At 47.8% G+C, this 67,920-nt stretch overlaps 7 protein-coding genes across 9 annotated transcripts in view; 3 read left to right on the top strand and 4 right to left on the bottom strand.

The window, feature by feature from the left end:
- The first annotated feature begins 1,390 nt into the window (after positions 1 to 1,390).
- SPINK2 (serine peptidase inhibitor Kazal type 2) lies at positions 1,391 to 6,542 on the top strand. The gene is made up of 4 exons (XM_021532650.2): positions 1,391 to 1,466; positions 1,893 to 1,930; positions 2,467 to 2,576; positions 6,376 to 6,542. Exons 1-4 carry the CDS (start codon positions 1,415 to 1,417, stop codon positions 6,419 to 6,421), a joined length of 246 nt encoding a protein of 81 aa, XP_021388325.2. The 5' UTR covers positions 1,391 to 1,414; the 3' UTR covers positions 6,422 to 6,542.
- A 14,760-nt stretch (positions 6,543 to 21,302) lies between these two features.
- Positions 21,303 to 25,315, top strand: HOPX (HOP homeobox). The gene is made up of 3 exons (XM_077782932.1): positions 21,303 to 21,460; positions 21,556 to 21,731; positions 24,051 to 25,315. The coding sequence occupies exons 1-3, from the start codon at positions 21,328 to 21,330 to the stop codon at positions 24,126 to 24,128; spliced, it is 387 nt and encodes a 128-aa protein (XP_077639058.1). The 5' UTR covers positions 21,303 to 21,327; the 3' UTR covers positions 24,129 to 25,315.
- A 472-nt stretch (positions 25,316 to 25,787) lies between these two features.
- SPMAP2L (sperm microtubule associated protein 2 like) lies at positions 25,788 to 34,984 on the bottom strand. The gene is made up of 9 exons (XM_077782933.1): positions 34,958 to 34,984; positions 34,173 to 34,215; positions 32,056 to 32,109; positions 30,948 to 31,070; positions 29,255 to 29,368; positions 28,850 to 28,970; positions 27,679 to 27,810; positions 26,981 to 27,156; positions 25,788 to 26,391 (listed from the first exon to the last, which is right to left on the bottom strand). Exons 1-9 carry the CDS (start codon positions 34,980 to 34,982, stop codon positions 26,277 to 26,279), a joined length of 903 nt encoding a protein of 300 aa, XP_077639059.1. The 5' UTR covers positions 34,983 to 34,984; the 3' UTR covers positions 25,788 to 26,276.
- Positions 34,985 to 35,587: 603 nt separating this feature from the next.
- ARL9 (ARF like GTPase 9) lies at positions 35,588 to 41,335 on the bottom strand. 3 transcript variants are annotated; one of them, XM_021532651.2, is made up of 4 exons: positions 41,192 to 41,335; positions 40,633 to 40,801; positions 37,823 to 37,998; positions 35,588 to 36,757 (listed from the first exon to the last, which is right to left on the bottom strand). In XM_021532651.2, exons 1-4 carry the CDS (start codon positions 41,333 to 41,335, stop codon positions 36,578 to 36,580), a joined length of 669 nt encoding a protein of 222 aa, XP_021388326.2. In that variant the 3' UTR covers positions 35,588 to 36,577. The 3 variants fall into 3 exon arrangements, with proteins under 3 accessions (XP_021388326.2, XP_077639060.1, XP_077639061.1); XM_077782934.1 differs by lacking the exon at positions 41,192 to 41,335 and adding an exon at positions 39,447 to 39,521 and having other exon boundaries at positions 37,823 to 38,075; positions 40,633 to 40,714; XM_077782935.1 differs by lacking the exons at positions 40,633 to 40,801; positions 41,192 to 41,335 and adding an exon at positions 39,447 to 39,515.
- Positions 41,336 to 43,421: 2,086 nt separating this feature from the next.
- On the bottom strand, positions 43,422 to 57,122 carry SRP72 (signal recognition particle 72). The gene is made up of 19 exons (XM_021532598.3): positions 56,968 to 57,122; positions 55,830 to 55,950; positions 54,064 to 54,187; positions 53,115 to 53,258; positions 52,226 to 52,337; positions 51,148 to 51,179; positions 50,462 to 50,586; positions 50,310 to 50,367; positions 49,999 to 50,130; positions 49,473 to 49,601; positions 48,901 to 48,973; positions 48,291 to 48,355; positions 47,272 to 47,367; positions 46,714 to 46,817; positions 46,031 to 46,108; positions 45,272 to 45,409; positions 44,959 to 44,996; positions 44,486 to 44,645; positions 43,422 to 43,675 (listed from the first exon to the last, which is right to left on the bottom strand). The coding sequence occupies exons 1-19, from the start codon at positions 57,071 to 57,073 to the stop codon at positions 43,501 to 43,503; spliced, it is 2,010 nt and encodes a 669-aa protein (XP_021388273.2). The 5' UTR covers positions 57,074 to 57,122; the 3' UTR covers positions 43,422 to 43,500.
- A 2,027-nt stretch (positions 57,123 to 59,149) lies between these two features.
- LEPROTL1 (leptin receptor overlapping transcript like 1) lies at positions 59,150 to 64,409 on the bottom strand. The gene is made up of 4 exons (XM_021532652.3): positions 64,295 to 64,409; positions 64,011 to 64,086; positions 62,569 to 62,755; positions 59,150 to 61,566 (listed from the first exon to the last, which is right to left on the bottom strand). Exons 1-4 carry the CDS (start codon positions 64,308 to 64,310, stop codon positions 61,450 to 61,452), a joined length of 396 nt encoding a protein of 131 aa, XP_021388327.1. The 5' UTR covers positions 64,311 to 64,409; the 3' UTR covers positions 59,150 to 61,449.
- A 139-nt stretch (positions 64,410 to 64,548) lies between these two features.
- SARAF (store-operated calcium entry associated regulatory factor) overlaps positions 64,549 to 67,920 on the top strand; it is an 8,232-nt gene continuing 4,860 nt past the window's right edge. The window contains exons 1-3 of the mRNA XM_021532599.2: positions 64,549 to 64,666; positions 65,360 to 65,535; positions 66,751 to 67,141. Coding sequence (XP_021388274.2) covers positions 64,591 to 64,666; positions 65,360 to 65,535; positions 66,751 to 67,141 — 643 coding nt within the window. The 5' untranslated portion in view covers positions 64,549 to 64,590. The remainder of the gene's footprint in view (positions 64,667 to 65,359; positions 65,536 to 66,750; positions 67,142 to 67,920) is intronic.

The following is a 67,920-nucleotide window of genomic DNA, read 5'->3' on the forward strand; positions in this document are numbered from 1 at the left end:
GAGATAACTTCTACCCTTGGTTTTGCTTTTTTTACCTTCCCTGTGGTTCTGCTTTCTTCACCTTCAGCTGGCACCTCTCCCTTTGAAAAATCACACCTTCAAGAAACAAGGAAACCCACCCCAGCATAACTCTCTAGTATTTAAGCCCTTACAATCCTTCCCCCCATGATGGCAAATCCAGCACTCATCCCACCAATAACAAGGTAACAGAAAGACACCCTCATCTCAAATGGCTTAACAGGCAAGGCTGGGGCAGAAAGTTGGGAAAGCTAGGGAAGGAGATCACACAGAGAGAAATAACCCTCTACATGCTTCACCAGCCGCAAAATGTTCTGATTAGGCATCTTGCTTAAAACAGCCAAGCCAGAGGCCTTTGCATGAAACATGCCTTGTGTTGTGTAATAATCACAAAGGTGTGCACAGAATGAAAATCTGAAACTGCAGTCAATTTGCAGAGGTTACCCCAAGGAATAAGAACATATTAAGCAGATAATAAAATAACCTCCCTATGATGCCATGTAGGTGGGGCACACTGTCAGAAATAAAAAATCCATACTTGAAAGGACTCAGGGGTTGACACACAGACAGGAAATGTGTGTGTGATGCCTGTGTATGTCCACCTGTATGGGACACATCAAAACACTTGACAGGTCTAACCCCAGCTCATACACAGAAGCACAGGCCATTTTACAAGAAGTTCATACCCTAGACTTTGGGAAACTGCATAAAAATATTTGGAGAGCCAGACCCTGTGCAAAGCCAACCTCTGGGCCCTGCAAAGCTAACCAGTCTTATCAATAACCGACATATGAGATACTCTTTGGAAAGCCATGCTGCCAAGACACCCAGCCATAATAGGACTGTGTGCCAAGGCTCTCCAGCCCCCTGTGTTCTCACGCCTTTGGAAGCAGGCAGGCTGCTTTACTGCTGGGACAGTTTTTCTGTTCCTTCTGTCAGCAGCACACTCACAGCTCAGCAGAAGCCATCTCATGTCACTTTATGATGAGATGGGGCTCCTGACCTTAAAAGCCTCACGGCACTGTGCGCGTATTTCCAACCTCCCTGCACTGCCCAAGAAACTGTGCCTTCAAAGCACAACCCTGACGAGCTGAAGCCAAGGAGGGATCGCTGAAATCCCACCCGGCACCCCTTCTATTAACTGCGCTGCCCACTTGCACAGCTCTACGGGGAAGTTTTCCACCCCCGTGAGCGTGGATGGGAAGAGGGAGGTTCCCGCAGCGCTCAGCCTCGTGTCCCCGCCGTGGCACCCCAGCCGCGAGCATCCCCCGCGCCGCCGCGCACGCCGCCCGGTACCGGCGCCGCCCCGCGCCCCCCGTTGGCCCCCGCGCCGCCGCGGCCGTTGCGCCCGAGCCGCCGCCGCCGCCGCCGCCGCCGCCGCCGCTCAGTTGGCGACATGGCCCGGCCGCCGGCGCCCCTGCTGCTGCTGCTGCCCGTCCTCCTCGCCGGTACCGCGCGCACCGCGCCGGGACACCGGCGGTCGGGGAGGGGAGCCGGTGCCGGTGCCGGGGAAGTGGGAGACGGGCTGGTACCGTGCCCCGGCCAGTCCCGTCCCAGGGAAGGGGAAAGCTGAAGCGGTGCCGTGCCGCGGCTGGCGCAGCGGCGCGGCGGCGGAATCTAAGCCGGGGGTGGGCAGCAGCCGTCCGGAGGGAGGGCGGGGAACCGGCAGGGGATGGTGCCGGACGCAGCTGCTCGGGGCCGGGACAGCGGCTAAACAAGGGTGCCGGGGTCGGACAGCGGCTGGTCAGGGTGTCCCAGGAACGGACAGACTGGCCAGGGGTGCGGAGGCGGTCGGTGACAGGCAGGGCTGGTCCCGCGGAGCTCGGGGCATCCGTGCGGAACCCGGCGCCGTTAACGCCGCTCGCTCTCCACAGGGTTCCTCTGGTGTCCCGGAGCCATGGCCAGCTACCCGGTGAGTGCTGCCCGCCCCGTCCTCGGAGGGACGGCCCCGCTGCCCTCCCTGCCTCCAGCCTGGCCTCCCGCTGCCCCCGGGCCCTTCCCCAGAGCCGCGGGCCCCAGGCCGGGGCTCTGCGCCGGCCCTGGCTCCGGAGCCCCGGCGCTGAGCGGGGCTCTCTCCCCCAGCGGAGGCGCCCGGGAGGCTGCTGGCTCCGCAGCACCGAGCCCCGGCGATGCCCATCTCTACCATCTCCGTCTGCACTGCCCTTCACGGGGACTCGCTGTCCGTGTGTCCCGCTGATGCTCAGCGGTCGGGAGGGCTGCGCTGTGGGGCACACATATGTCCTGACCACAGCTAAGCCGTGTCAGGCAGTAGGAGCCAAGCCTCAAGTGATAAAATCGAGGGCATGAAAGATAATGTGGCACTTTAAAATGCTGTGCCAACTGCTGTTGGACACCTTTTTTCTGTGCACGCCAGGATTCTTCAGAAGCTAAACAGAAACCTCTTTCAAATGGTGTAACTTTGGTTTCTTTTGTACCTGTCTTTCCTAGCCCAACTGCGAGAAGTATGGGAACCATATGTGTCCAAGGGACTACCATCCAGTTTGTGGCACTGATGGAGAGACCTACGGAAACGAGTGTGTGCTCTGCCTTGCTAACAGGTAGTCAGTTCTGTCCTTCCCTTCCCTATATGCAAGCAGAAAATTCACCCTGACATTCCAGATAACTGATAGATAATTTAGTGGTTTTGGATCATTTGCACTGCTGCACTGCAGTTTCAGCAGCGTCCTCTCAGCTGTGAATCTCTTGCAACAGATTTTATCGTGGTACCTGTAAATGGTTTAGATTTAATTCAGTCAGCTGGATGTACCGAATATATGTATTAGCAAATACTAAGCAGGAGTATCTTAGAGGAGGTTGCCTGTCATGTTCATACAATGCCATACTATCAATAAATATAATGCCAGACCCTTCCACACTTTCCATCAGAAAGCATGAAAGATGCCACCCAAAATGCAGCTTCACATACAATATATTTATGTTCAAGATCCAATCTCCTGTACTTCTTTTCACAAAGAAGAGTAAGAATGCCAAATGTTAGGAGTAAATATTATTTTGCTGACAAGCTGTCTAAAAATCAAGCAAAAGACTGCCTGATATTTGAGAGAGGGTATTTTATTCTTTAATAATTTAATATTTTTTAAAACAAATTGAAAACACAGAGAATCCATATCTAATGAGCATTATTACTCCCCATTACAATTGACTGGAAACCTCTCAGTACAAACTGAGAGGAGCTGCTGTGAATAGAAATTTGGTGGTGGTAAAAGGCAACGTATATTAATGAAATAAAAGATCTTCTGTTTCCAGCAGAAGGTAAAAGTGAGAGTAGCAAAATAACAGAAACAAAGCTGCAAACAGATAGTTCTCAAAAAAGGGAAGGCTGAAATGAGTTTCTGACTTTGGGGCAGAGGAAAGATTAATTCTGACCAAACAATCTACAAAATTCAAATAACCAAGATAAAAGAAACATAGGCCAAAATAAGGAAAGTGACAAAGGTATCAAAGAACACTTAAGGTAATGTTGTAAAGAAAGTGCTGAAGTGTGTCATGCATATCTGCAGAATTTGGTAGCACTTTCACCAGAGCACACCACAAGTGACAAATTGCAAAGTGACAAATTGCAAAGAGAATTGGTAAACCTACAGTTTAGGAATAAAAAGAAAAGTAATCAAAATTCATACATGGTAGGATCTGTTAAAAGGGAAGAAAAGAGGTTCTGGCATGTTATGTATATAAGCCTACCCATCTTTCCTGCCTCGAGTGATGTTGGAATAAGTTATTAAGTGATTGGCTTTGTACATAGCCAGAGGTAAAGAGGAATGTAAGCAAAACAGATACAGATTTGTCAGAAATAATCTGCTCAAATCCATGAGATTTAGTTTTTTGGCACAATAACTGGCCAAACAGAGTAGGAGGAAATAGAAGTATTGGTGCATGACATTAGTAAGGCAGTTTACATTATCTCCACTTGACATTCACATAAGCAGACAAATAGTTATTCAGCTGAAATTGTTAAAGGATGAAGTCACAGAAGTTTGAAATGCTGTGGTTCAAAAGCAGTGATCAGCATTTTACATTTTAAAGAGCTATTATGTTTTATATAATAAAAATTGCAAAATGGCATGGATATGGTGATCTATGCAGCATATTATAAAAATTCCCAGGGATATGGAGAAATGGAGTGACATCAGTATAGTAAAAGACAAAAAGAAGTGCTGAGTATTGCCATAGAGAGTGCAAATACATATTGTGGAGATACAGGCAGAAGTTCATCTCATGACCTAAACAGTATCTTTGGTCCTTTCAGAACAGAAGGATGGGCTTTGAGATCCAGACTTTCTAGGATTTCTAGGATGCTTCATTTTTTTTAGGCATGATCCCTCAGTTCCAGATGGATGCATGGCAGATTCCTGAACACAGCATTGCACACAGAACAAAGGGTTCTCCAGTGAAATCTGCTCCTTATTTCAACTCCTTAAGTAATTAGTGATGAGGCTTACATCTTTCTAGTATAAGATGTAAAGTACATGTTTTGTGTGATACATGGGATTAAATCCAATTATACATACAAGATAGAATTTTGTCTTAACCATCTTTTTTTGCTTTCTTCTTACATGCTCAGAAACATGTATTTTGGTCTGAAGGGACACAGGGTGGTCAGATATTCTCCTGATCATTTTTCTTTTATAGTTCAGTAGTTGCCATATTTGGGGGCCTTCTAGTTCAGCCTGGAATTGTTGTTCTAAAGTGTTTGACCTGGCATGAACACAACACGGATAAACATTTTGCTTTATTGGAGGAATTTCAGCTTTCAGTCCAGTCATATGCAATAATCATTCCACTCCAAGGAATCTAAGGTACAGTCTGTCACACTTCTTAGGACGACAGAACAAAGACATTTTTCACCCTATTTAGCAGACTGAATGACTAGTTGCTGAAATAGTGTAATGTGGTGATATAGAAACAGATATAGGGACACATCCAGTACTAAATTACAAAACAGTCACTTCTCAGTTAACTTGGAGTGAATCTAAATTGCTATCTTGCAGGTTTGTTCTAGCCCATACTTAACTCCATGAAGGGACTTCCTGGGGAGAGTTGTGCTTCCTTATGGCCAAGACAGTGCTGTCCATGGGCTCTTCTAGACATGAGGGGCTGTGTGGGCACCTGAGGAGCCCTGTGTGAACTGAGTGCTGCAGAAGGGGTTGCTGCAGTTGATCCATGATAACATGAGATACCTGGAGCAAAGGTGCAGCACAAAGGTGCCCTCCCCATGCTGTCTCTGAAGAGAAGTCCCTTTATTGTAAGACCAAAGTTGGTTTTCCTCTTTACTTCTTTTTCCTTTTCAAGTTTAAATTTAATCTATTCTTAAGTGTGTGTTCAAATGCAAATCCCAGGTCTCTTCCACACTCAGCATCCAGTAGCAATGACAACATCTGATCTTAGTTTAAACCTAATCCAACAGTAACACATGCTCTTTGGAAATAGATGCAGCAGCTTGAGGTGTCCCTGCAGGGTTTAGTAAGGACTAAGTAAGGGCTGTCTTTCAGCCAGAACCACTCCTTACATCCCTATTGGTGTTTTACATTCCCTGGCCTTGATTTGGCCTTTCATATTCCTGATCTGCTGCACTACCTTCTGGTTAAAAGATCCATGATAAAATTATTACTATTACTAACTAGTACAGTTTAACCCTGCTTTTGGGTAAACATAAGTCTCTTGAATTTCATTAAGAGTAAGGTAACGAACTGATGATCTAGGACAATTTGCATTATAGTACTTTCTTTTGTCTGCAGTTGCCTGGTAAATTGAGATTTGTAAATGGAACACCCCAAAATACTGTATATAGGACTTGCAAAAAAACCAAACCAGTGTTCCTAATCTAAAGGGTACTTGGCTAAGATTTTCTTAAGGAAGATTCCAGCATTCAGAAAAGCACACATTCAAAATTTAGTGAAGCCTCAAATGCCAAGGTGCATCAAGACACACACCCTTCCCACTGAATTTCCATGTGAAAGGGGGAAATATTGCAAGCATTAGAATGGGTTCACTCCTCAGAGACTGCAAAGTTTAACTTGTATTAGTACTTTGTAATGAACATGTTAGTCCTCATGGTGTGATTTGTCATGTGATGTGACAATTCTCAGGTTTGCAGATGGCTTTATCAGGTTTTTATAGGTAACAAAGCCTGTGGTAAGTTACTCACTCTGTGTATGTGATTCATAAATTTTTTACATCATGGTTACTTTGTGATGATGCTTTCAGTAAGTGATGCAATTAATGCATCATTGCATTTAATTGAACACATAGAAAGAAACAAGAGAGTCCACTTTTTAAAATGTGCCTGTAAAATTCAAGTAGTGTTCCTCTTCTAAAATATTTTTCTTCTGTTTGCAGGGAAGAACATACACATGTACAAATTCTCCAAAAGGGACATTGCTGATGTGACAGATGGCCACTTTTCAAGAAAATAAGAGGGTCACAGACAACCCAAATGGAAACATTGCTTTAACTGTACCTTCTGTGTAGCCTGTCTTAATAAACAAATTTGCATATTTAAAGTATGTTTACTGTATTAAAACCAGTGGTTGTAAACATACCCATAGTACAGTTATAACCTGAACCCTGATTTATTTTCTGACTAAAGATGGATCATAAGAAGAGGATGTCCTCACTCTATAGCAGAAGATCAGCTGTCCAGAGAAGGGATTGAGTGGGTACCGAGTGCCATTCCCACAGTCCCTCCTGGGATCAGGGAGGCCCCAGCATCTCTGTCAGAGGCAGTGCTCTTGGGCTCTGGGCTGTTCTGAGCCCACAGGTGCTGCTGCCCCTGGAGGGGTTTCCTGTGGCAGCTACCAAACTGGTGATGGCAACCTGACACGTGCCAAGCCTCTGCCCTGGCTCCCTGCCTGCAGGTCCTGCTGGTGGGCAGTGACCTGGGCACCCCCTGCTCTTGCTGCAAGTAAGGGTTGTTTTGGAATGCTGGAGGCGTGGGCAGGGGACTGCCCCCCCAGGTCCCTGTCCCCTCTGGGGCCGTGAGGTCACCAGCCTGACTGGCACCCAAGAACCACTTCCTATGGCAAACATCAAAGCAAAGCTGGAAAGCTCAAGGCTGCTGTGACAGGGTGCACTCCAGAATGGCTCTGGTGGCCCTTCCCACAGGAAGGGTGTGCAGGAACTGGGGTTTGGTCCTTTCCTTGTACTTGTCATGGATATGGGCACATATCTTAGATTTGTTCTTTCTGTTTCACTGAGCAGATGGAAACATGCTGATGGAAATTAACTGTGTTTGGGTTGTCCTACAGTGCTTGGTAATACACAGGTGGCTTTTACCTTTGATCTCAGCCAAGCAGCACCTGCTCTACCCCTGGCCCCAGACCATGGCTTTGTCAGAAGTGCAGGCAGAGATGTACAGCACATTTCATGCCTGAGGAACATTCTCAGGTCAGTGACTTTGGGTTTGAAAAACAATAATGTTTACGCCTTACAGTACCTTTGAAGGGTCAAAATTATCCATACCTTTCAGCACATGCCTGCTTTCATTTTCTTTGAGCAAAGATTAATCACTGGAGGGCTGGAAGCAAAAAAAAAAAAAAACAAAACAAAAAAACCCTCAGACAGTAGTGTAACCCAGTTATATGTTTATGAAGCTTTATAGCTGAAAAAGATGGTGAACTTCAATAAAATGGGTTTAAAGTTAAAACTGTAAATTACATTTAGGACCATGTTGCAAGCATTATCCAAACACTTATTGAACTCAGACAGTCTTGGTGCTCCCCAGGGAACATGTTTTGGTGCCTAACTGCCCTTTTCCTAACATCCACCCTAAACCTCCCCTGGCACAACTTCACAACATAACTTATAATAATATTAACAGAATAATAGCAGATTCACAGCACATTTCATATGACACTGTAGGTGTCATAGGGGGATGTTGCTGTAATCTTTAGACATCAACAACCTTATGGCAAACATTCCTGTTAGCCCATGACATGTGTGAAATGCTGACAAGGAGTAATGCCAGCTGAATGGCAGACTGTGAATCAAGAAAGGATCTCTTTTCTGTCTGAGCTCAGGTGGTTGAACAATATTTTGATTGATTAGGATTTTATGATATTTTCTAGCTTCACAAGGTCAGCACAGCCCTGATCTCACTGGGAGGAGAATGTGCAGCCATCCATATAGATCAAAGGAAGGTCAGAAGATGTCTTACTGCCTTTTGCTAATGAAATGTGGAGATGAATGGCTTTTTATCTCTGGATGAGTTGCAAAACCAGCTTTTTATTTAACTGATTAAATTCCCAACTCTCCCTCCTTTTTCATTTTAATTTAAAAATTTTAAAGTGGAATTTTAATTTCTTTTAAATTTGCCCAGGAAAAATGCTTTTAAAAGTTCCCTGAACTCCATGTACTGTCACCCAGCAGGCACAGTGTGTGTGTTGTCTGGCACAGCTGGGCTCCAGCTCCCAGCTTAGCAGGGGGCAGTTTGGAAGTGCTCAGCCCCTTGCTTCAGGCACCCTTTGGAGGGTATGCAGGCTTTCTCCTCCAGAGGTGTAACTGCTCAGTAACACTGGTATCTAGAGGAAAAGAGAATTCTCTCCTGGGTGGCACAGAACCATGAGCAAGAGCAGAGGGAAAAGCCATGTCTGAATCCTGTGGGAGACAGTGTAGTACAAAGAGCTTGGATTTGTGGATTTCCAGCTTGCTCTCTAGGCGGCAGCATTTGTTTTCTTTTAAAGCTCAGCTCATTTTGTGTTCTCAGTAGGGGGTGTAGGAAAGGCTTTTTATTCATCATTATCGTTCGAATGCATAAACCTTCTGTTAGGAGCTGTTTGTTTTCAACTGTATTATATTATTAGTGTCAGTGATAAACGGTCAATTTCATTTACTTGGCAAAGTTAATTTGCTTTTTCCTGATCATTGAATCCAAGTGTATTTTTGGAGGAGACTCCATGGCACACAATTTGATAGAAACGTTATTCAGATGACTCACAGATGAAGCTGTGGCATTCATTGCTATGTGTAGGATTGCACTGGCTTCTATCTTAGCTTTGTGATTTTCGAGCTGGTCACGTAGCAACTGCTTCATTTTCTAAACTCTAAACATCTATAGAAGCAGAGTAGGTTTCTGGGGAATTCTTAGCTAGATAACCTCAGAGAAAAACCCCAACTATTCTCTGTGAAAGTGCCTCATCTTTACACTGAGTAAAAACTAACCCCTTTTAAGAGCTTCTTCAGTCAGCTGGTGAGAAATTATGCAAGAATCTGGTACATGTTTAATTTTACCTTTTATTTTATTTTTACCTTAATTTTACCTTTTTTTTTTAATCTGGCACCTTCAATTTTACCTTTTAAGCAATTCTGAATATTTCTTCCTGACATTAGAAGTTGACCTAAAACTGCTCTTATATAAGCTAGTCTATTCCAGCTTCCTCAGTGAAAAATCCTACTGTGAAGCACTCTGGAGCAGAGAATAGGGCTGGGACTGAGGTCTTTAGCTTGTCAAGTAATATCTGGTGTCACTGTAGATATTTTGGGATAGTGTAGCAAGCCCCAAACTGCTGCGCTGGAAGAGCCTGGGTTTTCTGGAAGTCCTTTCTTATTTGCCAGTCCCCTTCAAATATTTTGGATATCCAGCAATTTGCAGATGTCTGTAAATGGAGACGTGAAGTGAACCCTCTCTTAATTTGAAGAGCATCTGGCAAAGAGGAGTGGCTTCTGTAGGAGGCTTTGGGGCTGTTGTACAGTAGCTATCTCCATGCACACTCTCACCTTCTGGCAAGCTTTGGGAAGCTCCAAGTAGCTTGCTTCTCTCTGAATTTCTAAAAATCAGCTTTGCATTTACATGGGATTCATAGCTTTTCTTTCCCCAAAGTGTTCCTAGGCCTATGGTAGAGGATATAAACACAGCTGGGTGCACAAAGCTGTAGTGAAATGTGAGGTTGTGAATGAGAGGTCACATCAATGATGAAGTTTATCTGCTAAGAATCATAGAACGATGTAGGTTGGAAAAGACCTTTAAGATCCTCAACTGTAAACCTAACATGCCAAGTCCCACTAAGCTGTGTTACCAACTGTAAATCCTGGCAATCAAGCAAAATGCAAATTGTGCCCCTGGTGCTTTCTCTGACTATCAACTTGCTCTCTGCCCAGAGGATGCACTCAACCCCCTTGGCCAGATCATTAATAAAGACATTAAACAGGACTGGCCCTGGGGAACCCCACTAGTGGCCATCCACCAGCTGGATGCATCTCCACTCACAAACACTCTCTGGGTTGTGCCACAGATAGTTTTTTACATGGCAAGCGGTGCACCCATCCATGCCATGATCAGCCAGTTTCTCCAGGGGAATTTAGGGATCTGCAACCATAACCAACGTTTGGAACTTGACTATCTATTGAGAACTAAATTGTATTCATGTCAGAATCAAATAGAACAAGGCAATAAGCAAGTCATCTCCATGGATCAGCCAAAATAAGACTTCTTAAAATGGGCAAAAGGGTCTGCAAACTAGGACCACCTGTTGCTATGTGACTAAGCCCAAAAAGAGCAAAAACCTGCAACTTCTTACACTCCTACACAGAGAAAGAAGGATATACTTTTTAAAAGTCATCAGAAGAGGAAAAGGAGTTTTTTTAACTCTGAAAAGAAAACTGTTTGGGCTCATGAGGAGGAAAAAAATTGCTGTCCCCTGACAAGCATTGCATTTAGACTTTGCCATGCACCAGGATCTTGAATAGATGCGAAAAATTTTGTTAAATACCAACAAAAATTTACTTCCCATGAGGAATACCAGAACAGGAACATTTAGAGGTTTTAGGAACAACATTCCTGAAATGTTCACAATTCTGCTGCTCACCATCCTAAGCCCCCTGATCTAGAGGGCCCTGCTTGGAGCAGGAGGTTGGACTAGAGATTGGAGAGGTCATTTCCACCTCACTTATTCTGCAGTTTCCAATAGCACAGGCCGGTGCATTTGCAACCAGCACCTGTGCTGCCCAAAGTCGGGTGTTATCAGAACTACCAGAACCACCCCAACAGGTCTGACTACTTATGAGAAAGCACCTCAGTTATCTGGAGTGCTGTGTGTAGGTGCACAGCAGGAAAATGCCTCTGAGCCTTCTGCCTAACTTCCCATCTCTTGCATTCAATTTCCTTGGGTGAAAGCACCATGAAATGTTTAGGGTCAACAGTCTGCCATTGGGGAGTGATAAGGGTACTTTATTCAGAACAGATAAAATACTTTCAGAGCCTCCAGGTCTTCAGAAATGACAGGACTGAAAAACGTCTGGCAGAGACCAGCAGGCTGTGAGAAGATACACACCAGGTGTCTCCTGTGTGTCCCTACTCCCAGGTCACCAACATTTCCAGTGCAACAGCAGGCTGGGCACAGAGAGCAGAGCTGGTCCCTGCTGTATTTTATTTTCCCCGTGGCTCATATTTGCCATGGTTGGGCACACAAGTCAGCAAACCCATTTCTATGCACAGAACATGTGAATGCGTAGCGGAGGTTAGAATTAGTATCTTGCTAAAAGAATTTAATCTATTCTTTTATAATAGCTGGTAAGTGAAGTGCATTTCAAGGGAAGAGGCTCTGGAAACCCCTGACAGTGTTCCAGTGTTCCCTTGCCATGCACACAGGCCTGTGCTGGACAGCAGGAGGCACAACTCTCCAGTGGGCTCCCTGAGCTCAGCCCTGCTGTGCCTACCCCACAGAGCAGGGCTTTCTGCAGGCAGGCCAGAGACCTACAGGAGACATGGCCCTGCATAAAGCCCTCCCTGGAAATGATCTTACTAGCCAGGACTAGGCCTAGGATGAGAAACAGCCTTTGAAGAAGGGAGGAAAGCCCACCCAGAGAAGGCAGGCAGGCTGGCTGTATGTAGCACCAGCCAGCCAAGAGATGGGCACATAGACACTTGGAGCAATATAAGAGCAATCTCATGCCAGTGCCAGAAACCTTCCTTCTGCTTCAAACAGCCTCAGATTGGCAGTGAGCCTCCAGAACCTGCCCTCGCCACTGATGGGAACTGGCCCCCAGCCTTGAGTGTCCCCCAGACCACGTCCCTGCATCAGGACAAGGTTAAAAGACATGCTGTGACAGGAGTGTGACTTCCCTAAGCAGTGGTGCAGGTATGGCTTAGTTAGCTCAGGTTTCTGGGGCTGTTTGTGCTTGTTTGAGCCTGCTGGGCTCTCCCATGGGTTGAGGACTCTCCAGCTGCTTGCCTGTGCAGCACTGCACCCTGCTCCCATACTCCTTCCCTGGAAAGCACCCCCATCCAGCCCAAGCACCATACCCTGACAGACATGGCAAGGGCACCCTCCTCCTCCCTGCAGCCTCTCTGCCAGGCACACTAGACACGAACAACCCTCTGACAGTGGAGTGCCAGACCCCCCAGAGCTGGAGCAGGGGGAGATTCCAGGAGCAGGGAGTGTCCCACTGAGGGTGACCCCTCCCTGGAGTGATGAGGCTGTCAGAACGATGAGGAAGGCATCTGTGAGGAAGACTCCTGTGCTCACTCAGCTGTCCCCATGGCTGGCTGTGTAGAGAAGACAATGGGCAGCTAGCAGCCTTTGTCAGTGCCAGCTTCCCAGGAGCCTTCTTTAGCAACTAGGTTGTTAAAGGGAACAAAAATTTTAAAGTTAATTGCTTAGGACCCTTGAAGCCACTCCCTGACACCCAGCAGGTGGAGCAGAGTCTCCATTAGGTTCCTTCCCTGTTCATTGTCACTCTGCGAGTCATTCTAGTTGTCTGCCAGCGTCACAGGGCACCACAGGTGCCACAGGGGCTGTGGTGTGTGTCACACAGAGATGACCCATCCTGCTCACCTCCTGTGGCAATGCCCAGCAGCTGGTGGCACCAGAGCCACCTCTCCACAGGTGCCTGCCCAAACTGGTCCAACAGAAAGCACAGGCTGCCAGCTGCATGGCACTGCTGCCATGAGGTGGGCACAAGGGCCAGGAACCTGTGGCATGGGACAGCACAGGGGAAAACTTGGTCCTTGTCCCTCGTGCTGAGGGCTGAGTAGTCATGGGATGGTCAGCACCTGTGCTCACCCTGCTGGGACCCTTGAAGTTGGTCTTCAGAGTAACACTCCTGGTACAACTGAGAGCCATGCTGGTGGCAGGCCAGTGTTTGAACAGAGCTCATCGCTCCTCTGGGGAGGGATAAAGTCCCTTTATTGACCTTGAAGTATTTGATCACTGAACTATTTGAGTCAGGACCTCCAAAAGCTCTCTGAGCAACCTCAGCCTAGAGATTCAGAACAGAACAGATTTCAGCAGACATTTTCCAGCCCCCATCTCCCTGACTTGCTCCCTAGAAAGCACACAGCCCTCCGGGTCTGTGTCAGGGCCCTCTCTCCCCTGCACATACGCCTGGCACTCCCAGGGTAGAGAGTGGATCTGCAGCTCCACTCTGTCCTCCCTCCCTGCCTCTCACCAGTGCCGGGCCGTGTTTTCCTGGGCTGGGCACGGCAGCAGCTCCCACGTGTGACGATGCCCTGCTGGCTGCCTCTGCGTGCTGCAGCACGCTCTGCCTACAAGCTATGGCAGCGCTGCTGAAAATTCTCCCGGCAAGGAACTGCACGTATCAACTCCCGGTTTAGTCACTTCAAAACAATCTGGTTAGTAAGAGAGCAGGGAGGAAGACTGTACCCCAGGCAGAGATTGCACATGGAAATACCAATGAGATGACACTGTTCTCTGAGAAGTGCAGGAACAACGGGAGGAATAATAAAACACTGCCATTTCCATCCACACAAATGTATCCCACGGATAAAGTAAAGGCAGGAATCTTATTGGAAGTCACATCTGATTAGTATCTGTCTGGCCTGGATCCCTTCTACTGCTGAGGAGAGACAGGCTGAACCCTGCCCACTAAAACCAAAGGAAAATACATGAAGGAGAGAGCAAAGAGGCAGTTGCTGAGGCCAGGCCAGCAGCCCTGCTCCAGCAGCAGGAGCCACTTGTGCCCTCCTCCTCTTCCCCCTGCCCAGGGAATGGGCTGGGTAAGCACGGTGTGCTGCTGGCTCTTGGGATGCAACCAGTGTTGCTGCTCTCCTAGGGGGAAAATGATCAAAAGAACAATGACTCAGTCGAGTTCTTGTGTGTTGGGACGTCCAACAAAGGCAATTGCCAGCTGCACCCTGAAGAACAACCGATCTCTTGTGCTGTTATGGGGTAATTGGGTTATGGAGGTAGAAGTCTCATCTGCTTAGCTGCAAGAGTTGTCCTGTGAGTCAGTACTGACTAGTTAGAAAACTCTTCTCTAACTGAATGGAAGCCAAAATATTCTGGAAAGCCTTGTTTCCAACCTTTTTTTTTTTTTTTTTATTCGTGGCCAGAGACCCCCAGCGCATCAGGAAAAAAAACCACTGGTAAACAAAACAGAAGATGGCTTTTGAGGTTTTCCTTTGCATTGGGGTGTTCAGAGGGAGAAAGGAAGCTTTTGTGCTCTCTCTGGCACGTGGATTGGGGTGGAGTCTGGGAAGCACATATTTTTTAATTCACATATTCAGAAAAAGGAAAAAAATCTCTGCTTAATCCCCAGCAAGGGGTGCTGGTGCTAAGCCTCATTTTCAGGAAAGAAAACATGGCAAGATTCAAGTGAGACACATACATGAAAAGGAGGAACAAGTCAGAAAAGCTATGTTATAGCCCATTCTATCCTGATGGCTTGACAAGTTGCTTTGCCCCTCTCCTTTCCATGTTTTTTTCCATTCTGTCTCCGTGCAGTGTTAAAGGGACAACAACTGGGCCAGCATGGACATGAGCTGTGTGTTGCATGTCCACCCCACCTACCCCCTCAAAAGTGAGTTCAGCCAACATCTTGCCGTGGAGCAATATTGATGATATTCAAGCCTCTGCAAGAGTGGTCCAGAGCAGTGGGGGGCTGAATGCAGGCTGCAGCTGCCAACCCCTCCCTGCAATGCCACAGTATTATGCAAAATTGTCAAATGCACATCACAACAGCTGTACTTCTTCTCAACAGGAAGAAAGTCTCTGCTATGGGCCTGGATGCACCCTTCATTTTGTTTCAATTTACTCTAATTCTGCTGACAAAGGACATCGTATGGGAACAGGATCTCTTCATATCAGGTGAGCCATAAATTCCAGCAGTACTTCGACCCTCTCCCAGGAGGGGAAATGGAGTGTTAAAGATTATAGAAAAGGTCAGAGAAGCATTAACCTGTGCCAGCCAGATGCAAAGAGATTTGTGACATGACTTTCACACTGTCACTGCAGGACTCCGAGCACCTCTGAAACCATTTCAAAGGGGTATCACAGCCTGAAACACGTCACTGCCAGTGCTCCCAGTGCAAGCCTGGGCTGGGTTCAGGCTAAGAGAAAAGGGTTTTTCCACATGAAAGGCTTTCTCTCCGTTGACAGTAATAAACAAGGAAAGAGAGGAGCCTATCCTGTTCCTGCAGGCCACGTTACTCACATTTTGCAATGCTCAGGGCATATGCATGGAAGTAAAAAAAAAAACTACAGCATACAAACATAGGAAAATCTTTCTGGACCAGAGTATTTTCCCATCTATCCTGTCAGTGAGGCTGGCCAAGAGCAGATGCCAGAGCAGTGCACAGACATGGGGCAGATAAGTAGCAATACCCCTGAGAGCTGCCCTAAGGACATGTCAGTATGCAGTTTGGGACCTCTGCCTGGACTTTCCCACACTGGGGTTGAAATCCGAGGCTGAGTTCTGCTGCAGGGGTCTGCCCCAGCCTCCTTGAATGCACCCAGGTGCCCCCAGCCATGGCTCCTGGAGACATCCCCCAGACACGTCCAATCTGCTTGTGTGCACCCATTGCTAGCCGTGCTCCTGTTGCTTAGCACCAGTGATAAACAGGACATATTCCTTTGGCCAGGTGCCTGCCCAAGGCATGCAGGATCAAGTCTTACCCCAAAAACCTCTCTGGCAGCCACTGAACAGCACCATTTGGTTTATCAGGCATTGAAGGTATCCCCTGATCTTGCTTGATCAATGCCATCCTGCTAGGAAAACTGGCACGGGTCTGCCTGTCCTTTGGCCCAGATTCCTTTGCAATCCCCTTGCCCTGGCCCGTGTTTCCACCAACATTATAAAACCTCTTCAGGACAGTCTTGGCTCACTGCTGAACATATGGCAGGTTTCTTGCCTGGGTTTGTCCAGCCACTTTTACTCAGTGTCAGGGCTCCCTGCCTCTGGTTCCAGCCAGCTCCACAGCTTTTGCATTCTGTGCCAATTTGAGTTTTGATTTGGCAGATAATCTCAGCCACTGCAAGCCATACTCAATTTTTCATAAGCCCTTTCTTCAGCCTCTCGGATTTTCCAGCATCCCCTTCCAGCTGTCTATAAACTGAGAGATAAATCAGCCCCTCCCCACTGCACTCCACCTCACAATATGCCTCTTTTTAAGCTGCTGTCTAATGCTTCCAGACCACCACACTGAAGACTGCAGGCTCCTTGGCACTTCAATCGAGGAGACGGCTTTGGCAGAGGAGGACGCCCTGCTCTCCTCCCCATCCCCAGCCAGGCTGCGTTCCGAGGCCTGCAGCAGCAGGACAGAGCCAGACCCCGTCCTGCCCTTACACCCAGCCTGGCGGGATCACAGGGCTGACTAAAGTGGCAGCAGACTCAGGAATGTTAAACCCGCACACATCATTTGCAAGACACTAAAGCGAGGTGAGAATCCAGCCGCGCGCAGCGGCGAGCGCTGCCGGGCTCCATCGGCCAAGGCGGGAGCGGGGCTCCTTACAGCGGCGCAGCGGGATGCATCCCGGCCGGGAGGGACGGGCTGGGCTGCAGCTCCGCTGCACGAAGCGCAGTTTCCGCCGCACCCCGCCTGCACCTTTCCTGTACCCCTGCAGGAAGCAGCCCCGGCCGGGACCGCGTCCTGCGCCCCGAGCGCGGCGGACGCGCCCCGGCGGCTGCCGGGCCACCGAGAGCCCGCGGCGCGCACGACCACGCGCGGAGGGAGCCCTGCCAAGGGAGCGGGTGCCAAACCTGAATTACCAGCCCAGAGAGTGCCTGTGGATCCCGGGAGCTCCTGTGATTTGCGGCAGGTTTTTCAGGTCCCCGCCTGTCAAACACACGCAGATACTTAAGCAGTCACCCAAGGACCTGCGGGGTTCTTGTTCTACACTTCTGGTCCCTGCCAGCTCCAGGTAAGCACAGGCCTTGAGCTGGGGGTGCTGGGGTGGGTTTGCAGTTGGGGATGGGGGGATGGAGAGAGGAGCTCTCCTGGGAGTACTGATGTTGAGGAGGGCGAAGCTGCACCCAGCAGGGCAGAAAGGCTCATGCCCGGGGCAGGCAGAAGGGCACCCAGGCAGGAGAGACCCCAGGCAGGGGCCACCACGGGGTCCTGCCTCTGCTGCAGCAGCTACAGTGCTCCCGTTTGCTTTGTTCCCATCCGATATTATCTTCTAAAAGTCTGGACGGGTAGTTTACAGGATGCATGACAGGTGTTTTTTCCTTATTTATGGCAGGGCCCGGTTTATTTTTAAAGCTTCTGTCCCACCTTATCCTGTGCTCCATGCTGGCTGATGTTATCCACAGCCACTGCACAGCAGGAGGATGAGCAAAGCTCAGGACAGGACATGGCTCTGCACCAGAGCAAGGAAGGGTAAGAGGACTCTGCATTGAGAACTGCTATTTCGATCCCTGCAGTGGCAGGAAATATCTGCAAGCTAAAACCAGATGCAGATGCCTCCAGTTGCATCTCTGCTCTGACAGTTGGGAGCACTGGGAAAGGGGTCAAGAAGCCCAGCAGAGGCTATGGAACCCCATCAGCTTGGCAGGAGCTACTGCTGAGAGAGATTTCTAGGGGCTTCGGGTGCAGTAAATCATTAGAAAGCTGCACAGCCAGCCAGCTATTTTGACTACTGTTCAAAAAAGCAAAGCTGAGCAAACAGTGATCATGTCTTTTCTGGAAAAGGGGCAGATTTCTGCCAGGATAGTAAATGCTGACTGCACTAGCAGTGCTGGACAAGGATGCTGGGGGACAGAAAAATGTCCTCTCCCATTTCAGGCCAGAGCTAGGAGTCCTGCTAGTAACCCCAGAGTGTTTTTGGGGAGCTGGGTGCAACCACAAGACATGGGCAGAGTACTATATATTTATAATAAGATTTTCTCTTGCTGTAACTTGTGTCCATCAGCCATTACCTTTTGTCTGCTCACTCCAAAATGGCCCTGGAGGTGCATTTTAATGCCCTATCAGCCACACTAAGAGCACCAGGTGTTATCATGTTCATAGCAATGTTGGCTGGAGCTGCCCACAGCCCAGGCAACTGCTGTTCCACTTGTAAGCTTCTGCTCTCACATCACTGTACCTAAAACCAGGATAGTCAGAGCCAAGTGTGAATTCCCCAGGGGTCTTTAGCTTGACACTTAGGACAGAGCAGGTGTGGTGAATTCCCTGTGACAGTGCATCTGGCATTGTCATTTCTGCCGGGGTGAATAAACCCCAGTTGAATGACAGCTGCAGCCCCACAGCCCTTCTGAATGGCTAACATTCCTTGCACTGAAAAAGCTTTTTTTTTTTTTTTTTTTCAATGTTGTTAAAAATTTAAGAGGAAAAAAGCAATGAGAAGTGGTGCTTTTCAGCAGCTAAGACAAACAGCTGTGAGTCTCCATATTTCTGCCAGGCTTAAAGAAATGTGAGACAATCACCTTTCCTGTAAAGGGAGAGATGTTGGATGGACAGCCTGAAGCCCAGCTGCATGCCTGGGCTTAAACAAGGCTCCATTTAGTGGGCAGGTGATTAGTGGTCTCGATAGGGCCAGTCCATTTAGGCACTCCTAGTGCCCTCAAGTCTTGTCATATACCCCCAAATTTAGCAACCTGAACATGCCAAGTGCTAGAGGCCATGTGCTGCACAGGGGTCACATGGCTCCTGAAAGCCTCTAGGACATAGTGGAGCGATGTGGGGAGACCTGCAAAACCCTCCAGGAGCCCCAGAGTTTTTGCCTTTTCCTGAAACCCATCTCACAACCTTGAGAGGTAAAAAACTACTCCTTCCAGAGCAGGAGTAAAGGGGACACAAAGAAAAACCATCAAGCATCACATCCCACATGCTGGGGCACCCTGAGCTGCCAGCAGGTAGAAGATACTGTGTCCTATGGGGAAATGCCTCAGGAACCTGGAGATAATCAGAAGCAGAAATAGCTGTGCAGGTGAAACATGAAAGGTGAAGCATGTGTTCCCTATGCAAATCCATGCACACACATCAATGCACATTAATGTGGCAGCCTGCAAACAATGATTTACGAGCTGCCAAGGCCTGTTGCTGCTGGTGGCCTGGGCTAGATGCATGATCTGGAGGTGATGAGGATCCCTTTGTGGCTGGGCTTTCTATGGGAAGGGCAGGTGGCTCAGTGGTGTGCTAAAAAAAAGAGAGGCAGGACTTGTGGCCTGAGCTTGGCCTCATCTGCATTTTGACCTCATGGAGAGTCTGGCAGCCACAATGCTGGAAAGTAGCACCTCAAATCCAGGGGACCTCCTTCTACCCCTGCATCTTTTCCAGAGGTCTACAAACATCTAAGGTAGGTGAGCAGCATTCAGCAGACTCCTACTACCTCACATGAATGAGGAACTGAATGATGATGCCCGCTTCCTATATGGATGCTTCTGAACTGAGCCAACCCTAGGAAACCCAGGCAGCTGCAATGTAATGCAGACAAGGCCAGCTTGGCTTGCCTGGGGTTAAAGATGGTTTTTCCTCAGTCCACCCAGGGCTGGTGGGTGATACTGTCTATACTGTCTACCAGCACTCCATTGAGCTCAGAGGTGCTCCAATGTTACACAACCACTGTGTTACAATCATTATTTACCAAGTGACTCAAGCAGAGTGGGCTGTTTCACAACCAGCCCTGGTCTATTTATAAGCCCCTACTCAAATGCCAAAGGATTCTTTTATTAGTCAAAGCACTTTCTGCAGAGCATCTCAGGGGGGATCTTTGTTTTATGAGATCAAGTTCAAAGAAGAGGATCTCTCCAGCCTCTCACTGTGCCTGGCTCTTCACAAGCTGCAAGACAGTTTTGAAGCTGAGCTCTATCCTAGCAGTTCTGTCAGCAAGTGAAAGCCATGGAGCATTCAATACCCCAGGGTACCTAAAGGTGAGTTACCAGTCAACCAAGAAAGCAGTTGGGTTTAAACCTATGCAGTAGGAGTGCAGCATGATGGATGTTGCAGGAGCCAAAGGGAAGGAAAAGCTGGACTGCAGTGTGGAGGCAGGGCAGGTCTGCAGCAGATGGCCCACAGGAGTCACAAGAAGGGCCAAGGGCTCCTGGCAGCACTGGAGAGCCAGCAAAACCAACCAGCCAACAGAGATGGGCCAAGCAACTGGGACAGCAGGAGAGCAGATCAAGAAACGCCACATTTTGCAACCAGCTCCTCCCCTGCCAATACCCCACAGCCTAGTTTCAGAAACACCACAGTGATTCAGCGTCAAGGGACTTGTGCATGCTGTGTGGGGGCAGTGCCTTGTGTTTTAGGTGACTGAATTAGCAAGTTCGACCCTCTACCATGTGAAAGCAAACCTGGAGCCCAGCAGAAGAGAGGTGTGGGATTTATCAAAGAGGCACTTATTTTGCTTGTTCTTTTGGGCCAAATCTTCCAGAGATTATGCAAAGACAAGTGGGACAAGTCTTACTCTGGAGGAAAACATGGACTTCTTGGTGTTGCCTCTGCTGGGAGCACCTAGGACTGACCACAGTTAGAAGCAGCAAGTGCTTGAGCAACAAACATACACAGGGTACAGGCCATAGGGATTTGAACACTTATACAGCAAAATCCAACCAATCAACTAACCAGTTCAGTGATGCTCAGGAACAATAGGACTAACTGCTAATGCCCACATGTGGTAACATTAAATATTACTTAAAACAATGCAGCTCACCTTCTCATGGCAACCATTGTGTGATGTCTTTCCATACTGCTAAGAGAAGGACCAGGACACTAATCCTGAGGAGGGGAAATAGCGTGGTACCTGGGTCATAGACCATGCTCCCAGAAGATCATGTATACTCTCTTTTACCATTCCTTTGCACAGACTTGCCTGATCACTGGGAAGTAGGGAAAAAAAAAATATATAACAACCCACTAGGTTAGATGTCAGATATTGTCCCTTCACCCAGAGGATAAATAATGTTTTTCAACTACTGTCTTTAAATTAACCCCCTGAACATAGCCATTGCTGTGACATCACTACTAAGTGACGCCCAGGCCTAAATACGGCTGTAAACAGGAATCGTTCCCATGGGAGTCACGCTGGCTATAAATACAGCACCAGGGGAGTGCTGAGCAGCCTGCAGCTTCCTGCCAGCTGAGGATGGTGAGACAGCTCAGTGCTGGGCATTGCTGGCATGTGGTCGCTGCAGAAAACTGAGACAGGAGTTGCTGGGAGGCTGGTGCTCCCAGCTGAGCTCCCTGGCATGCCTTTGGGGAGTAGAGCCCTGCTGCAGCCAGAGCCCACAGCCGGAGCAGGGATGGGGGGAGGTTGGTGGGGACACGGATGGCAAATCTGGGGCTCAGCAAGTGTGGCCCCGCTGGCCACTCCCAGCTTGAGCAATGACACCAGTCCCTCTCGGCAGTGCCAGGCTCCATAGCCCTGTCCCAGGAGGAGATAGCCATGGAAAAGCCAGTGATTCCCACTGAGGAGCAGCTGGAGATCCTGGAATACCACTTCTGCAAGGTGAATAAGCATCCTGACCCCACCACACTGTGCCTCATCGCTGCTGAGACTGGGCTCTCCGAGGAGCAGACTCTGGTGAGTGCATGCCTCTCATCCTGCCCCCGGCACCAGCCCCACTCCCCCTGCATGCCTCTGTGCCTGTCTCCTGCCTGTCCTGGTCTACCTGCACCCGTCTGTCCCCCCACAGGCTTCCTACAGCAGCCCCTGCCCTTCTCATCTTCCCCCACACCGCCTGTACTCCTCTGTGCCCCATGTGCTCCCTCCTTGCCCCACTGTGCCCCCTGCACTCTCCTCACTACATCCACAAATCTCCTGTGCACCTCTGCAACCCCCAGAACACCCCTAACTGCACCCACAGAGCTTTAATTCAACACAGCACCTCCTTGTACCCCACATCCTTCCTGTGCTCCACGTGTTTCTGCTCCTGAATGTACAACCCGTGCATGCTGTTCTTCCAAACCCTTTCTGATAGTCTTGGATGCACAAACTACTGCTGGTTTTAAGGTCTGAAGAAACCACTGTAATTTTAAAATCTGTAGAGGATAGATGCAATTCCTGCAGGATGTGCTGTGGGACATGCTCAGGCTGTGCACCCTCCCCCTCAGCGTCGCTAAGCCCCGATGTCAGGCAAGTCTGTCAGCCTCTCCAGGAGACATAGAGGCTCCCAAATACCCCTCCACAGGGACAAGCTGCCGCTGTCTGGGAATTCCACCATGCCCTGGGCTCCAACTGGCTAGCTGCAGGCTACCATAGGCTTCAGAAGCAAAAGGCTTCTTCCCAGCTCCTTCAGGTGGCAGTGCAGCTCATTGTGATGCAGGTGATTACTAGACCCATAGCAGCATTTAGGGGTACAGAAAAGAAATCCAACTCATCGGAAAGTTAGCAGCAGTTTACAGAGAGCTGCCAAGCTCTCCCTCAGCAAAGCCAAAGGGGTATAAAAGCCAAGCTGGCAGTGTCGGCATTTAGCTGTCCCAGGGAAAGATGCAGGAGCAGCATCCATTGCACAATAGTCCTCAGCTGGAGTGGACTGTGCTTTGGTGACAGGCAGGCATCAATCACTGCTTGTTTGAGGCAGCGACGAGGCAGTACCCATAAAATACCTTTTTCTCCATAGCAATGGCACTGTTCCTTTTTTTTTCCTAAGCAACTTGCAAACACAGGGTATATATACCCAAAGGCATCTCTGTAGATGTCTTAAAATCTTCCCTTTTTCCACTGATCTAGTGTGCTCTGAGAGATTTGGAGATGGAGGTCATATTAGGGACAGGATCAACACTGGGGTGAACTGCAAAGTGCCTGCATTGCGTAGAACACAGGGAATCATTGCCCCTGACATTTGGAGTGTTTTATCATCTATAAATAACAGCCATTTTAATTAAAAATTCAGTAACAGTGAGATGCAAAGAGGAGATGTTGGTTTAGGACAGAAAGTGAAACTTTTGAGACGAGGCTAGGCTGTCAATCATATGACTGGATGTGGTCAAAGGCAGTGTGAGACTGAGAGGCACTTCCAGAGAGCACTGTGGTTGTATCATTATGGACCATAACAGCTTCAAAAATAACCATGAACAAATATAGCAACAAAATGAACTGCAACAAAAGGAATCACAGGCACATTGCCAAACAAAAGGCTGAGCTGTGCTTCCGCCACAGGAGTAATATTTCTTTTCTTTCTTTTCTTCTTAGGTAGTGTAGCTTTAACCAGATACATTTTATCTAATATTTTAAATTGTGGCTGCCTTGAAGTGGCATCAGCAGCTCTTGGAATAGGCTTCCAGATGCTAAGTTACAACAGACATAGTGATAAGTTACTGCTAACATGTGCATATTGCCTTAACAGTAAGACAGTTTTTAAACAATTTAAAAAATAGATTTGTTCTTACATTTGTTGAGACCCAATGTGCAATGTACCTCTCATGCCTTCTGAAACAGGTGAGCTTTCGATTCCTGTCAGTTTTGGACATGCAAATGATTGTTTGACTTCTCCAGTCATTTAAACAGACACTATTCAGCTCCTTAGCCAGTCTCTTACTCTGCTCAAAGAAAAACCTGGGCTCACAGCAATAAAAAAAGGACTCACTCATATTGTCAAGGTCTGAAGAAAAACCTGGGCTCACAGCAATAAAAAAAGGACTCACTCATACTGTCAAGGTCTGAAGTGAGCTAGAGAAATTAGTTTGAAAGAGGTGCACGTGTAGGTTACAAGACTGTTTGGTCAGGAGCCACCATCCTGGCTGCCTGTACTGCCTGGGAACAGCACCTTGCTACAACACAGCAGCACCATGAGTTCCCCTCACCTCTTCCCACGTGCTGACATCTGCCCTTTTAGCAAAGTTATTTGGAGGCTTCACTCAGCTCAGTGCACTCAGTCTCTGCTTTGTTCTTTCTCTCCAGAAATGGTTCAAGCAGCGCCTGGCGGAGTGGAGGAAGTCTGAAGGGCTGCCCTCAGAAAGCGGGTCTGTAAGGGACTAGAGGATGCTGCTCCAATCCCCTTGCCTCTTATAAAGGATGGTGAAGCTCTTCAGAGTGGGTTTCCTTGGGGTTCTTCTGCTGCAATAGGTTTTGCAATACTAAGTAATACTCTGCTATTTAACAGAAATATTATTTAATATGTACATAACCAGAAAAAAACCCATTATATATATATATATATATACACGTGTGTATACAACTTTTGATGGCTGATAACCTATCCAGTGATTCCAACCCATTAAAAGCAGCTGCACAAGAAAAGGCAATTTCATGCCCTTGTCTCAGGCTTGCAGAAATTTTGCCATGATATATGTTCAAATATAGAAGGAAGAAATAAAGATTCCTTTTCCTTAAAATCCCCAGAGGCAAAATATGTGTGCTAGCTTTAAGGTGCGGAGAGTAGGGCATCTGGAAAACTAGGTGCGTTGTTCAGGTGACCTGGTTTGGCTTGACATGCCTGAATCAGCTCTGAATACTGGCAAACCAAGTGCCTACACCATAATCAGACCAAGCCAAGCACCCCTGAATGCCTTTTTAACCTTTTGGTTAAAGGTCACCAAAGAGAAAGAACTCATGGGTTTTTTCCCAGTGCAGTAATAAATTGCAACATTTTTTGATGAGAGAAGCTGTGTTATGTCTCTGCTTGTGCAGGATAGGAGGCAGACTCCTTCCTCTGGATGGACAATATTTCTCCCAGGCAGCCTCAGTGGGCACAATGGGTTTTCCCTTTGCCACAGGGACAGCCATGGGAAGCCTTGGCTCCTAGGGCACCTGTGGGTCATTGCATGGCAGCCCACACAACCCCACACCCCTTAATCCCCAGGGTGGCAGATGCTGGTGGTGCTGGGGTTCCCCCAAAGCATGGGGGTTTTAGGGAGAGACCCCAGTCTCCTCCTGGTCATTCTCAAGCCTGAGGAATGCAGTTGCATTGGGGCTCTTGCACGAAGTCCAAACTCTCATCCATCCTGGCACAGGATAATGCCTGGTCTAAAAATAACTAGCACCATTTCACAATGACCTTACCTTGTTCAAAAGGCTTCGAAACTCCTCTTCTTAGTGGATTACTGAATCAATTAATGGATCATCTCATTAATCCCCTTCTGGTTTGTGGTCACCTGCCTCTACTCCTTTGGAAGGAAAATCAGCTTAACAAGGACAAGATTAAAATACATTGGCTCTGAAACTGCCATATGCTTTCATTTGTGGCTTTTGTCCCTTAACACTGAGCATCTCTCTTGCCTCAGTATCTCCAGCCTGTCACCAGTGGTTGGGCAGCCAGTGCAAAACACACTGACCTTGTAGGAAGCAGATAAAAGCATTCTCCCTTTATGTCATGCCCTGCACAGACTGTGTTGTTCCCCTGCAACCCAGCTGCCAAACTGACTGACCCACAGACCTGACTGGAGCTCACAATTTGGTCTGCAGACTCTGGCACCAATACTTGCTTTCTGCTTAGCCTTTGCAACTTGCCCTCTCTTTTACACTGAGGGGAACTTTGCTTTTTTGAGTTAGGCTCCAAAAATCCCAGCACAGAACTCTCTTATTTTGCCCAAGGTCACACAACTGAGTATCTGAACCACACAGCTTTAACCCACCTATGTAAGTGGATCTGCCTGTTCTCCAGGCATTTGAGAAAACAGGTCCCAAATCCAAGCCAACTCAACATACATTGTAGCCTTTTGTCTTTCTACTTCTGTCACAAGCACAAAACTTTTGAGTATCAGTAAGAAGATGTTCAAATTTTAGCAAAAAAATTTAAACCCAAATTCAGGAGTTATGTTGCATCAACTTACTGCATGCTCTTGGGTTTGGTTTGCCACACTTCCCTGCATGAAAGGACAGTTCCTGTGCTGTCTTCCCCCAGCAGTTGTTTCATTACTTCTTAAACTATTACAACAAAACAATCAAGAGAGAAACTCTAGACATAACCCATCCTAGGAAGAGAGTCTTCCCACATTAAGTTGAATTCCGTAATTTTCCCTGATGACTTTCTAAAGGAATGATTTTATTTTAACTCCCAGAAAGCGTTCCTGCTGAGTGCTGCCTCTGTGCTGTGTTCAAAGAGATCTTCCAGCCACAGCAGAGCCCAGAGAGAGGGATGTTCCAAGGGGTGATGTGGGCAGATGGCAGGAGCATTTCTGACAGAGCTTAGCGCTGAATTGGCCGAGCTAGTTGTTCGAGCCGTGGAGAACAAACTGCCTTCAGAGCAGCCTCCTTCACTTTGAATGCATCTGGGTTGAGTGCAGTCAAGCCCATTCGAGGTCTGGAGGAGAGAAGGTAGGCATGGTCAATCCTGGCTGGAGCAAGGCCAGCTGTCAGCTGCCTGCAAGCTCCCACACGTCCACCTAAGCCTGCCCTTCACTGTCAAGTGTGGACAAAAGGCATCACACCTCCACTGCTGTCGTCAGGAGAGGAGTATCTCTCACAGCCACTATGGCAAGGCATTCCCTCACCCTCTGTGAAACATCCTCCCCAGCACTTCCTGTAGACTGGGCTGAGGTCAGCTGCAACATGCTGGGCAACATGAGTGTATCACACTCTGCCTTTTGCCAGTTGGTTGCTTTTTATAGTTGGAATTAATAACAAGTCCCAGCCAGTAATTCTGCTGGAATAAAAGAGTTCCTGTTCCTTCTCTCTTGAGTCCCCTTCTACCACAAAAGGGCTTTTTAAACCGCAATCCATGTAGCATTAACACATCCAAACATATAAAACCCATGCATTTTGGAAGTGGAAGAGTACTTCCTAATCTTGGTCTAATCTCTCTGGCCAAACACAAATGAACAAGGTGCCATGAGCCACACAGAATGGGCCAGCAGCTGATTGTTTCCCCACGACAGGGAAGCAGTACCTACCTTGCAGTAGGCTGGGCCAGGGCCACAATCCTTTCTGTAGCCATTGCACGCTTGGCAGCCGCTGTCACAGGCCACTCAGGATCCCGTGCAGGCATGAACTTAGCGTGGACTTGTCTGGGCTTCGACAGTTCAATGGTCCGAGGGCTTGCAACTACCTTCTGAGATGACCTGGAAACCTGTGGAAGAATGGGGAGGAAGGTCCTTAGAGATGCTCCTGGCATTCAAGGGTGCTCAACCTGCAACCAATTCAGTGTTACCAAGTTCACAGCCACTGACCACACATAGATGGGACTGGGTCATGTCCTCAGTTGTTTGGCACCAAGAAAACTGTAGAAGGAGAAACCACTGCCTGGCCAGTCCCACAGCCTGCCCTCCAGCCTCCTATTACTCACAGCCTTTTGTCCAATCCACCCCCAGCACTGGAGATCCCAGTTAGGCACTTGTCCACCTCTCCCTGCTCCCACAAGTGCAGGTTAGGCACAGATCTGCCACTCTCTGGGGATATGTGCTCAGAGTCAGTTCATGCTCTGAATGGAGCACAAGTCCTGCTTTCCAGCTCAGGAAGCAGCTACACCAGCCTCATAGAGAGCAGCACATTCCAGGGCTGACATGAAGAGAGCCACAAGTGACTGGGCACCTGTACCCACTCCTCTGCCAGAAGTCCCATCCATGTAGGGTCCTGGGTGATGCTGCCTTACCGTAGAGATGACAACACCAGGTTTGGTGTGCTTAGAGCAGCAGGTCATCTCCCTGATCAAGGGCTCTGCGAGTTTCTTGACTCGTGCTGATGCCTTGGCCGAAACTGCAAAGCTGGAAACCTGTGTTGGCACCTGCATGGATCCAGAATGGGGAAGGGATGTGCAGACACAGAGCTTGTACAGCAGCCCACAGCGATATGCTCCCTCTCCACAAGGATGAGCATCCCAGCACCCTTCCTCTGCAGACATGATCACTCTTAATTTTCCAAAATCCATTATTTTTCTTTCACCTGAACTATTAAGTAATTTTGGCGCTATAGGGATTCCCCAGCTGTTGCCCACTCAGAGTCAGGAGGGGAGTGCCTGTAATGACAGCCTGTGTAGCCAGGTAAAACTACAGAGAAATTCCATCCATGTTTTTTATATTCATCTTCCTGGCTGAATCAAGTAACTTTCCTGCTAAGAAGAGACATTCAGATTTTAGGGTAAATTTGCTGCTACAGTTAACTGCATTCCTACAGAAAATGTGATTACTTCTCCAGCAGGAGACTTCTTCCAAAATTTTTCACAGGGTTATGGCTCCCCAGTCCTGCACCAGCCCAGCCTCCCATTTCCCAGCCCCAGAGGCTGCATCCAGAAAACCTAGCCTTTGCCATGGAAATAAGTGTAATCTGAGATTGCTCCAAACCCTTTCACCCCTGCTAAAGCAATCACCCACCTAAAAGGAACAAGCTCAGAAGTATAAATTAGGCTTCTAGTTAAAATACATATAGTATTTGCAATCTCATGCCCCCTCTGTACTCAAATAGGAGCACAGCTGCCCAACTACAAACCTGACTACTCCCTAAGAACTAAATATGCCATTTCCATCAGGTTTCTCCACTTTCCAAGGCTGCTTTATCAGAGGACACAGCCCAGATACCTCCCTTGGCTCTCTTGCTGTACTAGGCTGCTCCAACCTGGCTGTTCTTTGTCTCTCAGCAGGAGATTTGCAAAGACAACATTCTTCTCTGAAAAGGCAGCTTCTTCCAGTGTCATAAACCACAGCAGAACCAGACAGCTTCTCCCCTCTACACACTGGGTACATCCAGGGGTGGGACATGGCTCTAAAAACTCAGGACAGTTTGCTGCATCCCTGTACCCTCCAAATCTCACTCAACCTCCTCCTCACCTCTCTGGGTGGCACAAAGTCTGGGTGCACCCCCTTTGGCTGGGCAAGCTGCAGTATCCGCTTGGAGGCATTATAGTTCTGTGCAGCCAGGGACACAGGCCACTCGGGGGACTCACGGGATCTGGAAGTAAATAGTCATGGCACTGCCACTCACAGATGTTCTCCAATCTGGCAGCAGCTGGGATGTCTAAGCTTCACATTTGCTGCAGTAGAAAGCAGCTTTATCTTGTGGCCATTTCCAGTGTAGAACTCATCCCATGAGAGAATCTAGAAGTTCTAATCCCAGCAGAGACCCTGCTCTGCATTCTGCCTTTTGTTTACCCATCCTCTGTTCTGCATTTATTACATACCACTGATGCTGAAAAACCCAAGGCTCTACCTATAGCACCCTATAGGCTTTCTCACCTTTGCTCCAGGAAAGCAGGAAGATATTTTTTAGGTTCAGACAACCTCAGCAGCCGTTCAGAAGGGTAGCCAAACTTTGGTAGCAGGGGATTCCCACCGATTACTGGTCTGCAGCTGTACAGAAAGAAGGATTGTGAGGAGCAGCACAGAAGAGCTAGCAAAAGGCAATTGACAGAGAACATGATCCTGGCAGATGGTAACCTAAGTCGGGTTGAAAAGCCATGCCTACTGCACATACAAAATCTGGCACTGGTGCACATAGAAAAGCTATGAACAATTAGGCATTTAGACCTGAGCTTTCCTCACTTTAAATGCTGTTGGCATCTGAAGAGTCCCCTTTTAAGCATTCTCAGTGCACTGCTTTCAAAGTCTAAGCTTTTCCTGGACCATTTAAAGAAGCTGCCCCACAACATCAGGAAGCATTTATGTTGGTCAGCTCTGGTCAGCTCTGCCAATTTATAGACCTTTTTGTTACAGTGGCTTGATAGCACTTTGTGGCCTTGTAGCTTTTTTCATCTTGTTGTCTCCCCTAGTTCATCCAGCCTTGCTCATCCAGTTTTAAAACAAGTATAACTGTTGGAATATGCCTGTCATCACCAGGGAAGAAAGAAGCACAGGTAAGCAGAAAGACAGGAAGTGCTGTCGTATGGACACCTTCAGCAAGAGACAGTAGCTCTCAGGAGGATGAGAGCCTATAACTGGTGATAGTGGCAGAGGGGAGAAAACTACAGACACGCACGTCTTGACATTCCTCCAGGTAGAGGAAAGCCAGGAGTGCAACACAGTTTCACCTCCATTCTCATTGCTAGGACTAATTACAGACTAGCAAACACCATTTTTGCTCCAAAGAGCTTCATCTCCTTCAAAAGAGTTACAAATTACTTGCTTCAAGTAATGCAGCACCACTGTCATTTATACTTTTTACATCAATTTTCATTCCAATTCCGAAACATGATCTAGGTTTTACACCATGCAGTGACAGCAGATGTATAACTCAAGGCAAGAGAGCTGGATTCCTTCCAGCAGCAGAACACTGCAAGATTCTCTATTCCTAATCTTACCTTAAAGATTTAGGTCACACTCCAAAAGGATGCAGGACTTTCCAGGTGCCTGGCTGGGCTGCATCAGCCCCAGTGGGACATGGAACATACTAAGGATAGTTCCTCTCTACTTACAGGTGCAGCACACATTCCATCAAGAAATGCATGCATGCACATGATGTTTACTTCAAACCAAAGGAGAGCTGTTGGATGGGTATTTTTGTTACAGCACAGGAACATGCTCTCTTGTGCTTGGATACTGAGATCAAGACAAGCTCCTAGGGCAGCTGATGGGAATCCAGAGCTCTAATCAGGCTTCTGCAACTATGTGTTGCAGAAGTCCTTCTCACAGCTGGGAAGCGGGTATGAGGAGATAAAAGGTCACCAAAATTTAGCACTCCACAGTTCCTCCCCATTTTGGAAGTCAAGTACTCAGGGTGACTATACTCCCATAGTACTTTCTTCCCTGCTTCAGACAGCCCCTGTTCCAAGCACAAAACAGCCGATGGGTTTCAGTGCCATGGAGCTATCTGCAGGGCAGCCTTTTCAGGAGAGGAGATGGCATCTCCCCTTTCCCTGGGAGCCAGTATAGCCCACTAGAGAATATGCTCTGAGCTGTCTCCTTCCCCAGGATGTGCTACCATGTGACTGACCTGCGCCCATAGATGGTAAAATCTTTCTTGGGTTTGCACAGGTGCAGTATTCTTGCAGATGGTCGAGCTGTCATAGCACCTGATGAGAGGGTCCATATCGTCTCTTGGTTTCCCCATATAAGCCTAGCATGAACAGCAAGGTTGTCAAATTTTAGAAACAGGCACAAGTGTGAAATGTGTTTGCTGGGGCTATCCTTCCCTGCCTAGGATGGAACACACACATACACACATGTCCTATGGCTCCCCACACCTGCAAAATGCCACTAGCACCCCCTGAGTATTCTCCTTCTGTAGGTCTGAATTTCCCAACACTCTCCTGCTGGTTGTTGTCAACTAAAAAGAAACGATTCTTAAAGTGATAGGTTTTAGTTACCAGTAGATGTGCAGAGAGGGTCATTTAATTACATCTCTGAAACCCCTGGAGGAGTTTCATCATTGCATTTCTTTTGCCTCACCATTCCCACTTAACTATACCACAGGTATGACAGTGAAAATAGTAACAACTTTGCAGTCAGGGTGTGCCATGGAAAGTGGGTGAGGTTTTACAGCAGGTTAGTGGTTACTCTCCTGTGCCCAGGGCAAGTATGGAATTGCTCATCTCTCACTGAGAGGCCACGGTGGGAGAGGGTACCGGGGTAGTTGGGACAGAGAACAGCAGGGCAATGGGTTTATGGAACCTTTTTCAAGACCCATACAGATAATGGAGAAGAGATGTTATCAAGAGACTGTTGCCCTGGCTTGTCAAGCTGTAGTTTGATCACATCACACAGACAGCAACTCTGTTCCTAAAGCTGGGCAGTATCCTCCAAGACAGAGCAGCCTGGCTCCCATGGTCCGGTCACACCACACACCATCCTACCCCACAACACCTCAGCTGGACAGCTCAGATCAGATGGGGCAATAAAGGCAAGGTTTGAGTCAAGCCCAGGTTTTTGATTGAGAACTTGAAAGAGCAAATTGAAGGGTTCCCTTCAAGTATGGAACATCTCAGTCTGCTTTTCTAGGGATAGAGGGGAAAGGAGTAGCAAGATAATGGCCAAGGGTCTGCTCCAGCTGAGTCCCATCAGTCCCCAGCCCCTGAGCAAGCACTGTTTGAGCACCTACTTACGTGGGACTGCTGTCTTGGCAAAATAGTGGCTTGGGGTCTGCAAGGATCTCTATCCTGCCAAAATTGCAGAAAAGGACAAACATGCCATTAACCATACAGTTAAACCAACAAAGCATAAAGAAGCTATTGCTGTACTCAAAGCTAAACAAACACTCTCAAAGCCCCGTGCTTTTGCCTCCATTTCCTTGAGAGAACATGTTTAAGGACCTCTCTCTTCAAGTACTTTCCACTCATTTAATCTGGCAAACTCACCAGCCCACAAATTTTTGTGTTTTCTCTTGGACTGCAGAGACACAGATTTGCAATTTTGCCTCCCCTGATCGCTAGGAGAGTGGGAAGGAACTTTTCTGGTCAATAACATACAATGAAACACGTACAAGAAGGATGATCTCCCAGCCTACAGGAGCCCATATGAACAAAAACCTGTTATCACCACATTGTGGTTTACTAAAAGGCACCATGGGGACAGCACTGTGTTTCCACATAGCTTTAGGAGCACATCTTATTTCAGTCCATTTAGCACAGAGGTCCTAGACGCTGTACAGACACAGGAACATACATGGTCTCTGCCCTAGGAGAAGCTCTGGAAATGTTTTTACTGAATACACAACAGACCAAAAACTTTAATGAAGATCAGGTATCACTTCTGAGGCCTGAAATACCAGTGACTTGCAATGTCTGAATTTTATGAGCCTTGGTACAGAAAAGAGAACAAGATAATCCAGTGCCACAAGTGTGTTACACAACTCCTTGATGTCACAGACCAAGCCCATACCCACCCACTGGGGCCACAGGGGCCTACCCACAGCCAGCTGGTGAACAACTACACTGTGCAGGCAGTTGTGGAAGTGCTCCACCATGGAAAAAATACAGAAGGTGGAAGACTGAGGCATTGCTTCTCTGCTCCATGTCACCTGGCAATGCAGCAGCATGGCTCAGAGAAGAGCAAGGACACCAGGAGAGAGAGATACTTGCCAATAGAAAACAATCTGTGCTTTGGGGACACACCTGTGGTTCCTCTGGTGGGGCTAAAACTGTTAGTAAGATGCCAAGCCCTGGCAAATGAGTGTCAGAAAGCTCAGCACCACAGAGATCCCTGAAATGGCAGGCTGCTGTTACAGCATCATCACTGCATGAGATGCCTGTCACGCCTAACTTGGGCCACAGCGCTGCAAACACTGCTCCTGCTGAGATCCCACAAGGCAACTGCCTGTAGGACTTTGGCCCCCTGCCACCAGTTCAAGACAGGACACAGTCAGGAAGGCAGACGTAATTTCAGGAGCCAAACCCCAGTTTAAGCTCTTTATTCCCAAGTGGGTCCCCAGAGGGTTTTCCTTGCAAAAGTAAAAGGGGGTGAAGGATTAGCACACAGAGGTCCCCCAAAGCCTATCTGTGTTGCAGAGCTGGCACTATCTCTGCAAGCAGGCTTATTGCTTTTCCTCAGCTGCTGGCACAGATCCAGCACACAGCCACAGCCAAATCTAGCACAACATAGAGCACATGGCCCTAGTGCCCCACACTGCTGTACAAAGCTTGCATCATGATCCAGCCAAGGAATGAGGCACACATACATTCAGATCGGGTCTCTCAACTCAACTTGGCAATCTTTTTTTGTTCTTTTTCCAATTACAAAAAGAAAGATTATATTTATCATGGCAAAAGTTCTAGATAGACGGGCAACCTCACTCAGGATGTACCTTCAGCAGTTTTGCAACTTGAAGGGGTTAAACCACCTCACTGACAGGACAGCCCTTGTGGAGCCTTTGTTGTATGGGCCTGCTCATGCTTCCCAGCAATGCCTTGCTTCAGCCAAACACAGAAACACCCCCTCCACTGCCTGAGCCTTCACAGACTCATTGCTTAAGGGAGATAACTCCTTTTGAGATCAATTCCTTGTAAAGCAAAGAGCCACAGCTTCCGTTTTGAAGGGGCAGGATGGTCGGATGTTTTTCAGAAGCTGAGGTAAGGGCAAAACCGGACATAATTTCCTCTCAAGTGTTTATCACAGTGTCATCCAATACACTGACTCACTGCTTGGTGTAAATCCCCAACTGAGCCCTCTCAAGAGACACAGGGCATTGGCCTGAACACCCAGCCAGGAGGGGAGGGCTTCTTACCTGCTGCGTGGGTGTGCACACATGCAAGGTGTATAAGATGACACTGCAAAGACAAGAACAGGTGAATTTAAAAGCTTGATCACACCTGGAGCCTGGACTGCCGTTCTACAGCATGCAACGGTCACATGGCAGATGAAGTTTGTGCATTTCCTCAGGATAGCTGCTCAGCAGATGTTTGTATTGCTTTTCCCTGGTACCTTCCTCTCCAGTGGTTGCTCCTCACGGGGGCTGCTGGCAGCGTCCAGGGCTGCAGGACAGAGCACCCCCAGCACCTCATCGTCCTCCTGGCACAAGCACCAGTGGTCACCAGCCTGCAGGCTCCCCCCTGACTCTGCAGCCACCCGTTATGACTGCCTTCAGCAGCTTCCAGGGGAGGCTTTTAGAGCCTGGGGCAAATGGCAGCCGTGTTAAACTGGGACTGGGTGCCAGTATAAAACAACCGGGGGGTGGGGGATACGGGATGACAGGAAAACCAGCGACGAGGCGACACGCGCAGCCACGTGCCCTGACGGCAGCGATGGCCACGAAACGGGGCCGACATCCCCCAGTCCCCGCCGCGGTGGCCGGGGCCTGCCGGCGCCAGCCAGCCAGGCCCCCGTGCCCGGGAGCCCTCCCTGCCCGGGCCCACCGGGGCCGGGGCTCGGCGGAGGGGCCGCCCCCGCCCGCGAGTCCCGCCGTGGCCCGGCCCCACGCACCGTGCGGGCCCCACGCACCGTGCAGGCCCCACGCACCGTGCAGGCCCCACGCACCGTGCGGGCCCCACGCACCGTGCAGGCCCCACGCACCGTGCAGGCCCCCGGCCGCCGCCATGGCCCGGCCGCCCCGGCCCCACGCACCGTGCGGGCCCCACGCACCGTGCAGGCCCCACGCACCGTGCAGGCCCCCGGCCGCCCCGGCCCCACGCACCGTGCAGGCCCCACGCACCGTGCAGGCCCCCGGCCGCCCCGGCCCCACGCACCGTGCGGGCCCCACGCACCGTGCAGGCCCCCGGCCGCCCCGGCCCCACGCACCGTGCAGGCCCCACGCACCGTGCAGGCCCCCGGCCGCCCCGGCCCCACGCACCGTGCGGGCCCCACGCACCGTGCGGGCCCCACGCACCGTGCGGGCCCCACGCACCGTGCAGGCCCCCGGCCGCCCCGGCCCCACGCACCGTGCAGGCCCCACGTACCGTGCAGGCCCCACGCACCGTGCAGGCCCCCGGCCGCCGCCATGGCCCGGCCGCCCCGGCCCGCCCAACGGCTCCGCCCGCCCGCCCGGCCGCGGCGGGCCCGGGCACGGCCGCTCGGCCCCGGCCTCTGCCCACGGGTGACAAGCACCCCTGTCATGCTGGCCGTCCCAGGGAGGCCTCGGGAGCCTCCCGCACCCCAACATCTTGCTCCCCAACCGGAAGAGAAGAGAGCAGTCCGGACCAGTGGTTAGGGTGGAATTTTCTGCTTTATGCATCTGTTACAAAGGACAAAACTATAGAAGCCTCGTACAATAGATGCAGGTGCAAAACAGGTCCTTTACAGGACAGCTCCTGGGTCATGTCCTTTGAGTATAATTAGGAGGACACTGGGAAAGTGACACTCCTCAGCAGCTTGTCACCTTCCTCACCTACTATGCTAACAGAAACCACTGTCAAGAAACAACAGGGTTTTCACAAGTAAGACTACTTGCTCGAGGACATCTTGGACTAAGCTTAAAATAAGCTGCTCAACCTGATGGACGAGTCTTCCACCTTTGCTGCCAATTTAAATTAAAAGCATCCAGTCACTACCTCTAATTACACCATTTTGGTCTTTTGCCTGTAGGCAAAGAAACAGTTAATATATTACTGCTTTCATTTTCTTGTCCTTACCCACTGAAGAAACAGTAACCAACCCAATTTCCAGAGATTACCAGTTTGCCACTCTCATAACAACTGGGTCCAACACAGCAGCAAAAACACTAGTTGCAGCACTTTAAATTTCTGACACTGTCAAGAAGGGAGGACTCATTTTTAACAGAACACCACTGTTGGAAGGGTTCTGTAAAATCTGTGAAGTAAACATATTTCACTTTAACCTGAGACATCAAGCCATGTTAAATTCACTAGATGCAACTTTCTTCCATGGAAGTCAGTGCTTGATTCCTACCTGACATGAAATTATCTAACCCATAAGCTATATTTTCCCTTAAATCTGCTGCCTGAGAGACAGACTATTTTTCTCCTACAAATATGCTAAAAATAGACCACTTCTCAAATGTATTTTCAAACCACTATAAATTAAGATTTCCTTACCAACTAGATACCACTTTAAGAGGAATTCCACACCCACCAGGAAAGCATATCTGCTCATTTCAGCTGCCACACAAGCAAACTGACCATATACTAACACCTGCTCTCCCTCAGCTGCAGACACCATGTTGTAAGAAAAGAGCTGTCACTGTGTTTCCAAAACCAGCTGCCCTATCAGCTCCTTGGCATCCTTCATGCTGGAGGAGATCTCAGAGCCATCTTCTGCCACATGGGTACCAATCAAGAACATCTTCCTCTGGTCCCCAATATCAGACAGAGCCAGAGCATCGTGAATATCAGTGATGCAATATGCACCTTCGAGGTCCTGTTACACAAAAATAAAACAAGCCTGTTAGTTGCAAGAGGTGGTGGCACCATTCCTACTTTGAGCCACTGCTTTTGTCCAGGGAGGGAAAGAGTCCCAAAGGCTCTGGGGCACCATTCTTATGTACGTTTTATGAGGTCACTTCCCATGTCCTAAAATGCCTTGGGGAAAAGAGTTAATTTCTAACCTAATTTCTTCCTGAAGAAATATGGGTACAGTTTTCTATTTCTACACTAATTCCACTGTTTCTGCTATCTAAGACCACCTGCACAAGGCAGACAAAAGCACAGATGGCCCAAGACCCCAGGTGCCCAGCAAAGAGTTACAAGAATAGGGCAAATATACAACAATCATGCCCTGCTTACCTTCTCAGATACCAGTGTTTCTGATCCATTTGAGTCTGATGAAACCCAAGCCTGAACTTGTGTTCAGGAGTAACATAAATGACTACCAGTAACGGGACTCAGTTACTAGAAATTTAGGAGGTAACAATGTAGAGCAAACTGAGCATACAACCTTGACAGAAAAGAATCTGTGATTAAAACCCTTGGGCCCTTCTGTCATCTGATTGTACCAGAGGCCCAATTCTTTTCCAGGTACAGCACCAATCACTGAGATTTCCACAAAGATCTTAGGGGGAAGCACTGCCTTGTGAGGAAAGCTGCTCTTTCTCTCAGATTTCAGAAGAGCAACCAACCAGACAGTCTGAAGGCAAACAACAGTGCTTCACTTTTTAGCTGCTAGGTGAAGTGGTACCTCTAGGCAGATACTCAGAACAGAAACCTAACTTCAGATCTAACTGTGGTCTCCCTTGAACCTCCCAAACCTTGCAACTGTACAGCAGTTTCCACCCACAGCTCTGATTGCATCTTCACCAAGCACAGGACCTGCATTTTGCAGATCCAAAACAACCTCAGATTCTTTTGTTTTGTGGTCAACAGGTGTGTCAGAAAGACTCCCAGCCTTATGCCCTCCTTAAAGGCATTAAGCCTCTCTTGAAAGGCTTTGTTGCTGTTTCCAAAGTTGCTGCCAGCCCAAGCTGTGGCAGCAGCAGGGAACTCTTACCTGCTTGTTGGCCAAAACTACCACAGGCAGGGTGGAGTTGTTCTGGATTAGTTGATGAAGCAGCTGTTTTGCCATAGGCAGTCTGGCATGATCAGCCGAGTCCACGACATAGACCAGCAGCAGCACTTTGGGCAAGTACATCTTCCAGTATGAACGCAGAGATTCACTGCCCCCGACTGGAAGAGAAGACAGCAGCACAGAATTCACCAAGTAATTCAAGCAGCACTGCTCCCAGAGGTGCAGACAGCAGGCCCTGGGCCAAAACCACGACATATTTGGATTACCAAAACATCAAAGTATTTTGGCTACTGTACACAAGACTGAAAACAGCTTTATTTTTCCCAGTCATGTCCCATGAAGTATGGGGGGGGGGGGGGGAAAGTCTTTCCTTTTTAAGCTCTTATCTTGAGAAGATTCTGGGTTCAGTTTCTTCACGGTTGCTTTCTGCCTTGTTGGTTCTTGCTCTCAAGTAAGTAAGGAGAGTAGAAAATGGTTCAGTGTCCATAAACACCAAACGTCCCCATATAGCCTGTCTCCAAATGCCCATCTCATTTTAAGACAAAGAAGGTGTATAATTTCCAAAGGAGAAATTTAGCTCTGCGGTGTGGAGGGCTCTCATTGTATTTGTATGACACTAAGAACTAGCTCAAAACTCCCACAGTTTTGTAAATAACCAGAGGTGCTTAACAAAGAGAGAAAAATCAAATCCCAGCAGACTCTTCAGGCAACCCTTTGGAGTAATCTTTGCACAGCATCCATTTCTCCATTTCTCATGGAGAAATGAGATACAGAGGATCACTGCTGGATACAGAGGAAAGCTGTTCACCTTCAAAACTAGGTCTTAAAACAATTTTCTGGGGAAAGTATTTCAGATTTGTTTTCAGGTCTCTAGGTCTTCTCCAGGCACACTGCAGGACAACTTGCTCAAAGAGTACTGAGGTGCTCAAAAGGCATGTGCAAGCCTCTCAAAAGTAGCAAGTTTTCAAAGCAATATATCTGGGGTTCCCTATCCACAGAAGCTCTTTTCAAAATTGTCTGACTATACAGCCATCTTTTATTGCCCTCTTTGACTGCTTTGTGTCAAAACAATTTTGCTTTCACTTAAGTCAAAAGGGTTCAGTAGTTTCAAGAATATGGAAAGGGAAGTAGCATTTCCCACTACAGCATACCTGCCTCTTCAAGTGGCCCAATGTACCTGCCAGTCTGCCACTGTGGAAAGGAGCCAAAGGGCTGTGACTGACATGTAATGTTTGAGACAGAAGCCCAATTATGTACTGTGATACTGCAGGGCTCAGCACTGCTCCCTTTGTTATGTGTATTCATGCATAGCATAACCCAGGGGTCAGCAACCTCACAGAGAACATTTTTTTCCCCCAAACTTGTAGGAACTCAGCAGAAGCCAGGAGCTGCTAGTACCTGCAGAGGACAAGATACCATCCAGTTATCTGTATGCTGGTACAAAGAAAAAGAAGAGTTTTCCACTGTCTAAGCCAGCAAAATAAAACCCCTGCTGTTTGCTGATCACCTCGTACCATGCAATCACAGCATAGGCTGCTAACCCCTGGACTAGGCAATGGTACAGACTGCATAAGTAACCAGATTAGAGAGCCATGCACGGATTTACCTGGCTGAAACTGGCCTGAGACATTGCATTTCCCATGGGTCAGATCGCAGCCATCACATCTCAGGCACTACCAACCTGGACCAGAGAGGGAAGGACGACTCAGAAACAACAGGTTCTGCTGTGGTGTGTGCAGTGCTGGGCCCAGACCATCCCCAGGGAGGAGAAGAGACGCTGTGGGTTTCTCTGGGCTCAGACAGGCAAAGCACATCCCAGTAGGAGACACCCTCTTACATACCAGACAAGGGCCACAGACTACAAGCATCTCTCTAAAGTTGATCTCCCCAAGCCACTGCAGAAACTCCTATGGCAGTAAGACTGGGAATGAAACTCTGTCTAAGTGGCCTCATCCCCACACCACAAAAACTTACCTGGGAACAGCACAACTCCTTTAGACCTGTTAAAGCTACAGAGGCATCTATGGGCTAACTGCCAACTGAGCCAGTTGAGCACTGGTACAGCATAGTGCAAGAAACAGCAGGAAGCAATGAACAGCTCCTGCCCCTACAGAAGGCAGGCATTGATGAGGCTGGATGTCAGCCTCTCTGCATCAGGAAGTGACCTGACCCCAGGGCCTCCACCTTTCCCATCAGCTAGCTGCACCTCAAACAGCTGTGATGCACCAAAGGCATCACAGGAGACACCCTCTGCAGGCACAAAGCTAATCAGAGCTAATGACGGTACAGAAATTTTAACAAAATGCTACAGACATTCAAAAGATTGTTTAAATACTATAAAACACCACTTATGAGGCTTTTGAACAGAAAGGGTACAAAGATTTTCTCTTGCCCCTCTCTTCTTTCACTTATTATTTTTTTCTCTGTAGCTCTTGCCCTTTGTCAGGCATGAGCACCAAGGAGAAGCAGTACAACAGCTACAGACCATAACACAGGGCTTATTGGGGAAACCTCTGCTGGTTTCACCCAATCAGGTTTATTACTCATCTCTCTCTGGGAGCAGAATTCCCAGAATGTCAGGGCTGAATGAAAACTGGTTTCTAACACCATTGTGTCTTCTCCTTCAAAGAGGCTGGGTAAGAAAGAAGAATCCCCAAGGAGAAAATAATCACAACTTCACATTATCAAAGCAGGCATGTGGGGACATTGAGCTTTAAAACTATGTGCCTGATCCCTTAGGTACAAGACAGGAACTCATTTAATATGTTCAATACTAAAACAGGTTCACTCACTCTCCAGAAACTCCATCTGGGACTCTTCGGTGTTTACGCAGATGGCATTGAAGCCCTCGGTGGGAGCCATGCTGCGCTTGACGTGGTTAGTTGCCAGGGAGTGCAGAATGCTAGTCTTCCCAGCCCCATCCAGGCCCAGCACCAGGATCTGCTTGCCGCGTCCTTTACCCTGCAAAGCGACGGGCAGCGCAATTAGCCGGGCAGCCGAGGCAAGAGCAAAGCTTAGCAGGGCTGGGGGAAAGAAGGAGGCTGAACAAGGGGCCTGGGGGGCACAGCAAAAGCCCCTTCGCGGTGAAGGGGCTCCCGCGGCACAAGCGCACGGCTGCAGCGACGGGGGATCCCCGGGACACCAGCCGGCCCCGGGCATGGCGGGGCAGCAAAGCGGGGAGAGCGGCCCTGGCCCGGCCACCGCCCCGCCGCGGCCCAGGGCACCGCCGGGCGAGGCGGCGGAGGCCCAGGCCGGGCCGGGCGTTGCTGCCACGCCGGGAGGCCCCGGGCGGCCCAGCGGGCGTACCCCGACCCCGCGGCCTCGCTCGCCGCCCCGACGCGGCCCCGGTACCTGCTCGGCGGCGGCAGCTGCACAGCGTGCGGGCAGCGAGACGTCGCTCCGCCAGCGGGCCCAGGCCCGGAGCGCCACGACCGTGCCGCCCGCCAGGGCCAGCGCCGCCCCGCAGAGCGCGGCCGCCCGCAGGCGGGGGTCCATCGCCGCTCCGGCCGCGGGCCGCGGGCAGCGCGCACCCGCACCGCGCACGGAGAGCGCCCCCCGCAGCCAGCCGGGCTCCCAGCGCCAGGCTGGAACACGCCAGTGGCAATGAAAGAGAGCGAGCCTTGCCGCAGGCGGCTTCTCGCTGGCAGCGGGAGCCACGGGCTCCGCGCACCCGCTGCTGCACCCCCCCGCTCCCGCCCCCGCGGGAGCCGTTCCCAGCCTGCCTCTGCCTGCGCGCCCAGCTTCGGCGCAGCGCTCAGGACGCTGTCCAGGTACCCGGGACAGAGCTCCAGCACTGTCACGAGTCAGCCTTTCCATCAGGCCAGGGCTTCTGCTAGGTTTCACCAGAGAAGATGCCTGAAGAACAGAGCTGCGTTCTCCTCCGGTATCTCCCCTCCAAACATGGGATTGCTGCAGGAGAGTGGTCGCTTTCCTGTAGTCATCAGCTGCTAAGTGGAGGCATAGCTCCCAGGGAAATAATTTAAAACAACACTTTTTGTTCAGCACTCAGTTGGCAGCAAGTGCCTGCCAGCCATTCATACAACTGGCTTCTTACTCTATGCTCTGTTCCTTTGTCTTTCAGACAACACACTTTCTTTCAGCCCCCTTCTCAGATATTCCCACTGTACAGGCAGGGTAAAAAAAATTGATTCTGCATAGTAGATTTTTACTGCCAGGAGACTCAGGAGTTGTTTTTCCCTTAAGCTGCAGTAACATGACCCCTAGTCCCTACCTTTTAAGGCCTTTGCTTTAAATTCTTTCAGAGACAGAAGCTTTTGCCTTTGGGCTGACATCTGACAACCCTCTCCAAGGTACCATTTCTACCCACTGACAGTCTGTGTCTGGAAAAATGTTTTGGCTACATTCAGATCAAACCAGAATTTTATCTGTCAGAATTGATAGTAGTTTAGCATGAATAAGTTTTCAGCAGAATGAGATACATAGTCATAATTCTGTATGATTTAGTATGCTGTTTGCTTAGCTTTACTTGCTCAGGATGAGTAGCTGGATTTGCTGAAGCTTCATGCTGCAAACCATGAACTTACACCTCCATAGCTGAAATTAGTTTTCCTAGTAATTTTCCTAGTAGCTGGCATATTACTGTGTTTTGTCTTTAGTACAGGAAAAATATTGATAACACACTGTTGTTTTCATTGTTGAAAAATGTGTTTATCCTAACTCCTGGGCTTCTTTTGCTTCCCATGCTCTACCAGCAAGTAGGTCATCAGAAGATAAGGACACAACAATCAGCAAAGCTGCAACTTCACAAGAACCATCAATAGCCTTCCTGCACAGACACAGAGAAACACCTCAGTAAGGTGTTAAAGATCCAGACCAAAATAACCATTGTGCCAAGAGGCATGTGCAAGCTGAATGCAGGATGGGCACTTATAGTCTCAAAGGTGTCAATTTCTTGAGGATTTCCTGTGTTCTGGGTCCCTCTCCAGAGCCACCAAAGCTTAAGCTGACCTGCTGCTGTACCACTCTTTATTTTCATAAACCCAGCACCTAAGACTTGTAGGAACATAGGATCAAGGCCAGAGGAGGAAGCGCACTTCAGACAACCACACACATTCTGCTCACCTTTGTTTTGCCAAGCCCTTTAGAATAAGGCAGGTGGCTTGCAGAAAATGAGACACTGAATCTGCTGCCATACACTTCACCATGCTTTCTCCCAACAGACCCGTTATCCCCCTTCTTATCCTGTATTATAAAGCCCAGATGTTGTTTTCTAAAATGCTTTGTGCCTTTGCTCTTTAGTGGTTAATGACTGACTGACATAAAAGACAGTGCCTGCATCATGCATAGATAAATCTGCTAAAGGCCTAAACTGACATATGGAAGAGGAGCATGAAACTGCATTTTAAGAAATTCTTGGTTATCTCATATCTCTTAAATGTCTGGCAACACAGAAACAGATTTCTTCTTAGGGGCTATGTTTGACTTTGATGGCAACAACCCAAGTCACAGTGGGGTAAAATGTGAGGAAGTGAACTTGGTGAGCAGACAGATCATGGCATCTATACCAGCCCATCTCCCCCCAGACCACTGACAGGCAGGACAGAGATCCAGATGCAAAGTCTTTCGCCAGCACGCGCTTTTGACCTTTATTCTGCAACCAGCATCACGTATTGAAGGAGGGAGGTTACACATCCTGCTTTTTACCACCCTCCTTTAGCCCCTTTCTTCTTTTTCTGCTGCTGTTTCTTCTTGGTGGCTGGGGCACCCGCGGGTTTTTGGTGCCTGGGAGGGATGACGTTACTTGTAGCCGATACAGCTGCCCCGCTGCCAGGCCGAGGGGAGGTAGGTGGGCTGCTGGCAGTTCTACTGGCATCCCTGCAGGAAGAGAAAGCACAAGAGAAAAAGGCACCGTGTGGGTTCAACAACCACCTGCAAGACGTGGTACTAATGCAGGGAGCTGACAGTGAAAAGCAGCAGCTGCCCCATTAGGTAGCAAGTATTAAGTATGAGAGGGCACTTATGCAAGGAGAGGCTTCAACATACAGAAGGAGCTGGCAGAGGATGGGAGCATGTCTCAAAGGGCAGCAATCACCTTCTAACTGATGTTCACTAGATGGTGTAAGTCACTGACAATGAAAGAAATGCTAACTTTTTAATAGACATGTGACAGCTCATGCAACACACAAGAAGCCTTTCAGGTCCCACTCCTAGGCAATGCAAACCCAGCATCCTTCCTCTCAGATGCTAGGCACCATCTTGCTGTCAGGCTTCATACATAATGGTAATTCTTGATTCCAGCTCAAATCATCAATGTCAGTTTAGAAGGAAGTACAGTGTTTTCTCAAATCATGGCTAATGGTTCTGCAGCTGCCAGAAGCCTTGAAAGCAAATTGCTCAAGAGAAAGCATGCAAAATTCATCTCATTGCCAAAGGAAAAGCACATTTAAAGACTATGAGAATTTAATTTGCACCTTGGCACCTTCAAGCATGCCTATCCTATCACACTGGTTTTCAGGAACCTATAGGGATCTCCAAGGAGAGCAGCTGGTAGCAGGTTCAAGCAGCAAAGTACAATGTCACCCGCAGCTGGTGTGGTGACAGAGCTGCAGCAGAGCAGCAGAAACACAGCCCTCCCAGCTGCCCAGGAGTGAATCCCCCATCAATCCTTGCAAAACAGGTACTTACAGTTCAGAGGAGCCAGTTGTGGTTGAACCCTGAGTCCCCTTGCCAACCTGATCCTTCTTCTTGCCCTTCTTCCGTCCACGGTAGTAGGACCGCTCTCGCATTGGAAGCCACCGCTCAGGGTCGGGAGTCACCTTGGGGTCGTAGTTCTTGGGCAGCTTTCCTGCAGAACATCCAGTGCCAAGAAACGAGATCAGGGTCAACACACTACAGGCATCACCAAAGGACATGCATGGGATGTCAGTAGCCAGGCAGTACAAAGAGACCAGCAACTACATCACTCTATCAGGATGTTACTCCCACTTCTGAGGAAAAGTGCCCCACCAAACAAGCTATCATGAAGATCCAGGTTCCCAGAGACACAGTCCTAGCAAAGGGCTCCAGCTCCTAGGGACCTGGAGGCTGGCTATTTGAAGAAAGGATCTGGAGAGCTCTCTGGAGCTGTGCTGTGTCAACAGCTAGGAAATACAACTTACCCTTCTTTTTTTTCTTCTTTTTCTTCACTTCCCCTTGTCTGAAAGGAAAACAAGACATTGTGACATAGCAGACACAAAGCAGACAAGTTAACTAAAAACTAGCTCTGGAAGAAGCTAAACCATTCCCATGTCTCTAAGAATTTGGTCTGCTGCTACATGAAGCTCCTTGCAGTCAAACAACTCCCTGTCCACCAGCCTGCCTTCTACAGCAATGCCTTCACCACACCAAGTGTGGTTCTTGAAGCACCCCAAAGAAGAATGCACCAAAGCTATAGTAATAAAATGAAATAAAAAATATAGCAGCCTGCTTTACCCTTGCTCCTTCTGCTGGTTGTCTCCAGTGAGCTTCCCAGCTTTCTTCCGAACATAGGTTGCTCCATGGGAGTTCTCCAGCGCATCAACATCTACTTTCAGTGACATGGTGTCTGAGGAAGGCAAGTGTTTGCTAAGACTGCAAGGGAAGAGTTCAGGGATGCAAACGAACGAGCATAAACACCCATGTTTTTCCAGACAGCAAGAGGCAACCTCAGCTTAAATAAATTCTGTCCGTTAACGACTCAGACACCAGACAGGCCTACAGAACTATTTCCATCTCTCTCACTAGCTTCTTACACATATTAGGATGAGCTGCTTAATCACCATCTGCCTCATTTTTCCCTCTTTAATACAGGGAACAGTTTCCTGTGAAAGCAGCTCAGGTGACAAAAGCAGTATGTGAACGAGATTTTGGGAAAGCAAGAGCTTCACCATATTGTATCAGTCCTGCATTATTACCACAGATTTAAGATTCCAACAGAAAAGATGCAGGTGCTCTTTTTCGTTTTTTGTTCCACCTTGTCTTACTAATTCTCAAAGACAAGGAGGCCAAAGATAAAAGGGTCCTGAGATATCACAGTAATGAAGCCAATTAGAACTAACGTAGCTCCAGACAACTTGACCTGGATATGTAGCTGTTCCAAAGAGGTTCCTTGCCTTTCTTTGCGTAAGAGTGAGTCTCAAGTTCCCTGCACAGCTGAAAATCCAAGGAAGCAATACCGTGGAAACACCTCTTTCACCACCATTAAAAGGATACACTTTAGCTTTTTCAGGGTCAACAAGGGAATAGGCAGAGATGAGCTGCGCCAGAGTATGCACATCTTTCGGGTTTTGCCTTTTTAGAGAAAAAAAAAAAAAAAAAACAAATCAGAAAAGGACCAAGTTACCAATGTTACTCATCTCAAAGACTGGTAACACCACACAGTAGTTGCTGCTGGAGCACAGTTGCTATCTATGGGGACAGGCATGTTAGGATGTGGTCTCCTCCAGAGCAGACCACTAAACATCACTGGTGTGGATTAAGGGAGGTGCAGGCAAGTTCACAGTACCATGAAGCAGGCAATAGAAGAGGAAAAACCCAGTAGCAAAGGCAAGTTAACACTCCCCCAATATAAGATCCCATTCAATGCACAATAGAAACTAAAACCTAGACCATGTTTGTGTAGCACTAGAAAAAAAATGCATTCTAGTCCCCAGAGCAATGTTCACTGCACACAAGAGGATTCTGGGATAAGTCTACCAGGTTTTCAAGTGAACATCAACTACAGATCAAATTATCTCCTCTTCTTACAAAATACAGTCTTGCATTGAAGCCCCCATGCAAAAGCAACTCTAAAGGACAGCTACTAGACAATCAAAATTGACAGACACTGCCTGCCACCAGACAGCTTGCAGAGGACTCTGGGTGGAGACCTGCTGCTCAGCAACCACCCAACTCACTTCCAGAGCTCCTCCAAGTCGCTGATTGCTTCCTTCTTCCTGCCATGCTTTAGTTTGAAGTTGGCAGCTTCCCTTATCAGTGACAAATGGACAGGAGATTTTGGCTGAAAGACACAGCAGCCATAATTAGTTCCTTATTATCACAGCATGGAACCCAGCTCTAGCTGGCTTTAATAAACCTGAGGCTTGGCCAAAGAGAACCGAGTTAACATCTGTCATGCAGAAAGTAGACCACCTTTGCACTGTGGGAAGTGAGGCAGAACTGCATGTGACAAGGCAGCTTGCTGCTCCACCATATTTTCCAATCAGGGAGAAGTCCTGATTGCTACATTTAGGCATCCATTGATGCCACCCTCCTAATCTGACAGGAGTTGCTGCTCCCTATTTGTAACACATCTAAAATATTACTGATAAATGCTCACAAAACAGGGGCTCACATATCTCCAAATCCCCAACTGGATAACTGTTGTGGCTACGCATCAACATGAAAAGCTGAATTGGACTGGCTAGAAAATCCAGGACAGATTCCTGCACACTAGCTCCTCTGGTCTGACTTGCCTGGTGTTGCTGATACCACTGGATAGCCTGTGTGAAGACTTCAATTGCACTGTCAATATCCTCTTCATGACTGTACATTGTCACCAACGCAGACACCTGCAAACATTCAAGAGCAGTAAACAGTAGATCTTCATGCAAATTGTCTACAGCCAGAGTCTCAGCAGTTAAACAATGGGATTTCCCAAAAACAGTCAGTGTGAGCTTTCTGCTCTGTCCCTAAAGAACAGCTGTGCTAACAGGCAGGATACCCAGGCCACATCTTCCTACCCAAGTCACTCCCAAAGGAACATCCCCAACATCTTTCTCCTATGGTACAAGCTTAAGATTGCATACCAGTTTCATTAGAAAACCTTTTTCATTCCCCATTCTCTACCCCAAGAGCTATGAAAAAAGAAATCAGCACTAAAGAGCTTATAAGGATACCATCCATTTGCTGACATCCCAGTCACAAGTAGAGGTGACTCAGGGTAAGGAGCTGTTATTGTTAACTTGCAATTATTGTCAGTCACACTTACAATTGGAACAGATCCAACTATCAGCCCCTGTTCAAGATGCTCCTGCTGAACATGAGAGCATTTACAACGCCATCAAGCTTTTCTGAATAGCAGGTGTGGATAAGCATGCAGATCAAGGTGATGCTGCAGGGATGGAAAACAGCACTTTCCCCCTAAGGCCTGCTGTCCTAAAGCTGCTGTTAAAACGTCCCAACAGTACCTACCAGCAACCAGCAGCTGCTCCAGTCATGTTATGCAAGTAAATCCAGGCAACATGCAGGACTGAGAGATTACCAGGTAGTGGGAACATAGGCAGAGAGCATCTCTCTGACAGGCAGAGTACTTCTGCCTGTAACTACATTCAGGCTACCTGAAGCAAGTTATAATACCACCTTTGTCCAAGACAAGGAATCCTGCAGACACTCAAGTCAAGCGGCAGCCATGGGGGAGGCAAAAAGGAGCAAGCAGTGCAAAGCTCTCCTACAAGGGAAAAACCTTACACAGTCCAGACGGAGTTTTGCTTACCATACCAGGCTTGTGCTGCAGTTCTTCTATGCTCCTCAGGATCATACAGGCTTTGGTGACACTGCCTAGGAGACAAGGAAGAACACACTCTGAATGGCATCACAACACCTGATCCCACCAGTGAACTTAGAGCCAAACAGTGGGGATAGAACAATTCCCCTTCTCACAACCTCTCCTCCATTGCAGGAGTTAAGGACAGGCCTCCACACAATGGACCCTTCTGCTCTTGTCACATCCTGCAAGGGTTCAGGAGCAAGCTTTGGCTACCAGGGAGTTTTCTTCAGGCTCAAGTCTGTGCTGCCTGACTGCATACCGTAATGGTACCATTATGGAGCCTCACACTGCTCCCAAAATTATCCTGCCCCAGAAGAGATTCAGCATTTCACAGAGACTGCAGGCATTTCTGCCAGCAATCTGTGGAGCCTGTGTATCCAGACATTAGTTATCAGCAACATCCTGCTAAATATATGTACTACCTGATTGAAAGTATCTGCTCTGCACCCCTGTCACAACAGTGACTGCAGCAAAGATTGCCCTGAAGTCTGGTTTTCTTACCCCTTGTACCCTTGTCATGTGCAGACACTTCCCAACAAAGGAGGACACTAGATACCTTGAGCAATTTTTAGCTGGGCCATCGTCAGCTTGATCTCAGCTGCATTGGCAGGGTGCTGGTCTGCAAAGTCCTGAGAGTCAGAAGAAACAACAATTCAACTTGTGTGTGGACACCAGGCTGATGCTTTGGTAAATCATATGTCATGCTCAGTCACAGCAAGCTAGCAAGAGCCAAAGACAGCTTTCCAGCACAGGCAGGTTTCAGCATACAGCAGAGAAGGACCACCAGGTGTGCCCTTTCAGATTTCTGTCCCAGGCCACTCATTCCCTCCAAAGAAGGGTATCGCAAACTGCTTGTAAGCAGAGTAGCAAAGCCTACTGCTTATTACCCTAGAAGTCTACTACAGTTTTGTAAGCATAAAAATCATAGGTGTAAGGGAAATATTTCCATTTAAAAGCAGAATTGTTCAATTGAGTGTGAAGGCTTTCCAGCAGCATTAAACCAAACCAAAATAAGGAGTCAGATACCTCTGGAAATTTAAACCAAACAAAACAAACTAAGGGAAAACAGCACAGGAGAACACAACACACAGGTTTAAATGGTGCGTGGCCAACTTTCTCTTAACCTACCTGCAGAAGCCCTACGGCCTTTGCATGCTGCTTCTCACGACACAGCTGGGCTGCCTGGATAAGCACAGGGAGCAGATGCTCGGGGCTCTGGGACTGCAGGCTTGCTGACAGCTTGCGGCACTGATCTGCCTGGAGTGGAAAGAGAGAACACACTTTTCTCAACGTCTGTGAGCACCTTACACAGGGCTAAGAAACCAACAGTATCTAAGAAGAGGTACTAGTAGTGACTCCCCTGAAATGAGTACAAAGAACCAAGAAGTCCTCTTAGTGGCCCTTCAGACACATATAAGAACCCCCACATCCTTTTTGTCTTCTAGTTATCTCCACACCATCCTCCCTACAGCAATACCCAAGTCACTAAACAGACAGTTGTGCTTTTAGGGATGATTTTATTTTTCTGCTTACTTATGTGCCTAAATCAAGTCACCCTAGCTTCTGAAACAGAACAGCTGCATCTCCATTTTTGCCCAGTCAAACTCCCATGGATTTAATCCATAGCTACTTATTGCAGATCAGTTTCCCCTACCTGGTTAGTGTACATTGCAAGCAAAGCTTTGTTGAATTCAATCGCCTGGAGCTGCTTCTTGGAGAGTTTATGCTCAACACCTTCTGCATTGGTCAGTTTCACCTTTTTCTTTGAATCAAAGACATTTTGGTCCTGCAGAAATCACACACCATGAGAAGATTTCACTACATTCCTTGAAGAAGAAAAGGTCCCTGGGTCTGCAATTTAACTACTGTTTAAGAAAACATCTTTACTGATTATCTCCCTTCTCTCCACAGAAGCAGAGAAGCGAGCTGACTAACCACAGTATAAGTGGCAATGTAATTCTATACCTTGTTAATTGTGATGATATTATTTGCAATGACAGCAAGGAGTCCTACATCTGTTGGCCTGCAGATAAGAAAAGCAGAAAGCGTACTGTTACTGAACAGCAGTCTCTCACAGATGGAAGGCTGAGGATTTGTTTTAAAAAAAAATCCCTTACTTCAACTTGATTATTTGATTGTAGAGCTGTAGAGCATCCTCTGTACGTCCCTGCAGCTGCATGATATAAGCCATCTGACCGTGAATAATAGCCAGTTCAGCCTCAATGTCTTCTTCTGTCACATCCTGAAGGAAAATCAAAGCAAAAAGTAAAAAGCTGCTATCTCACCTCTATTCCAGCTTCCATATTCTGCTGGCAAACATCTGTGAGCATTCCTGGGCAGTATTAGCAGCAAAGTGCCCCAGCTACCACAGGTTAAGGTTGCAGCCACAGCACAAACACAAGCATATCTGAGTTAAACTAGAAGAAAGCTGACCCACTCCAGCTAGAAACTGAAGATTACCTTAACTTGTACGTTCAATCTGCCACTCTGCAACAATTGGCTACAAATTCCGTTTGTTGCCACCCACTCAGCACGTTCATAGGTCACAGGGGATAGGTCACAGGGAGGTTTCACACAACCTGAACCCTTCTACTTGCACCAGGACAAGCAACTATGCAAGGAGCACAGCAGCAAACAGCCTGTGGTGCCAGCTGCCCTCCTGCAACAGCCATGATGGCAGCCCCAGTCTCACAAGCTGGCACCAGCAGAGCAGCCCTGGCTCTGGCTCTCTGCACTTTGTCACTGTACCCTCGCTTCCCCTGCAGCAAAGCAAACACTCTCCAAAACAACACCAGGAACTTACAGAGTCTTCTGACAGCGACTGGCGGCACAGCTCTACAAAGAAAAACAAATTGAAAAACACAATCCAGAAGGCTTTTAGGGGAAAAAAAAGCCAGGCAAGAAGCATGAGGGAACATAGAACCTTTTCATATATCCCTGAAATTTCTGCTGCACTACAAGGGCACAGCAGACTACCAGTCTAATGATGGATGGGACTAAGCATGAGAGAGCAGACTAGGTGATGCAGAAGAACTATCAAAGGCACAGAAGATACTGTCCCTCCCAGACACTCATTTTCTCTTCTGAGCAAACTTCCTTAGACCTAGCTTCTGATTCTTCCCATAGGGATCAGTTGCAACTGCTCACCAGTCTTGTGAGTTAAGCGCTGCAAGCCTGCAATATTCAGCTGGCAACACTCTTTATGGCACAGCAATTATGTTAGTTTACAGTACCCACACTGGTCGCTTCTTTACTTTCTCATACTTCACCAGAATATCACTTGTTTGCTCTCCAAAGGACTACTATCAAAGGACATAGGCTCAAATTACACACGCTTATCAGTTGTATAGGACACTTGTTATTCTTCATCAAAACTGGGACAGAACTGACCTATTTATCTGTAAGAGCAATTAGATCAGACAGAACTAGTCCTTCCTAGTTCTCTCCCCAGATCTTTTTTAAACACACAAAATCCCCCTTTCACCCCATAGAAAAAAATCATCTTTGCTAAAAAGCTCCTTTACTGGCTTATACCAATTAATTCCATGAAGTATTTTGAACTTTTATAGCATGTATTCAAGTACATATTCATACTAACAAAATCTCATCTCATGCTTATGAGATTACACTCACATCTATTTCCTGCTTCAAAAAAATGCACAAACTTATTGAATACAAAACAGGGGGCTGTAGGAGAGCCAGGACATGCTGCAAAAGAGTTGCAGAGGAATACTTGTCCAAAAACACCAGCTTCACAACAAATTCTGCTGCTGGTCAGTTTTTAAATTCTCAAAACCTCTTTTCCTCTGATTTCTGTCTACAGAGAGCAAATAACTACTTCTACCACACAAAGCTTCCCTCTCACCTCACCAAGCTTTTACCTTCTGCTTTTTGCAGTTTTTTCATTGCTTCATTCAGCTTTCCTTGCCCAATCAATGCACATGCACTGTTATAACACAGCTCGTAGGTAGCCTCTCGAAGGCCTAAATCCTCCTAGCATGAAAAATAAATATAACATTACATTAGCATAAACACCGACAGATTTAACAGGCAACAGACACAAACCAGAGTCTTCTTGTACATTCAAACTAATCCTTGAAAAATAAATTTAAAGAGCAAATTTAACGGCACACGTATCTGCAAGTAAGTTGCAGCACAAAGGATCTTCCCTCACACTGCACAAAGTCAGAGGCCACTGACAAGGCAGCAAGGAAACTCCAGCCTGAGCCTGGGGACTACGTAGGCTGGTGCAAGAGGGCAACTAAGAACTACTGGTCTAGAGAATTAGAAAGCGGATCCACAGCACTGAACAGAAAGCTGAAAATGCTGTGTGCACCTCTAAAGACAAGGATTTCTAAGCAAATGTGAACATTATAATCTTCACTGTTCATTAACAAAAATATTCCCAAGCATGGCTGGGTGATCAGAGCAACTAGGCTTTAACCCTGGGCAAGAGGGTAATGAGAGAGAAAAGTGCTAGTCACCACAGTGTTCTGCTAATGCAGTTCAGAAAGATCTACTTCCTGCTCTGCTGTAACATCTAAAGTACAAGCTCTCTAGAGATCGAAGGTGAAGTATAATTCATAAATAACAACAGCATTTATTCCTCCATGCATGGAAAACTACTAAGTGATCTTCAACATGCTCAGGAATGTTTATGAGACAGGAACACATTTCTGTTCTGTTCAGTATCCACAATTCCAATACAATTTGCATTCCTTTATTCCTTGACTCTCACTCTTACACCCAAAGACATACATACTCACTTACTGGCACCACCTTCTCCCACGTGCTTTGTGCTGCCACAACAGCAGAGAGGTTGGTTTTTCTCTCCTCTTCATACTCATCCTGGGAGTTGCGGATGAGATCTCTGTACGCAGCCAGACAATCGTCATAACGCTCCAGTCTGTACAACTGAGAAAGGGATTAGCCCTCAGAACAGTATTTTTCTGTGCACGCTGGTAACTACAGCCTCCTTCCTCCCTCCCCATGGACTGGGGGCACCAGAACATCATATGTTTTAAGCTGAACATTACTAACATTTGCATCTATCTTTAAGGGAAAGCTATGTAGACTACACTTGCAAGGACTCAAGCAATGACACCAGATACCTGCACAAAAATGACACAGCTCCTACTCCTAAAACAGCTTCTTTAAAAGCAGCAGTTTACTCAGTTTTGTCCCCAAAACAGCCTTCTTCCAAATTAGATCGCCTCTCTAAGAAAGAAATTAAATGAATGGTCTTTCATGCAGCTGAGAGAAGATAGCCAATTCTTCACAAAACCATTCTGATCAACCAGGAAAAAAAGAAGAGGAAAAATTATAACTTCTTTTCCGCATTACTTTTAATGCCTGAGACGTCAGGTCCCACAAACCATTCCTGAACAGGTATCTAATGCAAACAGATGGCTGAACCACAAACAAATCCCATCAGATTCCTTCCTTCCTCAATCAGATGGCTAGTATCAAGCCAGACCCAGGAATGGAACAGAAGTCACAAATGTAGTGCTTTGGTTCTGTGGGAAGGACTTGATGAGACACTGCCTCCAGAAATAGGCAACTGAAGCTTCACAGAAGTTTGAGCAGCTGGAACTGTACCTGTCCTTACCTTCAAGCCAGAGAAGGAAATTCTATCCCCATACTTGCCCTCCCTTTAGAGGAGGGACAAGGAGGCATCCAGCATATGAAACTCCCACCAGGATGAAAAGCTTGTAATTACCACTTGTCCATAAAGCTCCTTTAGTTTGTCTGTCTGCTGGCTGGCACTCTGAATGGTCTTGAGAGCACTTTCGATACGATTCAGCCTGTATTCACAGTAGGCCTTCTCAAAGGCAATAACATCACTGCAAGGATAAGACAAAGGCTGACAGCAAGCACTGGAGTTTCCATTCAACAGCATGTACTCACATATAACCCCAAAAAAAAAGGTTCCCTTTTAATGGCATTTGCACGCACACTGTATTCCAAATCCTCTCTCCTCCAGGCCGCCTACTAATTATGCTAATCAAATGCTTAAAAGGTAAAACAATAGCAAACTTCATTCCGTGGCATTTTCTAAAGGAGAAAGCATTACATTGCAATGAAACATTGTTACAGCAAACTTTAAAGATAATAGACTCGCAGAGAGAGAAGAAGGTATAAAACACAGTCCTGCTTACAGGCTGATACCAAGACAAAGGTAATGTTAACCGATTTTGAAATATGATTGGAGCAGAACTGCAACAAAAGGATTTGCTTTTGCCAACATAAATTGGCTTCAAAGCAAGCTCACACCAGCAGGGAAGCATTCTCAAAGAAGCAGAGCCTTGAATGCTATGTTCCACCTACCACCCTGAGTTACCACTTAAACCAAAAAAAAAATTAATCAGAAATTCCTTTAGTTCATACCTGGGGCCACTTATTATCAGCTTTACTTTGCCTATTTAAAATGATCTCGATTAAACTGAGTATTAAGGGAGTTTAAAAATTAATGGCATTTAGAATTAAACCAAAGCAGCAGGATAGGAAAACTTCAAGACAGACCAAAAACCACCACTTTCCTTGTTCTGCAGGACATGGACACACAGTAGAGTGAGCTGAAAGAAGTTATGGGAAGAACTCTGAAACCAGTTGAACACCAAAAAAAAAAAAAAAAAAAAACAAACAAAGAAACAAACAAAAAAAACCCACACACACACCTTCTCCTCACCATATAATAAAATAATAAGCTAAAAAACTCAAATTAAACTCCTTTTGTCCCAGGAAAGGAGGAATTAGTGAACAGGGTAATCATGTGTTATTCAGATGCAAACAAAAACAAAGGTATGTTTCATCACACTGATAACTTCAACACACCTTTCTGGGAATTTCCTTAACAACAGCATCTAAAACACAAAAATTTTGCTGCCAGCCAGTTCTTGGGCAGTACTTTTCATCCTTGTCATTGCACAAAGAGCATCCTTATGAGGAACAAAATTAGAATCTTAAGAACACAAATGAGAAGCTTGACTTGCTCTCAAACACTATTTGTCTCCAGCATGCTGGTTTTGAGAGGATGCACAAAGGGCTTGCACCACCCCAAAAGCTGAGGCAGTTCCTTCAGGCTGGCAAAGCAAAGGACCCCAAGGAGCCATATGATGAGACAGCCAAGCAAAGCCAACAGCTCACTGCCACTTCCCTCCCAGAGAGATCTGTCCCCTTCCCTTGTACCAGCCACAATACCCAGCCACATCTATGAACAGAATCAGCACATGAAGGTGGCTAAAACCTCAGTTAGGGACAATCCCTTCAACAGCAACAGCAAGATGTTGGACTGTCTCAAACTCGACAAGACCCTGTCTCATCCCCTCCCATAAATAAATGTGTCACTGAGAAGACCAACCCCAATGTCTCTGAGCATATCATGGTCTTTATTTTGCTGCCTTATTTTTTCCACTGAAGCTGCAGCAGCTTCTCAGGGACTCAGTAGTTTCACATTTTTGTAGAGCACAGCAGCACACAACTCACCTGGTTAACACTTTAGTGTGGGTATTGATTACACCAAGGGCTTCCTTGAAGTTCCCATTCTGGATAAGACACACTACTTTACACTGAAGCGCTGTCACGTCATCTTTGTTGATCTGCAGTACTGGAGAAGAAACCATTTTCAACTCAATGAACCAACTCAATGATCCAATACAAACCCAGGCTTTGTAAGAGACTCATATTATTAGAGCTGCAAAATCCCATCTTAGAGAGTGGGCACATCAATTTAAAGCATCCTGGCATGGTTTGCTTTTGGCCCAGATCATGAAACAAACCCCAGCAGGATAAAATAATCCAGTATAAATCCTGAACTTACCAGGAGTATGCACTGTGCTAATATGTCTGGAGGAGAGCTGCACCAAAGGACCTGGGCAAACATTTCCTTGGCATGTCACTTCCAGGCAAAGAACACAGTGCCAATGCCCCAGTGCCACGTAAAGGATACTCAGGAAGGAAAACAGCTGGTACAGAATAACAGTCTGGCTCTTGTCAGGGAGTCACTGTACACTCTAAAACTTTCTGCCAGTGGATGACAGTGAGTGAGAACTAGAAGAGAGGCATGTGTTTTGCTATTTGATTTTTTTTCAGGGATGCCAGCTTTTCCAGGACAGGAGATGAATCCCTACTGCCTACCAGCAGCACAGACAGAATTTATAACCACAACGTGCCTTATGCTGCAATCCCGTTTTGGATGCCTAGCCACCGAAACAATACATCTCAACAGGAACTCTCCCTTTCTAGGAAGTTGTTGCTCTTGCTCCCAAGTCAGTTAGTCCATTTGCACAACACCACTCCTCCAGTTCCCGGGGGAAAAGCCCTCCTTCCTCCCATGATCAAAACGGAAGGAAAACCCACGAGTAACTCCGAAGGTTTAACGCACAGCGAGGGATGCTTAATGCAACACAAGGACCCGATGGTCACGGTACAGCAGCGGAGCCCGAGCCCCAGCTGCCTCTCTTCCCTCTGCCCCAACACAGTAAGATCCCCGCAGCCCTGCTCCCGGCACGACGCCTACGGGCGGCCCCCACCCGCCACACCGCAGCGACCCTCCACAAGGCCAACGCGCCCGGGCAGAGACCGCAGACCCGCGGGGGGGGGCCGGCACTGTCGCCGCACTCACTCTTATTGACGGACTTGAGCGCGCGGGCGAAGTCGCCGTTCTGGCCGCAGCGGTTCACCTCGCTCCACAGCCCCGCCGCCGCCGCCGCCCCCGCGGCCGCCGCCATCTTGGCACCGGGACCAGACACACGTCGCGGGGGCGGCGCTGCGCCGGAAGCGGAAGTGCCGAGCGGGGCCCCGCCCCCGAGCGGCGTTCGTGCCGTTCCGGCAGCCCCGCCCTGCCCGGCACCGCCCCGGCGCTGTGCGTGTGCCCGGGCCGCGCAGCTTCGTCCTGCTGGGAATGAGCTGTGCCCGGGCACCGCAGCTTCCCGCCACTGGGAATGCCGTGTGCCCGGGCCGCGCAGCTTCGCCCTGCTGGGAATGAGCTGTGCCCGGGCCGCGCAGCTTCGCCCTGCTGGGAATGAGCTGTGCCCGGGCACCGCAGCTTCCCGCTGCTGGGAATGCCGTGTGCCCGGGCCGCACAGCTTCCGGCCGCTGGGAATGAGCTGTGCCCGGGCCGCACAGCTTCCCGCTGCTGGGAATGAGCTGTGCCCGGGCCCCGCAGCTTCCCGCCGCTGGGAATGAGCTGTGCCCGGGCCGCACAGCTTCCCGCTGCTGGGAATGAGCTGTGCCCGGGCCCCGCAGCTTCCCGCCGCTGGGAATGAGCTGTGCCCGGGCCGCGCAGCTTCGCCCTGCTGGGAATGAGCTGTGCCTGGGCCCCGCAGCTTCCCGCCGCTGGGAATGAGCTGTGCCCGGGCCGCACAGCTTCCCGCCGCTGGGAATGAGCTGTGCCCGGGCCGCACAGCTTCCCGCCGCTGGGAATGAGCTGTGCCCGGGCCCCGCAGCTTCCGGCCGCTGGGAATGAGCTGTGCCCGGGCCGCACAGCTTCCCGCTGCTGGGAATGAGCTGTGCCCGGGCCGCACAGCTTCCCGCCGCTGGGAATGAGCTGTACCGGGCCCCGCAGCTTCCCGCTGCTGGGAATGCCGTGTGCCCGGGCCGGCGCGGGTTCTGCACTGCGGAAGGGGAGCAGCACTGCAGAAAGGGAGCTGGGGGTCCTGGGCCATGGCATTGAATGTCAGTCATTGTGCCCTGGCAGCCAGGAGAGTCAACCCTGCCCTGGGGACATCAGGCACAGCTGGGCAAGGGAGGGATTGTCCTGCTCTGCTCTGCACTGGGGCGGCCTCACCTCCAGTGCTGGGGGCAGCTCTGGGTGACACAATATAAGACACTGAGCTGTCAGAGTGCCCAAAGAACGGTGACGGGCCTTGAGGGGAAGCCATATGAAGAGCGCTGGAGGCTATTTGGTTTGTTCAGCCCTGAGGAGAGAGGGAGACGTTGTGGTCTTGAACAGGCTCAGCAGAGGAAGAGGAGGGGCAAGTACCGACCTCTTCACTCTGGGTGACAAGTGACAGGACTCAAGGAAACTGAATGGAGCTCAGTCAGGGAAGGTCTAGGCTACGTATCAGGAAAAGGTTCTTCTTCCAGAGGATGCTGAGGCACTGAAACAGGCTCCCCAGGGAAGTGTCATGGCATCAAGCCTGACAGAGCTCAAGAACCTTTTGGACAATGCTCTCAGGCCCTGGGTGTGACTCTGGAGATCATCCTGCACAGAGACTGGAGCTGGACTCAGTCATCCTGATAGGTCTCCTTCAGCCCAACATATTCAATGATTCTACTGATTTAATTTCCTTTCATGAAAAAGCCCTGCAGATGTAGACCTTATTGCCAAATAACTCCACTCACAATGCTCTGACCAAAGTGAATGCGTGTGTGGAGAGGGAAGGGGTGATTGATCATTCCAAAAGGATTTTTCACCAAGTCCTATTACTTTCTTCTGCTAAAAGACTGGCATCAGTCATCAGTTTTCAAATTTCAGAAATGTCATGATTACAAATATCTGTGTGGTTTTTTTTAAATAAAAAATGCAGTTATAGATATATCAGAGGGTTAAGGTGACCATCACTTTGAATAACACCACCAACATATCAGGATTTGGCTTTCAAACAGAAACTGAAGGAAACACTGCAATGTGAGATATGATCAACAAAGTTGGCTCAGTGCAACTTGGACACTGGACCCTCTCTTTATAAAGCAGTCCCAGGTAAAAAACACAAATACTCACTCTGAAGGACTAGTGAGCAGTCTGGTGTCATCTCTTCCCCTGGAGTAACAACCACATTAAATAAAGGAAAAAGAACAATTAATACTTTAAACAAAATACTCTTTTTATTAGAGTATTTTTGATTAAACATACAGAACTCAAGATTGCTATTTAAAATTTGTATCGCTCAAAGTTTTTCCCTCTAGAAGGATGGTAACACAATCTCAGTGCATATTATATGGAAGGATCATACCTCTCAAGTGTCCCACTCATGAATCAGAGCAATACTTCATGTACTTGGTGTGCAAGCAAGGAGGGAATGCTGTACTGCAATTAACAAAAAAAAAATGCACCACCAATACATACAGAGTCAGCTTCATGACCGGTGATCCAGAGAGTAGCATCACTTGGCTTCAGGAATGAAGGAGAAAACAGCTCCTGACCATGAAAAAGTAATAGGTAACAGATCATATATGTACAAGTCCTAGTGATTCCTCCTCCATAAGGACTGCAGAGGATTGCAACTTTAGCCACTGGTTTGGAAAATTTTTTGAAGCATCCATTGTACTAGGGGCATGGGCAAAGAAATCTTGCAGAAAAGGGGAAAGAAACATGTGATCCTACAGCCCTTGTGCAGCTCCAAATGCCACCATCGCAGTGGCCTGGTGAAGCATTTGCTTACACTTAAAACACATCTGCTCTGGAGCCTTGGCACTTGCTTGTTCCTCTGTTCTACACGCAGGACATTAACAAAGCAATGTATGGAGGTACCTACACCCCAGCTGCCCCCACCAGCCAGTATCAGTTCCAGGAGCACACCCCATTACTATCAGACTTCATATATTCATATACATTTGTGAACATATATATATATATATATGAAAACTTCATACTTAATTTGCATCCACGCACAAATATTACAGCCAAGACCTGCAGTTCTCTGCCTTTTCATACTGTTGAGCAAAGCCTAAGCTTTCACACATAGTAAAGTTTCACAGACTTATTTTTCAAGATTTGAAAAATACAATTTAGAAGTAGGTTTGGTCATCACTCAGGTGGTACAGGCAAACCTGGTTAAGCAGTACTCATCAACTGTATTGTGATGGAATGTCCAATGGCAGATTTCTTCAAATGAAAAATCTGGACAATTGAGAGGTATGCAGAAAACTTGTCTTAAATACTTGAAGCTACATGTGCAATCTTACAGAACACAAGCTACAGTTACAGACATAACAGTAAATCTTATTAACCAACAGTGCATAAGAACTTAAAAACAGTCAGTGAAATCAGTTCAGCCAGTGACTTCCAAAAAAGTCATGCCTCAGCTGCATTGAGGGGGGAAGAAAAAAAAAAAAAGGGGGGGCAGGAAAACTCATTCTTAGGCAATTTTAACACAAGGTTTTAATCTACATTTTAAAAGCTGGTTTATTATATATTTATATATATATGCTATGTATAAAATAAATTAAAAAGGGGGAGGAGCAAATAACTTTGTATATGCTTCAAATTAACACAGACCAGTAGTTCCATAACTGAACATTTTACCATCTTTGTGGTAAACAGTTGACATAAAAGTTCAAAACCATACAATGCTTATAAATAGAGTTTAAAAGATACATTTTTTTAAAAAAATGGAATTTAAACATCATTTTCACTTCCCCTACACTACATTTCAATTTTGTATGTCAGCATCAATACATTTACAGAGTATTTGAATGTCACATCCACAGAATCAGTAACAAAGCAGGTAAAAGAGCTAGTGGTGTTAAAATTTAGGACTTTTCTCCCAAATAACTCTACCTGCTCCTCAGCCTTCTCATGAAATGAAGGCTATCAACATTCATCACCCAGTTTGAGGTATGGGCAGAAGAAAATCTGCAACCGGTACTCTCCAACCCACCTTGCCTCTAATAAAATATAGCAACAATCTATTGATCTGGTAATTGGCAATGGTGGTGGACAATTTTTTGCTTCCATTCAGCTTGTATATAATTTAATCCTGGTATTAAAAAAAAAAAAAAAAAAAGAAACATAGTATTAATGCTTAACTTAAAAAACAAAAAAAAAAAAACCCACCAACATGAAAAAACCCACCAAAAACCCCCAACTTTAAATCTATGTTTAAATGTTGTTCCTGGTTTAAAGCTTCACATAAAACATTGGACAGAAGGATGACAGTTTTAAACCAAGAGAGCACCTAAAAATATACCATAGGTAAAAATGAAATCAATCATCCCTCCACTTCATAAAAATGTAGAAACTCTGTCAGCAACAGTAGTACACTCAGAACGAACAATGTCAAAAGGAGCATCTAGAGGCTTGCTATGCTACTTCTCTTTATTGCCCATTCTCTCATTTGTATGGATGGCCACTGCATGACAAGATGCCTGTGGATAGTTCTTTTCACCACTGCTGCCAGCTGAAGTCGTCATTGCTGCCAAAGACCAAGAAAAATCCCAGGATGGTGGCAAAGATGACTGTATTCCCAGTGAGAACGAGTGCACATGCACCCCAGTAAATCTGTGAACAGGGGGAATTCAGTTAGACACATTTGGAGCTGAACACTAACAAGACACTAGGTAACACCTTATTGTCCCATTCTCGACAAAGTTCAGTAACACTGAACCATGATGCAAGACGCAATATCTCATTATTTGCGGTCACACCAAGCAGGCTGGTGTAAATTACTTGACAAATTCACAGCCAGCCAAGCAGCACTGCAAGTTTCTTCTAGCTGTACTCAAAGCATTGGCTAGCAGGCACAACTGGTTTGGTATGCAAAGTAAGGCTAGACAACAGCATCAAACACATCTGCAGCCCAAGCCATGCTGTAAGACTTTTTATAACAGGTATTTAAGATCTTCAAAACGCCAGCAGATATCCCAGTAGCAAAAAAGGAGGTGGATGCTTTCACAGGAGAGTAAGTGGATTACTCAGAGGGTGTGAGGCATTCCAACTGCACATTCCATATGAAAGTGCACTCCATGTTTTTTGACTTGGTAGTGCTTTCTGAATTCACACAAACAAAGTGAACTTTTAAAGTATTTTAGTGAAAGCTGTATACTGGGAAATAAGTAATGAGAACTTGGAAGTTTAAGAAAATTATACCAATATCACTTCAAATATAATTTATGGTGAGTATAAAAATGCTTTTTTTTGTTTGTTTATACATGCTGCTTTAGCCCAGCTATTCCACAAATTGTCTTTGAAGTATTCTTTACACTTCTATATTTGGTTACTTCCCTGTAAAGTTTTCACAGTATTTTCTGTCTCATTTTCTCTGCATTGTATTGTTAGTTTATTCCATGACCATGTAAAGCAATTGGCAATCACAATGTTCTGCCACACTTCCATTTCTGTATTGATTTTTCTTGCCAAAAAAAAAATCTTATTCTGGTTCCAAAAGTACATAATTATACGTTATTTAGTGCATGAAAGCTTTACCTTCAATAAACAAACAAACACAAAGAACAAAGTTTTCTGGGAAGAAAAAAAGCAATCACAGGTTGAAATACTACTAACCAGTTCTGCTCTTGCAAACACTATGGGCAGCCCAAATGCTGAGACCACAATGCCTGTTGTAAGGAATATGGCCAGCTCCTTGCAGGCATTACTTGTAGCATCTGTGTCATCTACCAATCTTCTTGCTATGCAGTACGGGATAGGAGAGAGGATGTAAAAAAACAGAACAAACAGTGGCCAGTACTGGCTGAAAAAGAAAAGACAAGAAAAGTTTTAGTTAACTGGGTTTATTTCCTGCTCCTCCTAAAATCAATGCAAGGCATTTTCCCCATCAGCATTCCCATTTAGGAAAGACAGAAAAGCCCAGAGAAGCCAAATCCCTTACCTTGGAATGAACTGACCCTAATCTAACAGACCATGTGCACGAGTGGTTTCAGCTGACCTCAGCAGCAGCGGAGTTCACCAACAGGATATTAACAAATCAAGATTTCACTAAGCAAGCCTAAATCTAATGCCACCTCACAAGGAGAGCTTAACTCCAAGTTTATCCTGCCAGTTGTACTTAAGAGATACCCTTGAAGCACCCCAGACTAGATTTCTCAGGCACACAAACACAGGTGCACATTGCTTCAATAAAACTTTACTGCATTGTTTGAAGGCAGCTGCATAAGGGTCTCCTTCCCAAGGGTGTCACTAGCACTGGTTTCATAACAAAAGAAAGCTGGCCTAGGAATTCTAGTCATATATGTAGAAACTGCAATTCACAACCAATAACAGGTCTATCAACAGGATACTTGGTATTTATTCAACAGCGAATAAGTAAATTTAAAATCTTTCCTGTATAGGCAGCATTCACTTGCAAAGAGTCAAAGCCGTAAGCCTTATTATCTAAGCACTTGGACTGCTACTTTGTATCTCCTGAAAACCAAGAGATAGGAATCGATGTCAGGAAAGTACAGACAGCAGCTGCAATTACTCGAGATGCTGTACTGCAAGTGTGGGGCACAGCCAAGGATCGCATGATAGTCACCGACAGCCCAGCTACCCCTAGGCAGCCACAGAAAAAGCCAATCCTTCCCCGGATAACCCACACCTGCTGCCCACCTCGGGAGATGCTGCTGTCTGATGGCCAGCCACAGCGGGACACCAGTCCAGACAGTCAGGGCAATGCATCCTTTCACGGTTTGCAGCCAGGTCTAGTGGCTTAACTTTTGCTCCTTTGCTCTTTAGGATTAATTAAATCCTGGATAGTCTGTTTTTTTATTCCCACCACGATCTTCTGAATCAAAAGCCAAAAAAGCCCAACCAGCCAAAAAAAAAAAAAAAAAGAAAAAAAAAAAGAAAAAAAAAAAAAAACACCACCAAAAAAACCACCAAAAAACCCCACAAAAACCAGAAGCCCCTCCTACGCAGAGATAACTCATCAATCCACCATTATGGAAGCGGGACTCCTCTTAAGTTACAGCCGCAGGAAAAAGTAGAATAGAAAGAGTGCACGGTACTTGTATTGGGGCAGGGCGCATCCGAGCATCAAGAACATCAGTCCGACCGCTCCCCCAAAGGACAGGCTGATCAGCGCTACAACGAGAACAAACCCAAGCCACATGAAGGGGGCAAGGCACCGCGCACAGCACCGACCGCCCCCGCGGACCAGCGCGGGGCTCAGCGCAGCCCCGGCGGAGCTGGGACACTCGGGGTCCCGTGGCGGCTCCCGGCCGCTCCCGCCCGAGAGCCCGCCCGGCCCCTCCCCGCGCGCGCCCGCCGTTCCCGGCCGCGCCGCGCGCACCTTTGATTCCCGCCATGGCGCCGCCCGTCCCGCCAGCCGCGCGGCACCGCAGAGGCGCGCGCCGGAAGCCGGAAATGCCGCGCGGAAGCGGAAGCCGCTTCCGGCACGGGGCAGGGGCGTGCCCCGCCCCTCGCGGGCCGGCCCCGTGACGCTCATACGTGGCGCGCGCAGGGCCCGCGGCGGCAGCCCCGCCCCCTCGCCGCCCATTGGCCCCGCGGCGCGTTGGGGCGGGGCTTCCCCGCGCGTTCCGGCGCGAGCGCCGCCCCGGGCGGACGGCGGCGGCTCCCGGTGCTGCCATGGCCGGCCTCGCTCCGCGCCTGCTCCTCCTGCTCTGCGCCGCCGCGGGGCCCGCGCTGGGCTGGGACCGACCGGGTGAGACCCGCGGGGATAAGGGGGCTCAGCGCGGCCGCAGCCGCCCCTGCGCTCTCCGGGCGCGTTGGCGATTCCTCGCGGCCCGGCACCGCGCCGTGCCGCCGGTTAGCGGCGGCCGGCACGGGGAAAGAAGGGCTTGTGCCGGGGTCCGCGGCAGGAAGGTGTTGGGGTTCGGGCTCCCTCTAAACCGGCTCGTACGGCAGCAGCGATCCGCGCCGCGGTCTGCGGCGGTGTCTGCCTGCGAGGGGTAGCCCAGAGCCGCCTCGGACGGAGACGGGGAACCCTGCCATGTTTCCCTCCGGGCGGCTGGTGCTTCCTAGAGCTTCGACTCGTAAACGTGCAGGCTTACTGCTTCGGCCTCTGTGGCCAGCCTTCTCCTGAGAGGAGGCCCTGGTAGAAAAGAGGAGTGCTCCTGCACAAGCTCTGACAAGCAGTAGGAAGAAATTTTTCTCAGGAAGAGTGATCAAATATTGGAATCGGCTGCCCAGGATGGTGGTGGAGTCACCGTCCCTGAAGGTGTTTAGGGAAAAACTAGACGTGGCACTCTGTGCTGTGGTCTGGTTGACATGATAGGGTTCTTTGATCGAGGTTGGACTCGGTGATCACAGAGGTCTTTCCCAGCGGAATGTGGGGAAGCAGACTGATGTTTTCATCGTTGGGGCAGTGTGTGAGTCTTTGTGCTGCCTGTTTCAGGGAAGGTTCTGCTGCGGGACGTTCAGGCACTCACTCTCCACCGAGGGCAATACACAACATCCAGGCGGACAGCTTCGATCCCTCAGCTGCAGTGCACAGGAGGCTCTGCGGGGTGTTCCCATGCCCCCGAGGTTGTTCAGTGTTACAACAAAGGATGGGATGGCTATGATGTACAGGTAACTATTTAAAACTTACTAAACTGTTTATGAAATCACTTTCCCTCAAGTTGGTAAGTTCTGAAGGAGCGAAGAACAGTGAGCTAGGTTGTCAGTAAGATGCTTTTTGTTAAGATGAACTCTTGTGCTGAAACTTAACCTAAATACTTTTAGGTTTGGATTTTTGAGAACTACTACAGTTATGTGTTTGATCTGTCTTTGAAAGAGCTAATGTAAAAGTATGACCTTGGTTGGTTTTAAATAAAATGGTGCTCAAGTTTATAAAATCAAACTCTTGCAAACTCCAGAGGATACTTTTTAATTATTATTGCTGTGTGAATTTGCGTAGAAAGGGCTTCTTAATATTTGATTCACTTCAGCTCTACCTTTTAAAAACTAGATTTCAGACTTGCCTGACTTTCATTTGCACCTTCGGATGTGAGTGCTAGTCAGTAAATTCTTGACTCTCAGCTGTTAAAGATGCTGTTGTCAATACATAACCAGGAATCAAGGCTGAAAGTAATTGCTAAAACTGATTCAGTATTGTGAAAGAACAGTCAAATGTTAATTGGCAGTTGGTACTGCTGTACTGAATTACTAATTTAGAGACAACTAATTTCTTATTTCCTCTCCAAAATGCATGTCATGTGCCACTAGAGATCCCTGTGTTTGGATACCTCAAGGGAATGTGAGCCTGGGGATCCACCTGTATTCGACCAGAGAATTCCCAATATAGTTGTTAAATGTTGCATATAGATGCCTAATGATGTCTGTCCCAGTTTCTTTTGATTTCTGCACAGACACAAATGGACACAATGGTGCACTGGATCTCCAGCTCATGTGTTATGTTTCTGTAGCTGCCATTGAGTTTGCACAGGACAGGCATTTATTATGTAACTGTTGCACAGGGTACAGCACATTTTTAGAAGTATTGCTGTATCTTAGGAAGGGATATTTGAAAAAGTGTCCAGTGAAGAAAAAACTAAATCTTCCAGAGCTGAATTCTTCAGTGTTCTGAAAGATAAGATATTTCTTAAGTTTTAGGATTTAATGTTCATTTAAACATCAAATTCCTACTCCTTTTCAAAATAGGAGCACACGGAGATTTCTTACCTATGGCCTGTAGATGATTTGTTAGCAATTACTGCTTTATTTCAGGGCATATGTGGGGAAACAGACGGATGTTTTCATCTTTGGGGCAGTATGTTTTACTTTTTACTGTGTTTATTTTTTCAGTGGCAGTGCAAAGCAGACCTGGAAAATGCCTACCGTTTTGGACAAATGGAAGTGAGCTGTGAAGGCTACGATTACCCAGATGATCCTTACATACTGAGAGGCTCCTGTAGTTTGCTGTTCAAGCTAGAGCTGACTGCAGAAGGTGAAAGGAAAATGAAGAACTCTGGAAGCTTTGGCTCTAGCTATTACCAGTCAAGGAAAGATTATTCTGATTTTGGTTCTGGAGCAATTGTTGTAATTGTTCTTCTCGTTCTTGCTTTTGGAGTATACAAGTTCTTCCTCAGCAGCCAGCAGTCTCAGCAGAGTTCTGGGGGCAATGATGGCTTCTCTCGGCCCTTCTGGCAGAGTCAGCAGGCACCTCCTCCTCCTGGTTTTAAGTCCACCTTCACAGGTAGGGCTCTGAGCCATTTACAATATTCAAACGAGTGAGCAGGATTGTCCTGTTTTATCTGCGGTAAGGGAAGGTGGGATAGAGTTAAACCACAGCATTTGCAGGCAACTGCCCAACTGGCTGCAGAGCCTACGGTCAGCTTTGTATTCTAGAAGGTCTTTGTTCAAAAGAGGAAATAAGAGCTTGGCTTTCCACAGGCTGTTGTGAATAATTATATTTATCCATCCTTCCCAACATCAGGCTTTCAGGGCAGGCTGGCCCTTTGAACCTTTGAAAAACTACCTCCCCATGCTCTGCAAGCATTCTTTTCATCACCTGTGAAATAGCAGGATTGTGACTGGGAGAAAAATTGTCATAGGCAATCTAGAAAAGAGAATGTTCTTACACAGGCAGAAACAAACCCATGCCAAGGGAGCACTCTGAAACTTTACAGAACAGCCTTTCAGCCCTGATTTCATTCACAAAGCAGTTGATGGAGTGAGTATCATGTACCAGTCCTCTGTTTAACAGGGCTCCAGTGTAGTCCTAGCAGCTGAAAGATTTGGTTCCCAGAGCAGAGAACAGTGTCTATGAACAGTTGTTAGAGGGTACAGCATCTGAATCTCATGTGGGGCCTTTCATCTGAAGCTGAAAATTACAAAAGCAGAGACAGGGAAAAGAGGCAATTTTTCTTTTCCCAGAAAACTGGTGACTTCTGTCATATAATAAGTGATCTGCCTTAGGCTGTCATAGTGTCTCAGGGAAATAAACATTACTCATCTGGTGTCTGACTAATTTAA

The sequence above is a fragment of the Lonchura striata genome, chromosome 4 (genome assembly GCF_046129695.1).
Source record: "Lonchura striata isolate bLonStr1 chromosome 4, bLonStr1.mat, whole genome shotgun sequence".
Lineage (NCBI taxonomy): Eukaryota > Metazoa > Chordata > Aves > Passeriformes > Estrildidae > Lonchura > Lonchura striata.

What these genes read in the sequence shown, in the direction of transcription:
- SPMAP2L (XM_077782933.1), bottom strand. Translation starts at nt 34,982, where the DNA reads ATGGCGGCGGCCGGGGGCCTGCACG. An exon ending in TGTGCACACCCACGCAGCAG is followed by an intron (nt 32,110 to 34,172) that starts GTAAGAAGCCCT and finishes CAATTTTGGCAG; the next exon opens with GATAGAGATCCTTGCAGACC. An exon ending in ACTTTGTGCCACCCAGAGAG is followed by an intron (nt 27,811 to 28,849) that starts GTGAGGAGGAGG and finishes GGATCCATGCAG; the next exon opens with GTGCCAACACAGGTTTCCAG.
- SRP72 (XM_021532598.3), bottom strand. Translation starts at nt 57,073, where the DNA reads ATGGCGGCGGCCGCGGGGGCGGCGGCGGCGGCGGGGCTGTGGAGCGAG. An exon ending in AAAACTGCAAAAAGCAGAAG is followed by an intron (nt 51,180 to 52,225) that starts GTAAAAGCTTGG and finishes TTTTCTTTGTAG; the next exon opens with AGCTGTGCCGCCAGTCGCTG. An exon ending in ATATCATCACAATTAACAAG is followed by an intron (nt 50,131 to 50,309) that starts GTATAGAATTAC and finishes TGATTTCTGCAG; the next exon opens with GACCAAAATGTCTTTGATTC.
- SPINK2 (XM_021532650.2), top strand. Translation starts at nt 1,415, where the DNA reads ATGGCCCGGCCGCCGGCGCCCCTGCTGCTGCTGCTGCCCGTCCTCCTC. An exon ending in GCTGCCCGTCCTCCTCGCCG is followed by an intron (nt 1,467 to 1,892) that starts GTACCGCGCGCA and finishes CGCTCTCCACAG; the next exon opens with GGTTCCTCTGGTGTCCCGGA. An exon ending in GTGCTCTGCCTTGCTAACAG is followed by an intron (nt 2,577 to 6,375) that starts GTAGTCAGTTCT and finishes TTCTGTTTGCAG; the next exon opens with GGAAGAACATACACATGTAC.
- HOPX (XM_077782932.1), top strand. Translation starts at nt 21,328, where the DNA reads ATGTGGTCGCTGCAGAAAACTGAGACAGGAGTTGCTGGGAGGCTGGTG. An exon ending in CGGAGCAGGGATGGGGGGAG is followed by an intron (nt 21,461 to 21,555) that starts GTTGGTGGGGAC and finishes CCCTCTCGGCAG; the next exon opens with TGCCAGGCTCCATAGCCCTG. An exon ending in TCTCCGAGGAGCAGACTCTG is followed by an intron (nt 21,732 to 24,050) that starts GTGAGTGCATGC and finishes CTTTCTCTCCAG; the next exon opens with AAATGGTTCAAGCAGCGCCT.
- ARL9 (XM_021532651.2), bottom strand. Translation starts at nt 41,335, where the DNA reads ATGGACCCCCGCCTGCGGGCGGCCGCGCTCTGCGGGGCGGCGCTGGCC. An exon ending in CAGCTGCCGCCGCCGAGCAG is followed by an intron (nt 40,802 to 41,191) that starts GTACCGGGGCCG and finishes GTCGCTTTGCAG; the next exon opens with GGTAAAGGACGCGGCAAGCA. An exon ending in CCAGATGGAGTTTCTGGAGA is followed by an intron (nt 37,999 to 40,632) that starts GTGAGTGAACCT and finishes CTTCTCTTCCAG; the next exon opens with TCGGGGGCAGTGAATCTCTG.
- LEPROTL1 (XM_021532652.3), bottom strand. An exon ending in TGCGCCCTGCCCCAATACAA is followed by an intron (nt 62,756 to 64,010) that starts GTACCGTGCACT and finishes TTTCTTTTTCAG; the next exon opens with CCAGTACTGGCCACTGTTTG. An exon ending in TGTTTGCAAGAGCAGAACTG is followed by an intron (nt 61,567 to 62,568) that starts GTTAGTAGTATT and finishes CCCTGTTCACAG; the next exon opens with ATTTACTGGGGTGCATGTGC.